General features: G+C 38.2%; 4 protein-coding genes across 7 annotated transcripts; all 4 read left to right on the plus strand.

Annotated features, from left to right (window-relative positions):
• Positions 1 to 460: 460 nt before the first annotated feature.
• maea (macrophage erythroblast attacher, E3 ubiquitin ligase) lies at positions 461 to 20,361 on the plus strand. The gene is made up of 9 exons (XM_084719668.1): positions 461 to 583; positions 6,102 to 6,284; positions 9,963 to 10,166; positions 12,696 to 12,818; positions 13,565 to 13,641; positions 14,795 to 14,903; positions 17,425 to 17,558; positions 19,343 to 19,538; positions 19,690 to 20,361. The coding sequence occupies exons 1-9, from the start codon at positions 515 to 517 to the stop codon at positions 19,783 to 19,785; spliced, it is 1,191 nt and encodes a 396-aa protein (XP_084575794.1). The 5' UTR covers positions 461 to 514; the 3' UTR covers positions 19,786 to 20,361.
• A 3,511-nt stretch (positions 20,362 to 23,872) lies between these two features.
• Positions 23,873 to 28,709, plus strand: LOC146327191 (heterogeneous nuclear ribonucleoprotein A0-like). Of its 3 annotated transcripts, XM_084719672.1 has the most exons (4): positions 23,873 to 25,017; positions 25,950 to 26,099; positions 26,394 to 26,497; positions 28,606 to 28,709. In XM_084719672.1, the coding sequence occupies exon 1, from the start codon at positions 23,944 to 23,946 to the stop codon at positions 24,841 to 24,843; it is 900 nt and encodes a 299-aa protein (XP_084575798.1). In that variant the 5' UTR covers positions 23,873 to 23,943; the 3' UTR covers positions 24,844 to 25,017; positions 25,950 to 26,099; positions 26,394 to 26,497; positions 28,606 to 28,709. The 3 variants fall into 3 exon arrangements, with proteins under 3 accessions (XP_084575798.1, XP_084575797.1, XP_084575796.1); XM_084719671.1 differs by lacking the exon at positions 25,950 to 26,099; XM_084719670.1 differs by lacking the exons at positions 25,950 to 26,099; positions 28,606 to 28,709 and having other exon boundaries at positions 26,394 to 26,625.
• Positions 28,710 to 31,184: 2,475 nt separating this feature from the next.
• Positions 31,185 to 32,968, plus strand: LOC146327192 (heterogeneous nuclear ribonucleoprotein A0-like). The gene has a single exon (XM_084719669.1). The coding sequence runs from the start codon at positions 31,390 to 31,392 to the stop codon at positions 32,302 to 32,304; it is 915 nt and encodes a 304-aa protein (XP_084575795.1). The 5' UTR covers positions 31,185 to 31,389; the 3' UTR covers positions 32,305 to 32,968.
• A 2,397-nt stretch (positions 32,969 to 35,365) lies between these two features.
• On the plus strand, positions 35,366 to 59,462 carry klhl3 (kelch-like family member 3). 2 transcript variants are annotated; one of them, XM_084719675.1, is made up of 15 exons: positions 35,366 to 35,513; positions 38,524 to 38,658; positions 39,975 to 40,081; positions 41,248 to 41,369; positions 45,856 to 46,018; positions 46,329 to 46,438; positions 50,761 to 50,877; positions 52,190 to 52,339; positions 52,473 to 52,590; positions 53,114 to 53,311; positions 54,237 to 54,338; positions 55,019 to 55,147; positions 56,590 to 56,730; positions 58,920 to 59,063; positions 59,348 to 59,462. In XM_084719675.1, the coding sequence occupies exons 1-15, from the start codon at positions 35,455 to 35,457 to the stop codon at positions 59,374 to 59,376; spliced, it is 1,824 nt and encodes a 607-aa protein (XP_084575801.1). In that variant the 5' UTR covers positions 35,366 to 35,454; the 3' UTR covers positions 59,377 to 59,462. The 2 variants fall into 2 exon arrangements, with proteins under 2 accessions (XP_084575801.1, XP_084575799.1); XM_084719673.1 differs by having other exon boundaries at positions 35,408 to 35,513; positions 38,500 to 38,658.
• Positions 59,463 to 64,564: the final 5,102 nt, after the last annotated feature.

Raw genomic sequence — 64,564 nt, forward strand, 5'->3', positions numbered from 1 at the left:
CAAGAATATGTTTATGCTTGTCACAAAGCCAGAAATATTTCAATGTAGGGTTTATAATTCATTTCTTTTTATTTCACTTTTATCATCTACTATTTACTGCATGTTATATTGTGCTATAACATATAATATATGTTATAGTGCAATATAAGTACATATAATTTATAATTGTACTGTCTGTAATGGGGCTTTTTGCTTAGGTAACATGTTTCAAAATGTCATACCAATAAAGCTGATTAAAATTGAAAAAAGCTCTTTAGTGTTCTGTCCGCAACAACGTGTTATTGACTATATCTCAATGACGTGCTGTACTTCATCCTGAATCAATGAAAACATTTAGTTTCAGTTTGAAGCCGCCTCACGTAAGAAAAACATCAGAAAAATCTTACACAAAGCACCCTACACACATACAGTCAGTTCTGACACCGTCTCACCAGATGGCGGTAGTGAGCACCAAGGCCATTCTGAGTTGATAGAAAAAAAACACAAACAACCACAAGAAAACCACAAAACCAAGATGGCGGTGCAAGAGACAGCATCTCAACTGTCCATGGCTCTCAAAGTCCAAGAATATCCCACTTTGAAGGTAAACAAAAAATGAAACGGGCACATATCAGTAGTTCAACGCTTCTGACAAGTCTAAAATATGCGATGTGTTTGATGCAATGTGGAAAATGGGGATTATTACTTGGTTTGATAGCGAGACCAGCGAACTTGACAGGGAGGCTAACGTTAGCTATGGTAGCTTAGCCAGGTAGCAGCGTCCACTAACAACCTGTTTTTGAAAAGCGACAGCAAAGATTAAGCATTTCGATAACTGACTATATGTTGTGGCTAGTTAGCTGGGGGACTACTACCTTTATGAGCTCTTATTGTTGTCGCCAAGTGTGTCGAGGGCCTCGGAGCTGTTAGCTTAAGTTTAAGCGTGTTGTTTTTGACGAATATTGGTCCTTTATGACATGTCAGTTAACGTTATATGCACGGATTAGCTAACGTGGCGTTCATTTAACGTTCGGTAGCTTCATGGCAACATAATTTTTCTGAGTGTGTGCACATTAACGCATTTAACGGTCACGTCAACCAGGGTATTTCATCGTTTGACCGCTTACTTCAATTATTAGATGATGTAAACGATACAAAAAGCATCAGCACTGGCCCAACATGTATCAGCGTGGTCGTTCATCCCTTCAACAACCAGAAATGGCTGACAGCCGTGATTGGCCTGTTAGCTGCCGTCAGTTTGCTGTGGTAAAACCAGTAATAGCCATCTTTGTCGGCGCAGAAGGTGAACAGCCTACGAGATACGTAACGTCGAGCATGTAAATTGTACAGCTGGCTGGAGGATGGATTGGTTGAAATCATTGGGGGAGAAGAGCCCGTAACGCTACGCTGTCAGACAGACAATCAGTCGTGCGAGTTAGCGCAGTGTCATCAGATTGCTGCTGCTGCCTCTCTGCACTTCAAAATGGCCAGCGAGAGAAATCACAGAGGCTGCTGCCGCACACACGCACCGTTCCTCCATTCCACATAACGTTACTGCGACACCACTGCTGCTAAAAGACGAGCTGAAACAAGCCCGGGCTGCCTCCTCTGCTCAGCCGTCTCACAGAGTCAAGAAAGCGTCGTCATATAAAGCACGTTTGTGAGTAGCAATGTATTGACAGCTTTTGTGTGTGGTTAACTAATGGCATGATGTAGCCATGATGAATATAACGTGGCATTTAGTTAGTGTTGTTGGCGATGTTAAGACGTGTCTGGGTTCAGAAAGCATGGCTGTGGTTTGGGGGATATGTCTGTCTGTGCTCGGGTGCTGCAGTAAGGATGATGGGCACCATTTTAAGACAGGAGTGATGGTTATAATTGGCATCAAATGGGAGTCTACAGCTGGAGGAGAGCAGTGTTGATTACATTTGGAGCTATATTGAGAGGAATTATAATGTCATAATGTTGCCTGACACATTCACTGAGGAATACCAACAAAATACAGTGTGTGTTGGATATTATGTCCTTGGGGATGTTTCTGGACATTTGCACAGTCAGATCAGTGTTAGGGTTACCAAAGGCATTATTAAATGAAAATCATAACCCTAATATATATTGTAATGCCTGCATAAATTGGTAGGATTTGTGACCATGACCAAAATCCTATTTTGGGCAATGGTTTGTTAGTTATAAATCTGAAAACAATATAGACCACTTGTAGTCAAATGACATTGCAATGTCTAAGGCTGGGCCACATGGACAAAACCAATTATCACTGTGTCTTTGACTGAATAATATTTTAGGGATGACTATTGGTGATTTCAAAAAATAGCAACACAATTAGAGCTTTGTAAAATAATCATCAGTGTAATATAGATATAATGGCCAAGTGAGTAAAAGGAAATAATAAAACAGCTTAAACAGTCTGCTAATTTCAGATAATTACATTACAGCAATGCAACCTTTAAATTCAGGAGAAGATAACACTATACAATTAAACACAGTATAATATATATTGAGATTTATTCTCTGCATTTAACCCATCAAATGCAATATTGATATATTGCCCAGCCCTTGTAATAGTGCAAATTTACAATAATTAGATTTGACAGCTTTATTAAAATAATAATGTGTCTGTATTCAAGGTAAGTCGAAATTATCATTCAGACTTGCTGAATGACCCTTTTAATTATTATAGAGCTCTGATTAATAGGCTTTTATAAATTAGTATTTTGCACTGTTTGGAGTGGGCTTATAGATGTTTCTTACAATGAGTCCCCTCTCAACAAATTATGAAAGACAACCATTTGGCGTCAGTTTAGCCATTAAAATAGCTGTCTGAAATGTATTCAAGATGGAATTACTTGTCAAGTGTCAACTTAAATTTAGAGAGCATAGTGGCCGATGGCTAATATATAATGCTGATGTCAAAACAAAGAATAGTCATATAGAATTCCATTATTCATTGCACATTATAATCTAATGTACATGGTTATCTTGGTGAATAACATGTTGTTTGAGACTGAATTATTTTTACTTAATAATGACATTGGAAAATACATTGGGTTATGCTCTAGATTTCAGAACATGACTGGTATTTAACAGCAGAGTACAGTATGTCAGAAGCGACATCATTCAACTGTATTATTCTATACATTGTAACATATGTATAGACTTTAGATTGGATTTGCTGTTATTTAGGATGACGGGGTAAGTGTGTTAACATTTAGAAAAGACAATGGTGACTGAGGAAATTTGAGCAAACTTTTGCAGCAGGATACACAAGGTATAGTACAGTGGTTGCATTCATAAAGCTTCCTAGTACAAACAGATGCTCTTTGTGATGAAATTCTAAGAAAATTCTTAGAATTATTTAGTTTTTTTTTTTTAAGAATTTCCCCTTGAAGTTAGAGTAGATCCTGATAAAGATAAGTTATTCAAAGAGCATCTTAGCTCGTAAGGTGAAAAACTGTTAGAAAGGAGAGAAGGACTTTTAAGAGGCTCATGAGTTTCTTACGTAGTGAAGAACATGGCAGAAAAACAAAAGAGGAGGAAGAAATATTTTTCGAACACTAAATGACATCGAAATGCTAATGATTAGATAGTGTAGAGCTGTTTGGTCAATCTCGTCAGAGATGTCTAGATAAAAATAATAATAAACTTTATATATAACTTTTCTTAACAATGTAGAAAAAAAGAAAGAAGAGAAACTCAAGTCCAAAAATCTCATACCTAATACAATAACACTGTAACACTAGAAATGAAACTGATCATAATACTAAGATATTTGGAAAAATGCAACAGTGCAGGGCCAGTGATGACTTGGGTCTGTCGAAACCCTCATCAGCAGAGTGATCACTCATAATTACAGTGCTTTCACCGTCTCATATTGTGATGCAGTTGATTTAATTTCCACTGTATGTCCACACCTCACAGGCTCACAAAAGGGCGTTCATGGAAAAAGAAATGATATTATTGAAATTGCAATATGGTCGAGCAGAAGCTGGAAACATGATTTCAAATTGTTGTTTGTTTTTTTTTTCATTAAAATGAAAATTGTGATGCAGAAATGACCATTTCTGCTAATTACTAATTAATTTCCACTACTTTTTAACCATACTGAGTATCCCTACTTATGAGCAAATTGTGTACCTGGGAATTGATGTGCTTTTTATGGTATATGGTCTATGGTTTACAGTGTAAAACTGTTAAATCTTGTTAAGTATGCACTGGGAATTCATGCATAACTAATGTGGCTTGCTGTAATGACGGCCTTCTACTGTATCTGGTTACTGACGTCTTCATTTCATGACTCCGAATTAATTGTTTTTTTTTAAAAATAATGGGATCTTTGGCCAATTGTGTCACTCAAAATCAAATCCTGAGTAGTTAAATGTGTCGGTCCAAACCCTGATCTTGATTTTAGCCCTGTGAGGAATACAGAATGCTGGAGACTGACAAAAAGCCAATGCCTTTTCCATCTTTTCCCTCTCACACAGTGGCCATACTCATTCCTGAGCAGAATAAGGCCCCTGTTTCTGTCAACAGGACACTAATGAATATTTACTAGCGCGCACAAAACTGTTCTGTGGTACAATTTGAATATCTGAATCATAGGGCCGGATTCTGACAAAATTAGAGCTGGATTCTTACTATAATAATTCCAAAAGAGCAACAATATCTGTTATTCTGTCGTGTTTTGTGGAATGCTTACATAATTTACCTGTCCGGTGTTAGTGATCTGTGAAATTAACTTGGCCCTAACTTAAGAAAAATATCCTCTCAGTGGATCAAAGCTCTCCTCGTTTTTTATGTAATATCTCAGAGAAAGAATCACAATGATCCGTCTGGTTTATAGGTGTCTGCAAAGCCATCTTGTATTTTAGTATGGGGGGAGAGTTTGATCATAGTTAAGCTAGTGGTTTTTAGATCTTTTTGAATACAGATTTTTTTGCTGCAGTACAGGTCTTATAGTTTTAACTTCTCTGTGATAAGGATGTAGTTTATAAATGTTCTTTTGTTGCATTTCTCAAGCTGTATTTTTATTATACTTTATGTGCCACAACCACACAAACTATAGCTATATGCTACCTTTTTGAATCTGTTGTGATAGATTACTGTTCTAAAAAGAAGAAAGCATGAATTAGATGATTAGATTAGATAGATTTTTAGAAAATATCAAGATAAAATTATTATTATTATTTTTAATTTTACTCAACTAATTTCAGCACAGATCAAGTGTTTTTTCACTTGGTAGTTTAAAATCAAAGCATAAAATGCTGTAAAAAAAATCCAAAATCATATGCATGGCAAACAATGAAATAATCAACCATAGGCAAGCCTTATCGATAAGATTTTCAAAAAGTATTAGGAAAATGTTAAACAGAAATTCGTCAGGATTAATTGGATCATGTTGATTCAAGTTGATACAGTACAAATTAGAGATGCAGTAGACATTCTTACCAACCAAATACTGTGTGAAATTAAATTTAGCAATGATTAAATATTCTGTAGACAGTAGCAAGAAAGACACCATTGTTGCTGTCTGGAAAAGTAGGCACCAGTCGTCTGCTTCCTGCTTTAATTTGTTTCCATTGAGGAGTTCTTGGACTCAGGCTGCAGAAAAGTCATGAAATTAGGCTGCTAGAGGATTCATAGAGTACACACTGCTGGTGACAAAGCAACATTAATGGGGAAAGATATAATTTTATATACTGGAAAGGGAATTTCATTTAGTCAATTTAATGAAATAAGGTTTATCAGTATTTATTGTGGACTGTTCATTCCTAGTTTGCATGAGATTGTTTGGTGTGCTCCAGTCTTTCAAGTCGCTACAGAACAGGATATCTTTTTTTTTTTTTTTTTTTTTTTTTTTGAAGTAACCCAAACACTCAACAAACACTTTATGCAACATCCATTACAGCTTCAGCTATCTAAACAACCTTCTACCTTTGGGAAAATATAAACCATAATCAGCCAGAGGTAATTTTTATGTATTTGCAGAGCTGTTTGCTAATGACACTTTATAACATTGTACTGAGCTGCATGCTTGCTCTTTGCCAAGGCTACAGCCGAACGCCTGATACACCTGAGGTAAACGTCCTGTGGCATTGTCATTGCAGGTCCCCTACGAGACTCTGAACAAACGCTTCAGAGCGGCTCAGAAGAACATTGACCGGGAGACAAGTCACGTGACAATGGTGGTTGCAGAACTGGAGAAGACGCTGAGCAGCTTCCCAGTGGTCGACTCTGTGGTGTCACTGCTGGATGGAGTGGTAGAGAAACTGAGCGCCTTGAAGAGGAAGGTGAGGCATACAAATGTACACATACGCACACTTTCACACAACAATGTCCTAACTAACAAATTTCAAGAAGAATTTTTATGTATAGACTTTGATTTGCGGAACTATAAAAATTAAGATAATTGGGTACACACATAAAAAACATCTACTGTAGGTACAAACACACACACTTCCTCGTGACTAGCTCCAGCCCTAAGGCTAAGTTTTGTACAAGGGTTGGAATGAAAACTGCAGGAGGGTTGTCTCATCTTCATACCAAAGCAGCAAAATTCCATGTCATCAGCAGTGTTTTTGGATAACTATCTCACAGTGTACACCAATATAAGGAAAAGCCAAAACACTTAAAGCTCTTCATCACAGTCCTCTATTATTTCTATTATGATTCACAATCAAGAAAATAGGTCATTACCATCATCTTCTTTTAAGAAGTGTTGTTGTATGATAGACACTTTTGACTAATACAGCCAATTACCGTCTGTGCTTAATCACAGTTATTTTGCCAGTAAAGGTGTTGCAATTATCCCATCTTGTCATTTCTGTTTTCATACAGCTGCTCTTATACAAAATAGTGATTATAGACATAACCAGACGCAAGAGAAATTTGGCTCAACATAGCTGGCAAGTACAACTATATCAGCAATGTTTGTGGAAGGTTTATTACAATGATTATGTCTGTGTTTTAAGCTCTATCGATACAACATTTCAAGGCCAGTTCTTTCTAGTGTAACTAGGACTGCAGCATACAATTGTTTTCATTGTTGATTGACCTGAAAATCTGCAAATCCATACATTTAAGGAGCATTTTTTTATATTTTTGCTTGAAACAATTAATTGATTATCAAAATAGCTGGCAATTAATTCTCTTTCAAGTGACTAATCAGTTAATTGAATAATCGTTGCAGCTCTACTGTTAACTACTTTAGATGCCATTTTTCAAAATCTGACCGTGGGTGGATATAAATATGCATTATATTTTCCTATTTTAAATCTACCTTCATTAGTGTGCACGAGGTCAAGTAATCTCCACCTTGCATGGTAACTCATTGAGAAGCTCTGAGCAAGACAAAAACTTCTTTCTCTTCTGTCTTTGTGAAGATATAACATAATGTGAATTGGCCCTGGTACTTGCATGACCAGCACTGTTTCATCTACAAAGAAGATCTCCCTTCAGCTGGAGCCAGCTGTTTAAAGGCATATGACTAACTGTTGACAAAAGCACCTTGTTGTGGTTGTGATTTCTTCATAATGTTATAACAGTGGCCTCGATGGATTGTGTTTATCAGCAGTGGAATGCTGCTTGGCTGGTTCCGCTATCAAGCCTTTCTAAAACAAAAAAACAGAAAACAAGTGAGTAAAACACACTTGTGCCGTTGAGTTATCCTCTGAGCCAACATGCGGTCTGGCAGGTACTTTGGAATATACACTGCACACAGTCTATATAATATACAGTCGCACACTCTAATATTTTGTTGGACCACCTTTAGCTTTGATTACAGCACACATTCGCCATGGCATCCTTTTGATAAGCTCATGTCCCAACATTAATTTTTGTCCAGAGTTGCATTCATTTTTTGCCAAGATCTTGTATTGATGATTGGAGAGACGGACTGCTCCAGTCTTCTCCAGCACATCCCAAAGATTCTTAATGGGGTTAAGGTCAGAACTCTGTGTCAGAACCATCAGGGAAGAAAAAATCCATTGATGGAAAAACCTGGTCATTCAATATATTCAAGTAGTGAGCTGATCTAATTTTTTGGACACATAACATTGCTGAACCTCGACCTGAGCAACTGAAGCAACCCCAGATCATAACAATACCCCCACAGGCTTGTATGGTAGGCACTAGGCATGATGGGTGCATCACTTCATCTGCCTCGCTTGCTTGTTCTCTTGTATTCCTGGTGTGTCTGTCCCTCTGGAACAGGGTTAATCTGGACTGATCAGACCACATGAGCTTTTTCCATTGCTCCAGAGTTCAATCTTTATGCTCTCAAGCAAACTGAAGCCTTTTTTCCAAATAGCTTGGTGATTTTCTTGATGCAGGCCAATAATTTGATCCTTATGAAACAGAGTAACATCTTTTCCACAACCACAGGATATGTCTTCTGACATGGGAAACTATTCACTGCATCAGTTAGCGTTAAATAGCTTGTTACCAGCTGAATCATATTAATCACTGCAGTAGTTATCCAATGGATAGCTCTTACCCATTTGTTTAGTTAAATCCAAGTAGTGACTTTTTTGGCCAGGCAGTGTATAAGCTCTGGATTCTTTGTGTTAAAGGCTAAACCTTATTAGACCACTCTGATTTATAAGGGGTGTAAATATATTGACCCTAATTTGGTCTGCCACGTGGTGAGAAAAGTAGTCCAAAAGTTAAGAATAAAATCTGAAAGCAAGAAGGGGAGAGGTCATGTTTAACAAAAACTGAGCAATGCAAATTTATTTTGAAGTAAATCTAAACTGGCAGTGTGCATGGAACAGTGCACACAAGAATGCAATCATGCTGTCTGAATGCAATCATACTGTCCGGTATAAGACTCTCCCTCACTGTTTGCTTACTGTTATGTCACTTCAGAAAACATTTTCTAAATGTACATGTAGCAATGACAAAACATTTTTACATTTCACATTTGTGGTCTCTGACACCCAACTTTGCTCCATCACACAAGAGTTTATCTCCAGAACAGGAAGCAGCTGTTAAATCTGGCCTGTCCTCAGCAAAGTTCAAGGTTTGCAAATTCTTGTGGTTTGGCTTCAGTCAGACTCAGATTATTTAATTCAGATTCTGACAACTCAAGCTCTTTCTTTTAGGAAATTCAACAATATCAATATTTTTGATACGCTGAGATTACAACTATGGATTAAGGCTGTAACTAATGATTATTTGTATTATTATTAATACATTATTACATAATCAGCAGATGATTTTCATGATTAATCACTAAAATGACACTGTCAAAAGAATAGTGACAAATGCTCATTATAATTTCCCAGTGCCCAAAGTTACGTCTTAAGAGTGTTTCTTTTGTCAACTGGCAATCCAAAATCTAAAGACTCTTCAATTACTGTCATAATGACAAATAAAAGTAGCAAACCCGCACATTTAAGAAGCTGGAACCAGCAAAGAACCAAAAATGTTCATTTTTTTAATTGAAAAATTACTGAAACAATTATAAAAAATAGGTGGTGATTATTTTCTTCAATCAGCTAATTCAGTTTCTCAAACTGAGGTTCGGGGACTAACGGGGGTGCTTGAATGGGTTTTAGGGGGTTCCCAGGAAAAGAAGAAATAGACTACTTTATCTTTTATCACATTTTTTTGGAAATTGAAACAAGTAAATAAATAGAGTCAGCTGTTTTGATTGATTTTGTTTTAAAGTGATCCTAGTTTTGACTATTTATTGACAATGAAGACTTTATTACCGTCTTCCAACCTAAAAATAAAATAAAAGACAAAAGGAATTCCATAACATACTCTCAAATTGGGGGTCCGTGGCTTGATGTGCATCTATTGTGGGGGTCCTTGACATGAAAAAGTTTGGGAACCTCTGGAATAATCAACCAGTCATTTCAGCTTTAGTTTGGATTTTGAAAGCCTGTCAATTTGAATTTTGAATGATGCATATTCAGCCTTTTGTAAATGTCTTGATGGATCTTGTGTGTGCACGTGACCTGCAGGCAGCCGAGTCCATCCAGGCAGAAGATGAGAGTGCCAAGCTGTGTAAGCGTCGCATCGAGCACTTGAAGGAGCACAGCAGCGACCAGCCCGCCTCGGTCAACCTGTGGAAGAAGAAACGCATGGACCGCATGATGGTGGAGCATCTGCTGCGCTGCGGCTACTATAACACAGCTGTTAAACTGGCCAGACAGAGTGGTATAGAGGTAATTATCTGTGTGTCTGAAGGATCTGATTGTCTCAAGGTCAGGTTTTTTTTTTTTTTTTTTTTATGTTTTTCGTTACAAAGGGGATAACAATTTAAAACATAACACTGTTCAGGTCAGTAGTTAGTAAGAACAGGAATATTTGTCACACAAACATTGTACATCAGTCTGAATCAGTTATCATAGTATCACTACAACCACCACCACAGGTGGGCCTTAGCATCTTGTGTACTTTATGTAAAAGCTCTACTTAAAATGATATGATGTCATTCATTCACATATTCACGGAAGGGTTTTCACATTTACATATTTAGGTAGACCAGTCAGGAAGTCTGGAACATGCTCTATTACTTTCCTGTACCAGCCAGAGAATATATTTTCCCTGCACAGAATGTCAGAACATAAAACAATTTCCTATGTTGTACGTCAGTAATGTGTGTATTAGGAAGACCCAGGAACAGCAACACTGTATCCAGTTCAAGCTCAGTTCTGAGCATATTCTGCATTTCATGCAGAACAGATTCCCAATATTGTTGTAATTTGGGGCAGGACCAGAGACAGTGTGTAAGTCTGCCAGTATTTATTTTGCATTTCAGAAACAATGCTGAGATAGTAGACTTAAATTTAGAGAGGCGTTCAGGCGATTAAAATCACTCTGTATAGTATTTTTGTTGTAATGCACTGAGGGGTATTCCCTTAATGCAGATAAATGAAAAACCTGGCTTATTTTGATATGTCTGGTCAATTTAAGTGAGAGATCCATTCCATGACTGTGGCTTAAAAGAATCCCTGCTCAGTAACCATGGTAACTTACACCACTAAATTAGCCTGCTCCATGGCAGGCTAACTGTCAAGCTTAATTAAAGAACTGTTTGTTAACGAACAAACATTAAAGCAATAGTTCACCCAAAAATGAAATTTCACTCAATATCTGCTCACCCCTGTGCTGATGTGAGGATGGGTGAAGATCTCCAGTTCACAAAACACTCCCGGAGCTTCAGCAGAAAACAGCGTTGCAGCCAAATCCAGTACAATTGAAGTTAATGGTGACCAATTTTAAAATGTAAAAAAGAACAAAAAAAAGCACAAAATGTCTCCATACTGCTTGTGTGGTGTAATCCAAGTGGCTGTAAGCCGTGACATTAAAATTTGACCCAAAAAGAGACCATTTACACCATGTTTTTAGCCTAAATATCAACTGTAGCCTCTCAGACTGGATCTACATGCACACGCCTGATGTGGGTACACAGGCTTTCACCAAGCTCCGGGAGTGTTTCACCCATCCTCACATCAGCACAGGGGTGAGTAGATATTGAGTGAAATTTCATTTTTGGGTGAACTATCACTTTAACATTACTTGAACATGCTCACATCACTAATGTCCATGCAGAAACACAAGTTTCCAAGCATGAATTTATGTGTTCACTTGAGTTCCAAAGATAATATTAGTTTAAAAAAAAGTTATGAAAATCATGTCTCAAGTTTTACTATCTTCATAAGCCAGCAACACCCTTTTATTTAAAAGCTTAACATTTATAGTTTCAGGAAAAAAAAGTGTGCCAAAGTTGTTTTTAAAGTTATGTATTCCTTCACTCATTTTGTTCAAGCTTTGAAGACACAAACCATTAAGTAAGCTTGTATGTCTTCTCTAAAATGATTTTAATGGCCTTTTGCCCTTTTGCTACATAGTACAGCTGAAGTTAGACAAGAAAAGAAAGAATGAGAGAAGGACTTGAACATGTCAGTCAGCCTCAGGTTGGTATCAAATCTGTGTTGCTGCTGGGTGGATGCTCTACCAAGTGAGCTATTTAGACAGGGCCACGTGTACCAAGATCACATAATCTTGGCATTTACTTTGTCTCTAGATTTTTTGTTAGTTGTCTCCTTTGTTTTGTTAACTGCAGCAGTATTGGAGCAGCATTTTCATAATTTCCCCTTTATTTTCTTCATATAGTTTGATCAGCGTGTTTGTGTCTCTGCTGAGAAAAAGTTACACTAATTTTAACTTCTTTTTGTGACATCTTAGCCTCTTTTTGACAATCTGCTGTTCTGGGCTGCTTCTGTTCTCCATGCACACTCACAAAGCAAGCTTGTTATAACCTGGCTTGAGTTAGCATTGACTGCACCAAACTAAATTATCTTAGTGGAATGGCTTAAACCTTGAGTGTAAGTTGAAGTTAATTCAAGCCAGGGTTTTTACCTTAAGCACAGACTTATTTATCAGCCTTGATGGAATACCCCCTGGTTCGGTTACAGATGTTAGTTTTTGTATTTTCCAGATATCCTCTCACATGTCTTTTGTAATTTCTACACCCCATTCCTTCAATTTAAGGTACATGTATTGTGTGTGTGTAGTGGCTTGTGTTATCCTGATAACTGAAACATTTAGCTTTTGGGTAGGTTATTCATCAGTTGTGTACAAGTTGGTTCAAGTTGTTTTTTTACTATTGTGCCTAACTTTTGTTTTCATCTTGTTTTTTTCTGATGTCCTTCTTTCCATTTATTATATCCATTCTCCTGTACTTTTAGGATCTGGTGAACATTGAGATGTTCCTCACAGCTAAGGAGGTGGAGGAGTCTCTGGAGAGGCAGGAGACGGCCACTTGCCTGGCCTGGTGCCATGACAATAAGTCCCGCCTGCGCAAAATGAAGGTAGTTAGTTTATTTACAAGAGTCAAATTTTACCTCATGAATCCAGGAGCTTTAAGTTAAGGCTTGACAAATACTTGAAAGTCATGCAAAGAAACCCAAAAAACTATTTCCTGCTTACTGGTTCTGCATGTTGGTTATTGCATCAACAGAAATCAGCAGCGAAACAATGTTTGTGCTTAGAAACAGATCGGTTAAAATTACTCTGCCTGGGTGTTTTGCCCTCCTGGCAGTGGCAACCAATTTAAAGTGTTAATCCTAAAATGATCCTATTAAACCAGAAAGCAAACAGTAGAGCGCAGACCTCTGCCAAGACACGATTATGTCCCTAGTTAGCTGTTTCTTTGAGAGTCAACCTTTTACTGCATGAATGGCCAAATATTCAGTTAGTCCTAATTTGGGGTAAACAATGTTGATTTTCTTTCTCATTTGCAAAATTTCCCTTGGTTTAGCTCCAACTAAGTGCCAAATTCAGGTACATTTTATTTTTTAGCTCTACCAGCCATGCTAGCAGAATATGTGTTTTGTTTTTTGTTCAAAAAAATCCATTGGGATGACAAAATATTTAATGGCAGTTTGGGAATCTGCTGGCACTTGCAACAACACTACAGGAGTTGTATTGAAGAAATCTATTTCCTGTCTGCTCTGAAAATTCATGAAGGGCAAAATAGAAACTATTTTTGCTTCAGGATTTTGCAGCACTTCCGCTGTTTAAACTTACTGGCATCTTTTGTCTGTTTCTTTGGCAGAGCTGTCTCGAGTTCAGTCTGAGAATCCAAGAGTTCATAGAGCTCATCAGGCAAAACAAACGCATGGATGCAGTCAGGTACGGGACATGGCACCACAACACACTGGTGTAGAAATAGAATGTAAAACCTGGTGAGAGCAGAGAATGCAAAATGTTTTTTTTCTTGAATGGAAAAATATTATTACTTAAGGTCATTCTGATTATAATACATGACTGTTTGTACATATGAAAGGAACAAGTTGCTATGGTTTCTGGAGGAATTGTGATTGAGTTATATTTCTGTTTATGATTTAATGTAGTGTGGAATGACAATTTGTTTCTCTGCCTTATTTACTTAATTGTTAATTTAATGAGATGATATTTGTTTATGTAGTTTTAGTGTGTCTATTAGGGGTGTCACGATTCTCCAAATCCTCGATTCGATTTGATTTTCGATTTTAGGGTCACGATTCGATTCGATTCTTGATTTTTTTTCTTTTTCTTATAGCACAGAGGCCTATGCCATTTTTAGACTAGTCTGAACAGTTGAACATAAAAAAATAAGTAGTTTGGACTTTTTTGTCTCCTGAGAATGACTTTGTCATTTTTACATTCTTCTTTCAAGTTTTTTTTTTTCCTTAAGAGAGATATGTTGTTATCGTTATCTGGAGAGAGAGATGCTCTTTGAGTTATCAACATATTAACTATTTTTCATATTTATGGCCAGACAAGACAAGTGTTATTTTTGATTTGTCATTATTGACGTAGTATGCTGTGACGGTGATGTAACTCTCAGTTGCTCTTGAGGTCCAGCCATCTATTGTTAAGGCAACTAATTCTGCATTGCTCAGATCCCCCCAAAACTTTTTCTTTAACGTCTTCATACATGGAGGGCAACACTTTTGTTGTAAGATGCGACCTGCTGGGCATACTGTAGCATGGCTCAAGTACGTTAATTAAATGTCGTCGATCCTCTCTTTGATTTCGATGCTCGAGATCATGACTTAATTTCGATCGATTTCGATAAAAAATCTAAATCGTGACACCCCTAGTGTCTATAGTATGCATGTGTGTGGACCCCAGGAAAAATAGCTAATGGTTATGCCGGTGCTAATGGAGATCCTAATAAAGACACAGAATCATACACAGCTTAAACCCCTAACACTAAGTGCAACTTTTTCCTGATTTTACCTGTTATAAAAGCCACTAAAACAAACATAACACCCACTGATCTGGTTTGTCTCTCTGTCAGACATGCGAGGAAGCATTTCAGCCAAGCAGAAGGTGGACAGTTGGATGAAGTTCGGCAGGTGATGGGCATGCTGGCCTTCCCATCAGACACACATATCTCCCCATACAAGGTAAAAACCCAAGGTCTTTCCTACTGTAAATATATCTGAAATTTTATTTGGTCAGACCCATTTCATACACATACAACCAAGTGATAATGAGGTATACTCATCTGGGTTTCTACTATTTGAACCTGTCAAGTTGATGTGAGGATTCCCATTTAGAAACAGTTAGATTTGTTGTTTTGTCTCTGTGAAACGCGTCTTGGCGTTCGTCAGTCATCGTCTTTGAGCACACATGTTTAGTTTGTGCTGACAGTTAACCTTTACGACAAACTGAATGAGAGAGATGAAGAGTGACATGTTAGCTAAACGTAAACTCTCCTTTTTAAACTGCTTCTCTTAGAAATCAATTCAAAAAATGATGGGCAAATCAGAAGAAAGGTCATTTTAAATGACCCCAAATTATGTACAAACAGACAAAAGAAATTAAAAACAGTTAAGACTGTATTCCAAATTTCGTCGTCTTGGTGCACACTGACCACACAGTTTTACCCAAAGCTCCATGTGAGCATTTGAAATTTTAACTGTACAATTAATTTGGCTTGAACAAGCTGTACACCATTTTCACCATAAAACTGTAAAAACTGTGTAAAACCTGAATACCATCTACGTGTTTTTAATTTGAATAAGCATGTAAAAACTTTCTTTAGAACAATAAATATGCAGCTTCTTGTAATTTTGGGTTCTGCACAAAAAAACTGCTGACAAAATACAAAATTGATTACTCCTCTACTGCCAGAATGTTAATTTATTATTATGCAGTGGTATTATTCTACAAGTATCAATTCATTTTCAGTTTATTAATTTCTTGGTTTCATGAAACCTCCTTCCCTCCATTCTTTCCTTTAACCCCTGAACATATTGCAGCACAGACGTTTTTCTTGCTTTAAGTCCTGCTCATCATGTCATCATGATTGTGCAAACTGGATAAATTATAAACATAACAGATTCTTGTTCATCATTGAAATTATTTCAAGTGTGGAACATTATAGAGAACAAGCAGAGAAGTGCACTAGCCACAGAACAGCCACTAGATGGCATCTATTACCTTCTAATAATGCACACTAATTTCCCTCTTGTGCTTCCTGAAGCTTGTCCTTGGGTAGCTGCTTTCAGTAGCAGTTCTTTTTCATTTCTTTTCTTCATTTTTATTTCCATTTAAAAATCCTCTGAGAGACACAGTTGCACTCCAGTATCACAACAACAATGCGTGATCTCTGCCCACCAAGGAGACGGAGCAGGATAAACTTGTGTGACAGCATTTTTGACAGCTTCATGTGACAGAAGCAGACTCTCTGCTAACATGTTTATAGAGCACATTTAGAGCTAACTTACCGTCACAAGTGTTGTATTGGATTTTAAAATCATAATCAGTTATCAGTCTGTCTTTGAAGATGAATATAGAACATTGCCCTTACTTTCCTTTACATGACGTCATTGTGAACATAACAAGATACATGTAAATTAAATCAGGCTCAGTAATAATGTTATCACAAAGCTTAAAGCTAAATCAAAAGGAATTGACTGTAATTTAATTTAGAATATACATTTACATTACACCTATAGCATGTCTTTGCAGTGAAAACTCTCTTGCCTACAGACTCAGCTGTGTTGTTGAAGCAGAGAGCTGTTAATCAATTTACTCAAAAGAAACAAAGCCTTGCTATTCACACTAATCATGTTTAATTAAATAGGGAATTTATTAGGGCTGGGTATTGGGACTCGTGAAACAACCCAGTACCAACTATTATCAAAATTTCTCCTGTCAAACGACGCTGGCGTCTGATCTTGTACCCAGATCTGGAAAATAAATATATGTATGGTCTTGCTCGGAGCCACTTCAGTTTAATGCAATATGTGTTTAACCCACTACCGCAGTACCTACAAACCATACAGTCTGTGGTGTGGTGAATTCGAGCACACCTTATTTGACTATTCAGTGTTCTGAGATGCCACTAAAACATTCAAAAGAATGGTTCTGCTACACCCCTGTGGTGTCAGATCAAATAAAAGCATATGGAAGGGTTATTTTAGAAATGCCTCCATTCACATGATTGTCAAAAAGGTATCAAATAAAGTACTCTATGGTATTGCTAACACTATAAGGGTACTGGTATTTCTACTGGTATCAATTTTTTTCAAACAAGAACAAAATCAGATAGTACCCTGATGGTTTCCAGAGGAACGGTGAAATAACCTTTTAGAGGAAATAATGTGGTATGTGTGACACTTAGCTCCTGGGATTGGACATCCTGGCTACGGGACATTGATTACTTGTCTGTGTGGTGTGTGCGGTGTGTGATGTCAAATGACGGAAGTATGTAAGAAATGATGCAAGTTTGTGAATGCAGTGCAGTCAAAAATGTGTAGGAATAAAAATGGCATGTAGGAGGAGAGTTGTGTAACACTGGTCTGCACCTAGTTGAATGTGTGTTCTCAGAAATAGAAGTGACTGAGTCCGAAGTCGGTTGTGAAATTGCGGTTAGTGTAAAACTCTCTCTTCTGTCTCTTTTTCTTTCTGTTCCATCAGGATCTTCTGGATCCAGCCCGCTGGAAGATGCTGATCCAGCAGTTCCGATATGACAACTACAGACTGCACCAGCTGGGAAACAACTCTGTCTTCACCATCACCCTACAGGCTGGTCTGTCTGCCATCAAGACACCGTATCCTATCATACTGTATTTCCTAAAATTAGTTGCTTCTGCCCTCTCCACATTTCCAATAATCTGCCCCTTAATTTCATCAGACAAAAGTTCAAATTGATGTAACTGGTGGTCTTTGTTAAAGATGGACTAAGCAATTCTGGAGAAAGTTTCATTCCCTGGTTGTTAAATACAGACACTTTGGGTTGGGTTGATTGTTGAAACTCATTATTCTGTTGAGTGCCATGGTGCAAGCCACTACCCAAAGTGTGTGTATTTAACAATCTGCCAATGGGACTCAACAATCCACTGTTTTTCTGTTACTCCACCTTTTATTTACTTTTTTTTTTTCATTTAAAATGATGAAAACTGAAATAACACTGAAACAAAAACCCAGACTGAAAGGTCTGTATCTCATTGTAATGTGTATGTGGTACAGTTAAAGTCTGTCAAATGGGGTGTTGATCACGCATACCTTTCTCCCCTCTTTAATGTCCTGGATAAGGAAAGTGGAAATGCTACCTTATAAGCTTTAAGGATGTTGATTATACTCTCCACATATGCATTCTGATGTGAGACCCATGATAATACCAAGGAATATGTTGACAGTTCTGGTGGGATGCTGGTTTACAAGCGGCAAACCAGCTAGTTAGTTTAGTAACAGCTGAAGAGCTGTCTCGCACATGCATGATAGACGGTGAATTAGCAGTGTTATGAGTCAGTGTTTAATTTGGCATGTATCTGGTTTACAAACTAAAACACATTTTAGTGAGAAATCTTTTTTTTTTTTGGTCACAGTTCGCTTCTCATTCCCACAGTCTTCTACCACTAAACAGTGCAGCCAACAAACAGGCAGTAAATGAGTTGAGACAACAAAATCTAAAATGTAATGTTTGTACAGAAATACAGTTTATTTTTCTGGATTATATTGATGCTGAATTGGCAAGAGGAATGTGATTCCCTTTATCTTGTGTTTCTAGGGTACATGTTTTTACAGACACATAAGCGATTCTTAATATGTCACATTTCCTAAAGGGAGTTCAATGTAATACTTGCCTTGGAGACTGTACTGAATATTTTTTTTTAACATTTTGTCACCACTACACAAACACAAGGCAATACTTCATGGGTCTGCAACTAATGACTCTGTTCATTTTCCATTAATATCTTGATTATTTCTTGATTAATTAATTACTTGTTTGGTCTACAGAATGTCAGAAAATGATGGAAAATGTTGATCCTTGTTTCCCAAAGCAGAAGATCACATCCTCAAATATCTTGTCTCACCCACAACCCAAAGATATTCAGTTTAAAATATCCGAAAGTAGTATAGAAGCCAGAAAATATTCACATTGAAGAAGCTGAAATCAAAGAAGTTTGAATTATTTCCTTTAAAAAATTACTCAAACCAATTAATTGATTTTCAAAATAGTTGGAAATTGATTTAATACTCATTTAATAAACGACTAATAGTTGCGGCTCTACTGCAAACCTATGATAAGGTTGTTGTAATTAGTTATTGGTTTGATCAATGGTTTACTGTCTAACAGTGTGTGCTTGTATTGATTACTGACGGCGGCTAATCAGGCTAATTATCATTTAACTGTGCTTGTACTGTTTAGTCTTCATACAGTGTAATTATCATTTGTTATTATATCACCATTGGTTTTGGCCTTGGTGCTCTACACTTGTGCTGTGATGCCCCAGTAAATTTGTACTTATCAAAGATCAGAGTGACCTTGTCATAAAAATAACTTGATTCCAGGCCTGTCTACATTTTGGTCCTTAACCTCCTTTTGTTCCAGTCAGTGCTACAAGGAGGATGGTACCTCTAAGAACCCAGACTGTCCAGTGTGCAGTAAATCTCTCAACAAGTTGGCCCAGCCGCTACCCATGGCCCACTGCGCCAACTCCAGATTAGTGTGTAAGATCTCTGGGGAGGTCATGAATGAAAACAACCCTCCCATGATGCTTCCTAATGGATATGTCTACGGATACAATGTGAGTACACACCAAAGATAAACTACAGCCGAGTTAATAGGGACTATAAAGCTATTTCTGCCTGCGGTAAAGCAATTTAAAATGCAGCATGGGAGCAAGAAAAAGTCACTAAACTGCAATGTTTGTTTTTCTGTCTTATTATCTCTTCCAGTCTCTCCTGTCCATCCGCCAAGATGACAAAGTGGTGTGTCCCAGAACCAAAGAAGTCTTCAACTTCTCTCAGGCTGAGAAGGTCTACATCATGTGATCACTCAGATTAAACCGTCTGAGTATCAACATGATCGATTGCGGCCCCGTCATTCATCACCTGTGACCTGGCCGACTCAGAGAGCCACCTGTGGAGCTGTGATCCAGTGCCCTTCTTGTCCCCCACCCCACAGACATACCCAACATTTCCCACAACCCACCCACCACCACCCCTCTCCCAAAACATGATCAGTTCAAGATTGCCAGTAGTCCCACTCTCCCCCATCACATTTTACCACACAGAAACTGGACTCATCTCCTTTCAGACTCTGTTTTAGATGTGGCTAGATAACAAGAAGTTGTTTGATCTGATCCATTCAAGCACATGGACTATCAGCATTATTTTACAGGCCCTCACCCTGAAGGTTAGAGACTACAGAAAAAGACTGAGGGGGTGAAAAACTGCTAGGTAGTTATTTGATTTTACTACAACAAATAAAATCTTGTTGAGGTTACTTTGACTTTTTTGTTTCAAAGTGGTGTTCCTTTGTTACTAAATAACATATGGCAGGACTGTGTTAACTCCATTAACTAGATTAACACATGAGATTTTAGCCTTTTTTTTTTTTTTTTTTTTCATCAATCCAACAAACATGGCTGGATTCCTGGCCATGTGGTAGCATCTCATTCTGTGATGCATGCTGTTGCCCCCTTTGTCTTCTGGCCATGTTTTTTGGTGGATTGTTGGGGGGTGATATATGTTAAATACCTCCTTTAAACGGCCTCCTTTATTGCATTTCATCCCCCCCTTGGCTGTAAAACCGGTGCCTGATTTGGGCCACAGTTGGCCCCTTTCAAATGTAAATACAAAACATTCAGGGGGATTTGGGGGGCAAGTAACGACACCGAAGATTAACCTTCTACGAAGATTGCTGTGTGAACTGAACAAGTCTTTTCTTGGGTGTTTTTAAACCTGATATAGCCCACAGTATCCTCAAGCTAACTAGTTGTTCAGTACAACTTCTCATTTCTGAGAAAGAAGTTAGTTTCACAAGCTTGGTAATATGAATTATGGTGTATTTACTACCATAATTACATTTACGCAATATTCAAACAAGACGACCATCTCTGATGTTTTCTTTTTTTAATTATTATTAAACAAAATGTCTTCCTTTTTGTGTGTGAGGTTTGCCATTTTCGGTTCTCTTCTACCATTTTTTTTTTCTTTGGCTAATAGAGAGGACATTTCAGTGAAATTAGGATATTTATTCCATTTAAAAATGGATGATTTTAGTTAACATTGCCCAAATAGTTTTAAAGGGGCAGTTCATCCCCAAATCAAAAATACACATTTTTCTACTGGTCTGTAGTGCTATTTATCCATCTAGATTGTTTTGGTGTGAGTTGCCATGTTTTGGAGATGTTGACTGTAGAGATGTATGGTGTGGCACTAAATGGCACTTGTGCTCAAAGCGCCATAAAAAAAAAAAAACCATAAAAATTCAACACCAATGGCTCTTCCCAGAAGTCATGACCTGGTTACTTGAGATAATTCACAGACCAGTGTCTCTTTCCATTTCTGGAAGGACACTGGTGGATTTTTAAAATATATATATTTTTTGGTGGTTTGAGCACCACAAGCTGACTGTCATCTAGTCCCATTATAGTGAAGAAAAGGCAGACATTGCTACAGCCAATATCTCAAAAAGTCTGCAGCACAGAGACAATCTAGATGGATAAAAAGAACAACAGGCCAGAGGAAAATTTAATACTTTTGATTTTAATGTGAGCTGTTCCTTGAATTTCCTAACTATTTTTCCAATAGTGAACACTTGATATTATTGTCAGTCTTGTATTTTGCATATGTTAGAGCTGCTTGCAGCACCAACACCATAGGGTTTACATAGCATTAAAGTACACCAACAGTTTCAGAATTGTGTAGGTCCATGCACATGCATGCCTTTATTTGAAACATACATTAAGAGGCAGGATCAAAACTTTGAATAGGCTGTTGGTTGTAACAGTCCTGCTTTTTCTTGCAAACTCAAAAGTAAAACCTTTTGAAAACGTGATTCATGCTCATCCTCTGCAACTTAGTTTAGATGGATGGGCTGGGACTGTGGTCAGAATAAGATATACAAATCTAGAAAGTTGACCTTGTGATGGCTAACGCACAAATGGCCCTTAAATTGTGAGAATTCAACCCCAAAAACTCCTTCTAAGCAACCCAAACATGCAGTTTTAAGTTAAACATGAGTCAATCATTTCTTCCATCTGTTGTTTCTTGACAAACCAAAAGTTGCCTCATTTGTGTCCATAAATGATTTGGAAGTGTATCTGTAAAGACACAGACTGTCCTGTGTGTTTGTGTTGGTAGACTAGATAAAAGGGATTGTTTCATGAGCATTATGCCTCATAAAGATTTCAGTGAACTTTTGATTTCAGTGTTTCTTTATTTGCAGTGTCTGCTCTCTGGGTGCTACAATCAGCATTATCATAAGCTCTGGTAGGTGTGACGAGGTTAACTGTTCACTGTTGACATGGAAATGCAACCAAGTGTTGTTTCTCTCACCTGAAAGTTCACCTCCAGTTTGAGGAGGCCAGCATCTGTGCAGGCGTTTCTTGGTCTAGCAGTGAATAGCCTGCTTACAGAGGGTAATGTACTATACAGTAATATACTGTAATGTTGGAGCAGTGACATACAACATTAAAAACTTGGCAAATTGAACTAGATTTAGCAGTACAATTGGCTTTTTGATGTTTTACTGCAATTCTCAAAATCCAGTCTGTAAAACTTAGAGGTACAGTTCACCCCAAAATACATTTAAAAAAAATACTGCTCACAACGTTTGTGGGTTATCTTGAATAGTCGGTTCATGACTTCTAGTAACAAACATCACTGTTGAATTTTCAATTGTATTTTTTGGCACTTTGAGCACCCCAAGTGCCATTTAGTCACATGATAGTCTAAAGAAGGCAGACATCTCTACAGCCAGTATCTCCAAAACTCAGTAACTCACACCAAAACTATCTAGATCACAAGTGTCAGACTTGAGGCATGTGGGCCAAATCTAGTCCAGCACCTCATTTTATGTGGCCCACAAGATCTTGCAAAGAATATAATTTACGTAATGCAATGCTGCTGTGCGTTTTAGAGGTACACTGTCCATAAACTAATCCTACCTTAGCCTTACCATAATACCATAATGCTGATGTGGCCCAAGATGAAACTGAATTTGACACCCATGATCTAGATGAATAAAAAGCACAAAAGGTAAGGTGAAACATTTGTGTTTTTGATTTTGAGGTAACTGTCCCTTTAACCTTTGTGGTGGGATTTTGCTGAGGAGCAAATTAAGTTTTGCTCAACAGATAATGAATGGGACACCAGTAAGGCTTTTGTGTGTTTAACAGCAAAATAGGGCTTTTTTGAGAGGCTGCAAGCTACTACCCATGACTTAGCCTATAGCCTGTATGGTTCTTGCACACGAACCATGCTGCTTTGGCTGAAATTATGATTAAGTGTCTTTTTTTGTCAGATATACTTATATTGGCACCGATGTCTCAATGCCCTATACAATCTTCAGGCTCATCCTTTGAGCTGTATTGACAGAAAGTACCACATTTGTATTTAATTATTGGTTGAGAATGTGGTTTCGGTTTAAAACCCTGTACCCATTATATGACCCCATTCAGCAGTTGTTTTATTAACTCAGCCCTGTGGCGTCATATCAGGATAAAGCAAAAGAATACAACACGAGTATACCGAAAGGAAGTCTGAAAGATCTGTCCTCTCCAAAATTAAGCTTATAGTTTTATTTTTTTGCCATACGTAAATATCAAAACTGCATTGATCGATGCATCTTGATACCATGTGACTCAACAACATGGCACTGGCCCTATCAAAAGATGGCTTACAGCAATACTGCGCATCTCAAAACAAAAAATACTAATACGCAGTTTTAGAATTTATTTATCTAGTATTATTTCTGTATTATTTCATAATTATCGTCGTGGTGTAAGGGGTCGTTTTAAGTGGAATAGAGGTCGTCTTTTGTAACAAAGAAACAATAGTCGACCGGAAGAGGTGGTGTCGAATTTCAAGCTGGTCTGACGTCAAAGGCGTGCTGTATAAATACAGCTGCGTTCTTCCTCCTCCACCATCTTGAGATTAACGGTCTGTCGAAGTTGTTGAGATCCGTCTCGCCGTTGTTCAAAAATGAGTGACCAGCTTTGTAAGCTTTTCGTCGGTGGTCTGAACGTTGATACCGACGACGATGGCCTGCGCAAACACTTCGAGCAGTACGGTACCCTCACCGACTGCGTGGTGGTGGTGAACAAGCAGCTGCAGCGCTCCCGCTGCTTCGGGTTTGTAACCTACTCCACACCGGAGGAGGCCGACGCTGCAGTGGCAGCAAGGCCGCACACCATCGACGGCAACGCGGTCGAGGTGAAGAGGGCCGTGGCGAGAGAAGACGCCAACAAGCCAGAGGCCCTCGCCAAGGTGAAGAAAATCTTCGTCGGAGGCTTGAAAGACGACATCGAAGAGGAACACCTGACCGAGTACTTCTCCCAGTACGGCCAGATCGAGAAGGCCGAAGTCATCTCTGAGAAGGAGACCGGGAAGAAGAGGGGCTTTGGCTTTGTCTACTTCACCGACCACGATGCGGCCGACAAAGCGGTTGTGGTGAAGTTCCACACTGTCAATGGACACAAAGTTGAGGTGAAGAAAGCTCTGACGAAGCAGGAGATGCAGGCAGCCAACAGGAACAGTATGGCGCCGAGAGGCAGGCCGGGCCGAGGCATGAGGGGGAATCAAAATGGCTACGGCAGCAGGGACTACGGCGGAAACTACAACTACGGAAATGGCGGAGGCTACAACTGTGGCGGCGGCTACGGAGGCTATGGCGGACCATACGGGGGTGGCTACGGAGACCAGGGCAGCGGCTATGGAGGTGGAAACGGCTACAACGAGTTCGGCAGCGGCTACGGGCAGCATTCCTCTGGTTATGGCCCCATAAAGGGAGGGCCCTTCGGCGGTCAGAGGAGCGCGGCTCCCTACACCAGAGGCGGCGGCGGAGGAGGATACCCGAGGGGGGGCTACGGCGGCGGCTACTAAACGAGACTGCACAATGGAAAATGAACCACCCCACCCCCGCCATAGATTACCTCCAGCCAGGATTTGGACGCTCAACTCAAATTCAGTAACGGGGCGTCTGCCGTGAAACCAACACCGGCAGAGATACGAACAGAGACCCCCTAAACATAATGAAGACCTCAAAAACCCAAACAGGTAGGAAGGTCACTTCCCAGAAAACCTGATAATAACGAGCAGCGGTTGTCGCCGTTCAACTAGGACACGTAAAATGAAGAATAAAAAAAACACAGTGATCCCTTTTTATTATGTACCCACGCCAACAGCGTGTAGTTGTCGTTTAGAGTATTTTTTTATTTGCGTTCTTTCGGTTCAGTTTCGATGTAGGATTGTTTTACTGACTGAAGTTCCTAATATTTTGCATTTTTAAGCAATTAGATTTTTGTTTTCTGGAGTAAATTTAGTGATTTTCAATGTATGAGGATGAGAAAGCATGTTTTGTGGTTTTTGATTTCATAGCTGTTGATTGATAACATAAATTTGTATAATTATTTCACTTGGGTCATTGAGCAAAGGCGAAACGTGATACTGCAGGATCCAGTTTCCTTGTTTCCTTCCCAACATTGTACTCAAACTATCCACACGCATAGTAATAGTTTCTAAATATTGTTCATTTTTTCATTACCTGTAGCAATATCTAATGTATATTGTATACTTTCATGTCTGGAGAACAAAACCTACTGTTAAAACACCTTGGTATGCTTTATGTATGTTCATTTTAAATAAAACGTTATACCACTTAGCTTAGTTATTTTACTTATTTAACCAGGCTTCCTCAAGTTCATCCACAGGTTTTATAAGTGACACCATCTTGTCGAGCTTTAGTTACATGGCATCTTTCCCACAGTTTATTCCCTTACACTCAGGTGGGTGAAATGGTTACAGAATGGTTGTAGTCTACCCACAGCCAATGCATGTAGGCTTTGTAGGGTTTGACCTTGTTTTTTAATTAAAATTGTGGTTTTTAGACTTTGCTAATATGAATTTATTTTTCTTTTTACATATTTTGAATACATATCATTATGTGGACATGAGGGCTGATATTTACCTTTGATTATTCCTACATTTAGGTGTTCTTACTCGTATTCCAGTAGGCTATCCCAGCCAAAATAGCCGTAGCAGTTTGTTTTAGGCTACATCAGGACCCTGTTGATTACCTGGGGTCGATTGTGATAGGAGTCTGAAATATCTCTTTAGGATATCCACATCCAGCAAACTAGGTATGTAAATCAACCTGTCTTCACTCTGTGTTGGTCAACCATGTATGGAATATCTTCATGAGCTCTTAAACAACTTAACTGACACTTTAATCATAGCTCAATGCGTCTTATATAGCTAATCTTAATTAAAAACAGGGGGTGGGGTTATTTAATTTGGGTGGGTGGAAGGGGACCCAAATTTTTTTCCACCTTTTAAAAAAAAATATGAAATAATGGAACGAGTGAATTTTTGTCTCATCCAGGAAACCTTGTTCTGTCCAATCTCTCACTCTGTTTCTCTCCCATCTCCTCCAGGTTGCTACGGTAACCTGGGTAACATCACCCCGAACATGATGGGGTGTGTGCCTCCACGCCAACTGGGGGGAAACCGGAGAGTGGTTGTGCCTTCTCCCCCTCAGGTGAAGTCACTTTTCACAAAGGATTCCCCAGTGTGGTCTAAATGCATTTTAGAGTCTTAACATGGTTTTAATGTGAACAGTTTTATTGAGTATTTGATGGGTTTTAAGGTTTGGGAGGTTTTTGAGAACACAGTGCCCCAGTGTGATCATAAACACTTTTTCTCTCTCCATTGAACAGCACTGACTGCTATTACCGATGGATTTTGAACCGAATAATGCTATATACATATCTTAGAGACGAAACGGTACCATACAAACAAAAGCATGAGAACCTAACAAGTTTACTTATCATTAAAAATAAAGTACAGTAAAGACTGTTTGAATGTCCTTTTACATAAGAAGTCTGTGTATATGATTTTTTTTGTTATTAAAATCACATTTCTTTTTAACTTAGTGCTTCTGCTTCTTCTTTAATGTATTTGGTGCAAAAAATGAACAGTTCTTGGCAGTGAGTGTTTGAATTATGTATTCAAATTACACAGCAAAACAATGCTGCAGTCATTTTATAAAATAAATAAAAAGAATTGACCATGTAATATTGTGGACATTGTCACAGTTCTGTACAATCATTTTTAAAAATCATAAATCAATATTTGATACCCCTTATCATTTTTGAGTGTTAGGAAAAACTATGATTACCAATATTTGATTTTCATTATCTTATGACCTGTCTAGTTTACCACCTAATCAAGTGCTGAAGATAACTTGGGAGAGTTTTCGCACTGTGGGCACTGTGGGTTTCAAAATACAACATATATTTAATTTATAAGGTCGGTCTTGTGTTTTTAATAGCCCACAGGTTTCTTTAAAATTCTGTAACAGGCTTTGCGTGAGTTTGATTGCATTATGATTGTATTTTTCCAACTAAGCACAACCTGAAATAAATTAGGAAGGAATTTAAAAAAACAACTTGAGTTCATATATAAATATGTATGTGTTGATTTGGTATAACAGTTATGGTTATATATGGGTGTTTTTTTCCATCCTACTGTGGTAAGTGTTAATGAAATGTGGCTGAAATAATCCAATGTACCAGTGCTTGCATTGATGAGGATTTGTTGGTAGACTTTTATGACATGGAACAATTATGAAAAGTAACATTCTCCATACTAGGGTTGCAATTGTATATTTTCCATAACTGGCAGATGATTACAATAACAATCGATTCATTGGTAAGATACAAAGTACCCTAGTTTATGTTTAGTTTTAGTGGCACACTAGCTATGTGGAACAATGTATGAAGCATGAACAATTGAAAAATAAGACTACATAAGGCTATTGCTCAAAACTGCTGCTACTGTCCTTATTCAACAAATGGTGCACAATTACTGCCATTTCCAGACAAACTTCCAGAAAAAATACTTGGATAATATATTTATTTTTTGGCTGTAAATGACATGTAGATTCAGATATACACAATTTCTCCAAAATAAATTTTCATAATGCAAACATATGGTATAACACATTAGGGGTGACTATTGGTGCTTACACAAAATTTTGTGTGACCATGTGGGTAAAGGCAAATAATAAAACAGTCTTGTAAATTAAGAATATTATGTTGTGATGGAGCCTTTAAAACCAGGAGAAGACAACACTGACTTAAAAAAAAATCCCAAATCTAAAACAGTATGTAGTCTTAAATCATGATACAGATATACTAGATATATTGCCTAGCTCTGTACACACAACATACATTTTAACTAGTTTGGCTCTTAATGGGGAGTAATTGATTATCATTTGACTTAATACAGCCCCATGTCTCTTACACCAGCTTACTCAGGTGTAAGTACTGATGTGCAGGCTACTCACCAGATCATCACTAGAACTGTTTGCCTCAAGATCAGGCATCCTAATGTACATGTATGTGATATCTGCACTGGTATAGCGTGCATAAAAGCAGCCCTCCCTCAACACAAAACAGTGGCATTACAGAGGTAATCCCTCGGTTTTATAAAACTGGAGGACAGAGTGTTCCTTTAAGTGAATCCTGTCTGATGGACTGTGGTGATTCAGGAGATCCAGTGTGACACAAGTACTGCGTGTATCTAAGTGCTGCTTGACGTGGTGATGGAAGTGTACATTTTATTTTTGTTTTCTTGCCTTTATAGGATAATGGTGCTTGATGATTTCTGACCTACCCATAGGAAACGGAAACATCTGTTATGTTGGCTTTTATGAATCTACAATAAATATATATATTTTTATACACCAAGAGACTTGTTACGTTACTTCTTTACATTGAGAGTCGTTTGGTTGCATGTCTGCCGTGGTGATACCTGTCATGAAGGGGCTGTGAACTGATGTCACACTGATCATTTTCATTCTGGTGGATGTACGGTCTGCAGAGGTGGTGAAGCCAAAGATTAATGGCTGTATTCGTGTTTAATTCAACCAGGTTGAAGTCATAAAATCTGAGTTCTGATACAAGTACATCTTCAGGTTTGAGGACAACTGAAACTTGAGTCTACAACAGGCTTGTCCAGGCTGTGGTAATGTCAGAAGTTTCCCTCTAAAATAACAATGATTTATAAAGATACATTATGTGTGTCTCCCATTTACAGCCTACTACAGGGTTTCTGAATCTCTTATGAATGGCACAAATATTGTGGCAATTTTAAAGGTGCAGTATGAATTGTAAACCAAGTTGTCTTTACATTCTGTGTTACCAAAACGCGTCGTGAGTATCCTTTAGGTCAAACTAAAGTATTTCTTTTCTCTTTTAAGGTGTTTTAAACCCTGCATTGTTTATACCTATGTCAGACATGGGGATGAAACAAACATTTTCACAATAAAAGCCCTAACAGTTAGTATGTCCATTTCAAATAATTATCATTGAAACCATGAAGCCATTTGAAATCGTCAAGAAGTTTTCAATACAAAATGTGTTGAAATGACTTAAGTGTGCCTATCAGTACTTTTTGAACATTTTCAGCTCATTTTTACAAAACCACAATAATGCTAATGGTAATTTTGGTAATTATAATTGTGATACATTTTCATACTGTTTCACCTCTAATCACACACATCTAAGATCACTGAAGAGCTGTGTGGCTACGGTAATAAATTTGAAACAACCTGGTGATTGAAAGTTGATCATTAATCTCCAGAAGGAAATGAAATTGACATGGCAGTCCAGGTACATTAAAATACAACTAAAAGTAGGTACAAACATGCAATGTTTGATGGTTTTCCAATCTGATAGTACAGCTTATGTTGCTACAGAAATGGCCAGTGGAAGCTAGTAGTGTTGGTACTGGCACAAAACATGGGCATGTTGCAACACGCATAATTGTCCTGTACACTCTTCAGAACAAGGGTGGAGAAGCATTTGAATAGCCTTTTTTTCTGCAGCTTGGGGGAAGGGTGCACAGACAAGTTTCAAAGAGTCTGACTTAAGCTACACATGATTTTTTTTTTTTTTTTTTTTTTGGAGAGGGTTCTGGGAGAGGTCAAAGGATAGAGGATGTATGCTGTACAGATTTTAAGCTCCTCGAGACAAATTTGTGACATCAGGCTATATAAACGAGATTTACTTCACTAATCAAAACAAGATAAATTTCATTTGGTTTACACAGCAAGTAACTGCATTTAACAACTTACAAGCACAGATCTGAGAGGTCAAGTACTAGTCAGTTTGGATGTAATACATATCAAATATTGCAATAATAAGTATCAGTGCTGTACCAGACAGTGACAATATCTATCGTAACACTATATTTGTTCATTATGGACTGCAAGTGACTGCTGCCTGCTGCAAGTGACTGTTTTTGTTGTGCAGTTGTACATAAATAATCCATGGCTGGTTACTTTTCATTAATGAAGGAAAGCAGAAGCACTTTAACTTAAAATGGAATATGAATTTTATATGATCAAAAAATGCTGCACATGTTAAGATTTATTATTTAATTATTTGGACTCTTTTATAATGTTATCGTACCTTAAGTGTTTGGTATTGTTATATCCCGGCTAATCAGTCATATCAAGTCATAATGAACACATGATTTGAAGATAGGACTGTTATGTTCATAGCCGCATAGTAGCACAGATTAAACATATGCAGCAGTAGGAAGAATTGAAACGTAGGGAGCAAAAATCACCTAAGTGGGTCACCACCTCCTGAAGAAACTAAACGTCAGCCGTACTATGCCGAATTTGTTGTTATGGGTTCAGGACCAGTGTGACCTCTTACCCGCCGTCTTTAGTCCTACATGGACAGCTAAGGACACTACACTGAAGTTGAAGCACTATGAACACTGCCATGCCATGCTACTATCGTGTATACACAAGCCTCCGTATCTTGGAAATTTTGTTTGAATACTACTCAAATTGGTTTCCTCTGATTCAAACAATAATGTTGAAAAGGCTACTTTCGAAATGTGGCCTGAGCCCTCGACTAAAACTATTTGTAGTCACCTGTACTTCTATTCAAAATCCTTTCGTAGTAATGGCGATTTATGGTGTGTTTAAAGACTGTAAGGGATTTACACAGTAAAAGCCCGGTGGCTATTATATTAAAATAGGTATTACCTATGCTGTATATCTGTATTCAGTGGTTGTGTCGAGGTACCAACGATATAAAATAAAGAGATTAATTGGTCCATAGCTTTATTTTTGTGTTTTTTTCTGTACTTGAACGAAACAAACGACCACAAATGTTGACATCCACGCTTCCCTTTCTCCTCAGCAGTTGAACCTAAGATCTCCGATACTACCTGAAGGCAACAGCAACGTGATTCGCTTGCCAGCCAATGTGGGCGCTGATTTTTTCAAGATGACCAATCAACGATAAATACGTCTATGAAGGCGAGTGAGTCAAACGGCCCGCCTTGACGTCGCTCATTGAAGAAGAAGGACGGTTTCAGCATACCATCCTCTTCTGAAGAAATTAGATCATGTCGACTACACTGACCAAGCTATTCGTGGGGGGACTGAATGTAGAGACCACAGAAGATGGCGTCCGGAAGCATTTCGAGCAGTTCGGCACACTCAACGACGTCGTCGTGGTCATGAACCAGCAACTCGGCCGGTCCCGCTGTTTCGGTTTTATCACCTACTCGACGCCGGAGGAGGCCGACGCAGCAATGGCGGCTAACCCACATGTCGTCGAAGGCCACAGCGTGGAGCTGAAGAGGGCCATAGCGAGAGACCAGGCGAACAACCCGGACATCACGGCCAACGTGAAGAAGATCTTCGTCGGCGGTGTGAAGGACCACATCGAGGCGGAAAACCTGACCGAGTACTTCTCGCAGTTCGGCACGGTGGAGAAGGCCGAGATCATCTCCGACAAGCAGACGGGCAGGAAGAGAGGCTTCGGCTTTGTCTTCTTCGAGGACACCGACTCCGCCACCAAAGCAGTGCTCACCAAGTACCACACCATTGACGGCAACAAGGTGGAGGTGAAGAAAGCCCTCACTAAGCAAGAGATGTCCAACACCGGCGGGAGAGGAAGAGGGAGAGGAAGAGGGATGCACAACTATGGCGGTGGAAGAGGAGGCGGCGGCTACGGAGGAGGCTACGGCGGCAATTACGGAGGCGGCTACGGAGGAGGCTATGGCGGGGGTTACAACGGTGGTGGCGGCGGCGGAGGATACGGTGGTGGTTATGGCTACGACGACTACGACAACCAGATGGGGGGTGGGTACAGTAATGGTGACTTTGGGGATGGGTACGGACAGCAGCACTCCAATTATGGCGCTATGAAGGCGAGCAACTATTCCTACAGGAGCGGGGCTCCTTACAACAGAGGCGGCGGTGGCGGCGGCGGCGGCGGCTACGGCCGGGGTGGAGGATACAGCGGTGGTTATTAGAGGCTCATTTGAGTGTTGAGATGTTAATGGGGAAAATCAGATTACAACGAACTTGAATTTACACACATACATGCACAACACAAGCCCAGTTGGGGTGAGGGGTCAGTTGAAGGGAGCAGCGCCCATCACCCACAAAGAATGAATGAGACTGTCCTCTGGATCCTGGCTCCACCCACCCCGGACCCCATCTGTCCTTTTATTCCACACATTATGTACTTTACTACTAAGAATGGTGAAATGTTCTTTTTGTTATGTTTTGGGGAAAAGACTTTCTTTGAATCATTTGTAAAGCCGTAAATCAATGTCAGTCACTGCTTCTCAACTCAATGTTGAGTTTGTTTGTCTTGCAAACCAGCCAGTTTATGTGTCTGTTATTTTTGCATCATGAACTCAGGGTTTTAAGTAAAGTTGGTGGCAGTGTCGGGCGGCACGGGACTCGATTGCTTGAGTTTCTTGATCTTAAAACACACGTGACAAAGTATTTTTTTCTGGAGAAATGTCACGAACTGTTTTTGTCAGTTGTAAATTACTTACTTTTTTCCACTTTCCCGTCCCATTACAGGCTTTTGTTTAGATTAAACTGTTTGAAATCCATGTGTTCACTTCACCCCTATGTTTATTCTGCTTTTATTAAAGTTTTTAATGTTTTGAAAATCTTATCAAATCTCGCAGTCTCAATTCAAATCGTGTCGGGTTAGATTTCATCTGCTTTACCTAACCTAAATCAAGTTCATCAAGCTACCACCAGGAGGGAGTGTTGCATGTAAATGCCTGCATTTCCAGTTCATCGGCCATTTTATTGCATCACCTTTTAAGATAATTTGGTGACAGCAGTATGTTGGAACATTATTTATATGGCAGCCTTTTTTTTTTTTTTTTTTTTTTTTTGGAAATCCATACATGCACTTAATGATTTTTAACTTACAAAGTGTGCAGTTGCAGATTTTCCAGAAAATGCGAGTATGATTATTTTCAAAAACACACCCATTTGGTCGGAAATTACACTATTAGTCTTGACGGAGATTAATGAAAAGGTTGCTTCACTTGATTTTATAACTACTTTGCACTCACTACATATGTTCCACAATCAAAACTGATTTTTTTTTTCATGTTTTTTGGATAAACATGAATGAAATAAAGGTCCAAAAACTGGCACGCACATGCCATCTTGTAGGGCAGACTGATTTTATGAGTCCGCTTTACAGGGCTGATTGTTTTGTGGAGCCAGTAGATGCACTGGAAGCAGGGATTATTGCAAGAAAAAATATAGATATGAGCTCTCACTCTGACCCTCTTTCTGGATATGAAAATGTCCAGAGTTAAGGCTCTTCCCTGGAGGTCTTCTGATCAGCTGTACCTGATTTTTATGACAGATTTAAATTAAACTAACAGAGGAAAGGTAAAACAGGTTTCGGTAGCACCTTTCCGTGTCAAGACAATTCAGAGTGCTGTACATAAGACGAAAAAAGGCAAGACTAAATGTGCCTGACTTTGCCATGCTGCTTTTCTGTGTTAAATCATGCTACAGTGAATATCTCAGGGTCTTAACAAGACATGAAGACATTATCTTGGGCTTTATGAGTTCAGGACACTATATTCAGACATTTATTCATTTGGAAAATAATCAGCCAATTAACTGATAGTTAAAGGTCCAATGTATTTATAGATGTACAGAGGATTTTTGGAAGAATATGGCAGAAATGATCCATTAAGATAACCATTAGTGGCAGCCTTATTTCATTTAAAATTAAAAAAAAAAAACCCATAAAGTTGACAATAAGGAAAATCTGCCAGAACATTAATCCCTTATTCTATTTTTTATGACCAGAGGGATAAAGAACTGAATAAAAAGTGACTAACAGTATCCCTTGTGTGCAGAAATTTAAGACCTTGTGAATGAGCTGTATTAACACATTATTTCTATCAGTATGAGCCATTTCTTTGACTTCATATATGGGTTATTATTTTACAGTATGTATTGTGGTAGCCTGTTGGGAGGCAGACAATTAAAAAAACATATAAATACATTCCATGCAGGGTTAAGCTTTGAGTATGTGTGTACTTTATTTAACTGAGATAAAAGAAAAAGACTTAAAAAAGAAAACTAACTAAATGACATTGTGTACTTATAAAATGAACTAACATAAAATAAAAATATACAGGAAATATATTTAGTTTTATCCTTTGTCAAGTTTGTCAACAAAACAAGTCTGAGGACTCATTAGTCTTTGTTGAGACTGGGATGACTGCAGACGTGAAGTGCCTTCACAAAGTGTTGTGTTTGTATTGTAATGCATATTATCAGGTTTGGGTAGTAACGGATTGCATATGATCAGGAAAAGTAACTCTACTTAGCCCAGATTTGAAAAAAAAAAGTGTTATTATATTTAGTTTAATTGACAGAGATTACTTGATGACATTTTTTGATTATGTCTTTACAATATGGCAGTTTTGAAATTCTGTTTGCTTTGTTTTCATGATAACCAGTGCTCTAATAACTCATGAAATGCGTGTCTGGCATGCAGGGTTCTGTATTAAAAATGCATTTTGTGGAACTTCAGTTTTTGTGGCTGCATCCACTTTTTTAGTTTACGATGGAACATTTTCAGTGTTTCTGAAGTAATCCAAAATATTAACATTAGATTACATTTTTAAAAAAATAATACAATTGATTATGTTACTAATTACAAAAATTGCCATATAATTTGAATCGAGTAACTGACTACATTTCAAAGTAATCTGAACCAACCCTGCCTCTTACTTTTTAAATCTTGCCCTTGACTTGTACCCCCATGTTACAAACAAACAAACAAACAAACAAACAAGCAAACATAAATAAATAAATAAATAAACTAATAAAACCTAAACTCAAACATTTTTACATTTTTAAACAATAAAAACTGAACAGAAACTAACAAGCCCACTCCGGATGATAGCTGAAACTAAAATGAATCGAAAACAAACAAACAAAAAAAATAAATGAAAAAAATAATAATAAATAGAATAGTTAAAAACACGAAACTGTAAAGACTCTGATTCTCTGAAACAGACGCGGGTTTTCACCGCTGTATGCGCCTGTTCATGTCTTAACCCACGGAGTGATCCCTCTAGTTAATAGACGAGCTGTGCGCGGCGGCTGTTGCAGCGCTCATGCCTGCTGCTGCTGCTGTGGTGTCTGACTCCGGGAGGATGGACGGTGTGTCGCTGGGGTGAGTTGGCTGAGCGGGTAGAGGATTATTTTGTAAAGCTGTGATTCACGCTGCTTCTACATCTGTTGGATAACATTTAACCCACATGATCCACGGGCCATAAATACAACACAGACACTCCAACAGCTTCGTCCTAGCGCACCAACTCAAGCTAGCTCTGTTGACTAGTTAGCTTCGGTAAGTTAGCTAACTAGCATCGCAGGCTGCTCAGCTGATGCAGTTAAGTTGCTAACCGAACTTCAAGTTAACATGTTGACATTTGGAAACTCATTGCTTTTAGACACTGAATTGATGTCCCAAAAATATTTTATTACGCGGTTATTTATGTCAGGGTGACGGTTGCTATCACAAGCTGCTGTTAGCTATGAAGTTAAATGGTTAGCAATGCTAAGAGTTAGCCATTCTGCCAACTTGACGCTCAACAAACTCAAAACAAACATAATTTTCTGTTGAATTCTTTGTGGTACTTAGAAAAAAAAGAGACGAGCTGTCTGTAAACTGTCACAGGCATGTATGTACACTGATTAGTTCACGGACTTTTGCTGTTGTTGTGCTGAAATAACAATAATCCCGTGGTTTGTAAATCCTGCAGCATTTATTGCTTCTTCTGGCTGTTTTTGATTTGTCTGTGTGGACAAAAGACAGGTCTTTATGGGAGTCAAGATAACATTCAGCACTGTGTGTTCATGTTGGATACAGTCATCTGTTTTGTTACTAACAATGTCAAACACTTAAGCAAATCAGATCAGCAGTTCTGGTTGATGACAGGTTTTGTTTATGTCCTGCCACCTGCTCTCAGGTAAAGAGGGGTAACCTTTGGTTATATAAAAAATAACCTTCTCCAATGTCTTCAATGGCAGATAGCCGGTCAGCAGTATATAGGTTGGGAGGTAGCTCCTTATTGATCCTTTTTGGGTAAATTTTAGTTTCACACCAGCAGCGATATACAAGATAGGCATGGGCAATATATTTATTTTATATCAATGTCATCTTAGATTTCATATCATGATCAGGGTAGCAAATTGTCAACACTTTCCTTAATTGATCATTGGTGTCAATAACAACCAAGTGATTGATTAATCATTATTACCAAAACGGGAAGATTTTGCATATATTATCTAATATTTTTCAAAGCACCAATAGTCATGCCAACAATATTGTTTGTATATCAGTATAAAGGTATCTGGTCTAAAATACTGTAATATTTGATTTTGTCCTAATCACAGAGCCGTACTTTAAATACTGTTGACTGGTTTAATCCACAGCAATGCAACATGTTCCATAAGAACATCCTTATTTGATAAAATACAGGTAGGTATATCATCTAGCCGTAATCTAAGAGAGAGAGAGAAAAAAAAGGTTTTTACTTTTTTTTTATATATTTTGCTCAATAAAACGGAGCAGCAGGAACAAAGTCAAAGGAAAGAAAGGAAATAAATTGTGCAGGTCAGATAAAAAATACCAAAAAAACGGGGCTTATAGAAGCCTAGAATCAAAGAACAAACAAAGTAAGCAATATAAAACAATTAAAACATAAAATAAATGAAATACTGTGGTGAGGGGATGAGAGAGTGAGTGTGTGTGTTACACATGCATGTGTGTGTGCACACATACTTAATCAGTCAAGCAGTTAAAAATACAGAGGGGGAGAGAGAGAGAATTCAGTCAGTCAGATGTCTTTAGTTTTGATAGTGTGGTTCATCAGACAGGCTTTAAGCCTGTGTTTGGTATAAAATAGAACGAAATGTAATTTGAATAGGAGCTCTAATATCAAATAGAGAACTGACTGAGCCCAAAATGTGACATTGTGAGGTGTATTTTAATTATATTATGTTATTGAGGTGTATTATATTTCCATCACAGTTAAGCTGGGGAAAATACAATTTGGATATTTATTTATGTTAAAAACTAGGCTATACAATTTAAAAAAAAGAATATACAAACTAACAATACTAATGTGAGAACAGTGTACATAAATATGCATTATAATATGAAGTGTAAAACACTGCAACAGCATACCACAGTAAAATATAAGATACATATGAATATAAGATATAAACTATAAAAACAGTGTCCACATCATCTGAAAGCTGCCAACCTGAAGAGTAATTTGAGATGCTGCTCATCACTGTGTCAAGTTTTAGTAGTCATGAATCTGTACTAGCTTAAACATTGTGGGGGTTTTTTAAGGTGTCCACTCACACTGGCAAGTGTAGAGTGTATAAGGCCTGTGCTGTCGTATGTCTTATAACAGTTATTAAAAGATAATGGTTAATTTTATTGTCACATTTGCAGTTATATAAAGTACACCATATAGACTGAGATTTATTGTCCACATTTACACTTTTTGCCACTTGAGAATTTATAAAAATCGTTGAAAAAATCCCTCCAAAATACCACATTAAGAGCAGTCAGAATTTTTTTTGTTTGTTTTTTTGGTATTGAATGGATAAAATAAGGCTTCTGAAAACATTACCTTGGACCTTATTTAAAAAAAAAAAAAAAAAAGTTAGTTGCAAGTCCAAGACAGAAGCCATACATACAGTTCTACCCACATTTAAAGTCAGATGAGGCAGATGTGACGCCTCTGTGATATTTTTACTTGACAAACATCCATGCTAGATTGCGGTTCATTTAAAAAATGTGTAAAAATCCTGGTTCTGGAGTCCATAGTGTGCAACAGCATTTGAGTTCCATGACAACCAAAGCAGATTACCGTGAAGAATTGAGGATTGTGAAATGAGGATGGGTCAGTGGCGTCACACAGCCATTCAGAAATAGCTCAGAGACAGCCCTTCATATCTTTCCCCTGGGAAATAACCAAAACAGAGACACACTGGACACTTGATAAACAAAACGAATATGTTTAAAGTTTGATTGATTTCACCACTGTTATTCAGTATAGTGTCCGTGTCCCATCCTCTTCTCATGACTGAGGAGGTGAACTAACTGACTGTTGGGTCACCATCTATCTCCAATGATCCAGACACTGCCTCTCATGTCTCACCAGTCTGGTGGCCACACCGGCCTCGCCACGTCCAAACTGCGCCACGGATTCAGAGGAGGACACGGTGAATGGAGGGATGCACACCTTCAACCAGACACATATGAGGAAGGCTTTCCAGCTGATGAACGACCTGAGGAGGTGTGTTGCTGCTACCAACGTTGTTTCCTATAGTTCATTGAAAAACAGCACGTTTGATCTACTGAGGTTCAGAGGTTGGTGATTGTGTATGTAGTAGTGTGGTAGATAGATGGATTTATTTGACAGTAATAAAGGTAAATACAAGACTACAATCGCAACAGTCCTATAGACATTTACATCGCTGAGGATAAAAACACAGTAAAGGAGGAACCTAAACGTGATGTTTTTAAAATCAAAAATAAATATTGTTAGCTTCAATCTCTGTTCACCTAGATTGTTGTGTTGGAGAGTTTTGGAGATATCAGCTGTTAGGATGTCTGCCTTCTCTTGAATATAATGGAACTAGATGGCACTTGGCTTATGATGCTCAAAGCACCGAAAAGAAGGCCAAAAAAACAAATTAAAACTCATCAGCAGTGTCTCTTTCTAGAAATCGTGACCCTAACCTTAACCTTTTTTATCTGTAATTTTTGCAGGCCTAAAGTGATTCTTTCATTCTTCAACTGTAAAAATATGCAGCCTATACGGCGAATAAAAAAACGTTATAATATTACTTCAGCTGAAATGTGTGTCATACCCTACACCTGTGGCTCAGCACCATTTCCTCTAAATTTTACAAGTGGCTAGTCTTGAGTCTCTCTAGGCCGTGGATGCAGGATTTAATAGTTGCAGCTCTAGACAGATTTCTTGCCATTTTTTTAGACAAAAATGGCTCCTTTTGAGAGCAAAGTGTGCTGAGCCCTGCACCAACTGTATCCCCACGCAGAAGAAAGCGTATACTTACTCATGAACGAGAGGCTCATGCTCGAAGCTGCGCAGGATGTAATTAATGATGGCGTCCTCTTCGGCTGAGCTGTCATGTTAACACCACTATGCTAGCTAGTGCGACGATCCAACGTGAAACTGCTCCCAACAAGATCTCTGGATTATGCTGAGTAACTGGGTCATGGTTTCTGGAAATAAACACTGCTGTTCAGTTTTTCAAATGTATTTTTTGGGGCTTTGAGCCTCACAAGCTGAGTACCTTCTAGTTCCATTATATATGAGAGAAGGCAGGTATCTCCACTGCTCAGCAACTCACATCAAAACAATCCAGAAGGATAATTAGCACTTCAGGTAAAAGTAAAAAAAATGGGATGATCAAGGCCTTTAGGTAAAACCTTTAAAATTAACACTGTAATTAGCACATTTCCTGTGCATACTGTGCTTTAAAGATCTCTCCTTTTCCTGGTTCCTGTACGCACACAGAACAGTTATCACACTGGCATAAATAATTATCACCTTTCTCTCACTCTCCGTTGCTCCTTGTACTTCAGTAAAAAGATGCTGTGTGATGTCCAGCTGGTGGCGGGAAGTGTCGAAGTGCCAGCTCACAGGGTGGTCCTGGCGTCCTGTAGCCCCTACTTCTGCGCCATGTTTACAGGTACATCCACACACACATATTAACTGTGCTTACATGGACCCCTATACTCCACAAATAATCAGAATAACAGCCCAATCAGAATAAAAGTGCCTTAATAAAACAGCTCAATCAGAAGAGATTGAGTCAGTCTGGCTCGATCATGAGGAAATTTCAGTCAGTTTGAGAGGGGTGCTATAAATGTCTGATGATCTATTCAGTAGGAAAATAATAACCATATAAACACTTATTCCAATATGTCCTTTCTGCACATGTCAGCCCCACGTGGGGGTAGGTGGCATGTCACAAACAAATTGCCAGGAGGGACAGAAACATGGTGGTGGTTAGTGGTGGAGACAACTTCTCTGTTAGAAATCTTAAAAGATTTAAAGACGACTATTGTTTCTAAGATACGATATGGGCCCATTGTGAAAATTACTGTGTGGTAACGCTTCTTCTCCTTCTTCTTCTTCTTCTTCTTCTTCTTCTTCTTCTTCTTCTTCTTCTTCATCTTCTTCTTCTTTTTCTTCTTCCTCTTCTTTTTCTTTGTCTCCTCCTCGTCCTTCTTCTTGTTCTTCTTCTTTGTTTACTGGCAGTTGGCAAACTGGAACCACTACTTAATCCTCTTCTTCTGTCATCTTTCCAGCAGATTAGATGCTTCACAGCAGGCAGAACCAGTTTGTGCATGTCATAAAAGTTAGATTCTGATGAATGCTTTTGTAGCGTCCATGTCAACAGTTAAGTTGGAATTTGTAATCAGAAAGATTTCCTTTGGTTTGAAGAACTTAATGTATCTGTTGTTTAGAGCTGATACTATATTATATTGTATCATCATATGAGACTAGATATCATGATAGATTTCGTATATTGTTATATCATGATATGGGACAAGTGTTATCTTTTTCTGGCTCTAAAGTCTGCATATAATGAAGTGATGTAATTTTCTGAACTTTGTCTATTTGCCCACTTGGTCATTATATCCACATTACTTGGGCCGAACAATTGTGAAAAATATCTAATTGCAGTTATTTTTACTGATATTGCAAATGTGATATGATTTGCAATATTGGGTGTAATACAAATTTTTACATTATTATTCTCATTTCCATTGAAAAACATATTAAACTGACTATGCTGTGATTTTTGCTGGGATCTATATCAAAGAAAGTTGCATGTGTGTGTGTGTGCAGGTGATATGAGTGAGAGCAAGGCTCATCAGGTGGAGATCAGAGAGGTGGATGGACAGACGCTGAGGAAACTGATCGACTACATCTACACAGCTGAGATAGAGGTCACAGAGGAAAATGTCCAGGTGAGAGTGTGTTTGTTAGAGTTCATGAAGTGGGAGAGCGAATAGGAAGGGAGTGAAAAACTGTTTTCCTGTTTTTACTTGATGGTTTTTCTTTTTTACTTTGTTGTGGTGCCTTTTTTTTTGCTTTAAAAACATTGACATTATATATTAACAACTGTAATGGACTTAGTGGGATGTTATCAACTTACTCTCATTGTATATCCTTAAAGGCTTTTTCTGTGTTATTTATATGCAGCTGTCTCAGCTCCTCTCCTCTTGTGTTAGAGGGTTAGTTTTGTAGCTGTCTTGGGACCAGCATTTCAAAACACTAGCCCGGTTCATTTTTGTCACATTTTGTTCTTGCGCTCTTCTAGTTTGATTAATTAAATGATAGCGCTGCTGCTTCCAGCAAAAACAGCTGGGCTCACCGCTTTAGTCACATAAAACTTCCTTAATGTGGAGAAGGAACCTTGTCTTGTAGCTGCTGTCTTGACCTTTTTCTGTGTCCATTGTTTTGAACAAAGTCAGAGTAACAACATAACAAGCATTTATGATGGAAACTGCCAACAGTTTTCATTTTCAAGAAGAGGTTTAAATAAGTTTCCATAAGCTGTGCAGTTGATACAGTGGTAACTGTAACCACCTTTTTACTACACCATTCATTCACAGCACATTCATTTTATGCTTTTGGTCTCATGTTTCATGATTATCAATTGAATGAGATACAGTCACTACCCTTTCAAGCCTTCTGGTTAAGTATGGATTAATAATACATTTTTCATTTGTAAAAAGTAAGTCAGTGCCAAAAGAATACAACTGAAATAAGAATAAAGATCGAGTTTATGAAAGCACCTATTCTTTCCTTTTTAGTATTCTTATAGCGATGTTCAAAACAGCCATATACTTCAGTAAATTTTAATGCAAAGGTATTATGTTTCTGTCAATAAACGGGAAAAATTTCAGACAAAATGGAGGAAAAGACAATGGTTAGTAAAGCAGCAGTTTTTATTTACTTTTTAATGATTTTTAGCCTATCAGTGTTTTTGTCTGCCATAACGTATAATATAACTTACTCACCTATAGCCTAACTCCTTCAACTCTTTGGTTTAATTTTCAGACTGTTCAAAATGAACCTGCCTGAGGAGCAAAGGTTGGTTACAGTAGATGTAAGAGCTGTTAATGGTTGGCAGCTGTACTTTGCCGTGAAAGCCCTGGATTTAGGCCTTGTTTTGCTCAGGGGCATTAACTCTTGGTAGCTGCATGGCTCTGGCGTGGAGTTGAATAAATGCAGTGGGATCAAGCTGCAGGCAGGAGACTTCCTCTGATTATTAGCACAGGAAGTGTGCATGGAGAGAGGCAGGAAATCCTCCCACTGTTAGCAGCGTGCCCGCCTGATTGGCTCACTCTTGAATGTGTAACATGTGCGTGTTTTGACTATTGGCTCATGTTGCTTTTACACTTAATTTCTTCAAACTGTGTTTTCACTATACTGTATATGTGTTGTTTGTGCTGTTCTCAGTGAGATACAGTTAGGGATGCACCGATTTATCAGCTGAACAGCGTTATCAGTCGATATTTGCCTTGTCGACAGCAATCAGCCTGTCAGCAAATAAGATGACCTTCACTGATGGGAGTGGTTGATGTTTATCTGTTGTGTTGCATTGCTTGGGCTTACTAAATGTTGTGTTGATTATTGGCACAAAAGAAAATAAATGACAAAACAAAATAAACAACAACACAGCAACAACAGGATCAGCTACTGTCAGTGCATCCCTAGATTGGGTGTCACAGCTGCTGTCAATAGACTTCAAGTGGGCTGATTGTCCCTTTTAGAAGACATGAGGCTTCAGGGCAGCTGTGCTCAAAAAGCAGGGGAGACAATAACAGTACACACTCCGAGGATGAGTGACTGTGTAGACAGAGAGGTGTAGAGGCAGACAGAGACTGTGTCACTGACCTAGTTGTGTTTATGTTTGGGGATGCAGGGTATCTTTGTCTGCTAGCATTATGCTTTCAACAGTACAGTGGCTGCGTGCCTGCTTTGCTAACTGACAAGAAAAGCAGCTCTCTCATTCATTTCAGTGAGGTCTGTTTGCTGGTACTGACGTGGTGGACTCCAGCTAAAAGAACACAGGGTTGTCCTATCAGTGGTAAACTGGGACAAGTTATATGATATCTGTGTACAATGTAAGAAAATTTAAATCAGTCCCTATTATATCATTCATTTAGATGTAACTGTGAGAAAGGGCTTATTTAGAACAAACTGTGTCAACACTGTTGTTTTTTCTATACACTTTTATCATGACCATACTCATGTGATATCTGTATCATCTGCTATTGGATTTTAACCATGCTGCTGAACTATTTTTATGCCTTTTACCACAACATAGTGTGTCTTAAACTATTCTAACTATTTTGCATATTGTATTATTTTTTTTATTATTCTAGGGTGCCTAAAAACTTGGGACTGCAGATAAAAACTGGCCTTTAGCAAACACATTATGTTTGCATTCTTTTAAATGTTGATTAATGTACATTGTCCTTTTTCATAATAATAAATTAGAAAAAATGGCAGATGTCTGGACATAAAACCAACGATATGTTGATCTTTACAACTCAAGACTTGAACATTGGCAAAGCTGTTGGTGCAAAAAGAAAAAAATATAAATCTAAAAATTTAATGAATCGTGACACTCCTGATGTCAGTACACCTAATATTTGGTGAAATCATAGTTAAGTGTTTGTTCTACCCAAAAAAACTGTTTTTGTTATTTTGAGTCTTACTCTTTAAGTAACTGATCATAATAATTCTGTAATATTGTATACCATGAAACTGTGATACTTTCCGAGACTGTTATTATACTGTGAAAATCTCATACTGTTGGATTCTGAGATCTGTTACTCAAGTCGGCCTGTATTTCATTGTCTCACAGGCCATGTTTTAATGCAGAACTGGATTTTGGCTGTACAGCTGAGCAACAGTATTTAGATATCTCAGTGCTTTTGACAAACTACCTTTAGAGATATGAAGGAATAATATGTCAGTATTTCAGGATGATGATATTTCTCACTGACCAGAATCTAACAATACTTAATGCCGTGTCACAGTGTCAAATCATTATTTTTTGCCCTGCTCTTGCTGGTAAATGAAATTGCATTTGGTGTGTTCTGAAGGGCTGTTACACTGCAGTTCACACATATCACTTATCCATGTCTGCCCCTTTTAAGGTGTAAAGACCAGATGGAGGAGCCTGCACAGAGATGCAGTGGTGAAACAGGAGAAGTGTGGCCAAGGATCGAACTTAAACAAACACAATTAGCTGCATTACACTGTAAATGCAGATTACAGTGTTCCTATGTGTTGAATGAACAAAGCTGTATGTAAATTGCACCAAATTTGCTTGTTCAGCAACTATATGCTGCAGAGATCAAAGACAAGTCCAGGGATTTGTTTTTCTTGCAAATTCACTATTCTCCTTGGCCAGACAAACATTGATTTCATTTAAAATATTCTGCCGGCCTTACAGACAAATTGACTGTGTGGGTACCAAGGTGATGAACAGAGTTTAAAAGGATAGTTTGGGTTTTCTGAAGTGGGGTTGTATGAGGTATTTATATCCATAGTCAGTGTATTACTGACAGTATATGTCAGTCGGTATGCTCCCAGCTTGGAGAAGCAGCAGGAGCACTGATGTTAGAACTTAAGCAATGTACTGCAGTGGACAGGGTCAGCAGTGAATTAGTTTTTTGCCATTTACAAAAAGTGCAACCAAAAAATGAGTATCAGTTTAAGTGTATGGTATAAGTAGAGTATTTTTACCTTCTTACCTTGCCATCAGACAGCCTTTTACCACAGGAAAACCACTGTTATAATATGAACCAAATATTGCTATCTGCAAAGTCACCAGACTCCTTTGATGAAAAAAGGTCATTTTTACGTCACAGAACATGGGAGTTGCTGGTCTACTGCTGCCTCAGTTGGTAAGTTTGTTTGTGTTATTGTGTGACTCTGGTGTGTTTAAGGGTCAGTCTGGATTCACCAGAATCACACAATAACAAACAAACAAACAAACAAACAGATCGAGGCAGCGTTAGACCATTGTCTTGCATATTCTGCAAAATAAAAACTGTTTTTGTCCATGGAGTCTGGTTTCTTTGGAGAACAATGTTGGCTTTTATAGCAATAGTTTCCTGGTATCTGAGTCATCCCTTAATACCTAGCTTTTTTGGCCTATTGTTTAATTGGCTGCCTTATTGATAAACAAACTAATTGGTGTCCTGGTAGCTCAGTTGGTAGAGTGTTTGCCCCATAAACAGAGGCAGTGTGTCCTCTGCAGTGGACGTGGGTTTGACTCCTGTCTATGACCCTTTGCTGCATGTCATTCCCCCACTCTCTCTCCCCCTGTCCTGTCATATCTTCAGCTGTCCTGTACAATTCAATGCACATATGCAAATATATCCAGTTTTATCTTATTTTAAATTGACTTTGTGTGTGTTGTCATTGCAGGTTCTGCTGCCGGCAGCCAGTCTCCTCCAGCTGATGGATGTTCGTCAGGTTTGTTGTGAGTTCCTTCAGTCTCAGCTTCACCCCACCAACTGTCTGGGCATCAGAGCCTTCGCTGACCTGCACACATGCACGCAGCTTCTCAACCAGGCCCACGCATACGCCGGTAAGCTTCCCAGTGTTCACATCACAAATCGTGAGTCATCTTTGCCTGTGTGTGGTAGGTAATGGTACTTTTATATAACAGTTAGTTTCACCAGTCTTTGGAAAAATACTACATGTCCAGATGTCCAAATGTCACAGCTTAATGATATAAAAGATGTTGAAAAGGATATCAGGGGCATTTTTTCAGTAAAAAAATATGTTGACATTTCAGCTCTGACTGATGTTGGTCATTGTGTTTGTATGTCACAGAGCTTATTGGCTAAAAAATGTAGACTGTGTTGTGTGTAACCCTGTGTGTCTGTGTCTCTCAGAGCAGCATTTCACTGAGGTAGTGCAGGGAGAGGAGTTCCTGGGCCTTTCTCTGCAGCAGGTCTGCAGCCTCATCTCCAGTGACAAACTCACTGTTTCCACAGAGGAGAAGGTTAGACAGCACAATGTACACACACACACACACACACACTTAAGCGTCTCTATAATAAAAGCCTATTGTATGTTTCCTTGTGCGTGAAAAGAAAATGATGTCCGTCTGGAATTTAAGGGGAATAAAAAAATAATGGCTACAGGAAAAAGGAAAAGATCAGGACATTGTAAGTGTAGTGCAGGGCACTGCAAAAAGAGCATTTTTTGGCCAAAAAAAAAAGTTAGCTTATGGAGACAAGAGGACACACAGTGTCAATAGTTAGAGGAAAAGTCATCAAGCCACAGATGTAGGCTGTGACACACATTTTAGTTGACAAAATATATTTTTTTTTGTTCTTAAATTTGGTGTATAGGCTACATATTTAGAACGTAAGAAGTACTTTACACCGTAACAAAAAAAAAAAAAAAAAACATAGTTGAGATAACTCAGAATTTACTGCAATAAATTGATCTAAAGATAGAGCTAAAGAAGAAAGGTAAATTATCTAAACAAAAGATTAGTAGCTGGTAAAACCTTTTAAAAAAAAGTTTTCTCAAGCTTTTCATCTTTGCAGTGAACCTACAACAAGGATAAATGAAAATAAAGATGTTAAAAACAAACATTATTCATTTCCATATAATGTTTTGCCAAAACCACAGGGAGCCACTGGAAGGAGACCAAATAGTCACAGCTTTGGAGCTGCACGTTGCTGTTCCTTGGCACAGTGGGAGCTTAGAAATATTTATAGCTGTATTAAAGGAATAGTTTGGATTATTTGGAGTGGAATTATATGAGGAACATATCAGTAGTTACTGAATTAATTACAATTGAAGGCAAGCAACATGCCCCCAGTTTGGAGAAGCAGAGAGGAACACCAGCACAGAAGCTAGGCAATGAACTGCTGTGGATGGGGTCAGCAACCAAATGTATTTAATCTAAAAAGGTCCACCTAAAAAAATCAATATTAGTTCAAGTGTACATTATATTAAGAATATTTTAACTGCTTTGCCTTGCTGTCAGATATCTTTTTTGACAGGAAACCACTGTTATATAAGCCGAATATTGCATTCCCTCACACAACCAAACTCAACAGGCAAAATCTGGAATTTTACCTTGCAGAGCACAAGAGCTACTGGTCTACCACTAACTTGACCAGGTAGTCAGTTTGTGGTATTGTGCGACATTGGTGTTTTAAAAGGTTAGTTCAGATTTACCAAAGTCACATAATAATACAAACAAACTAACAGACTGAGGCAGCGGTGGACAGGTAATTACTGTATTCCTAAAAGAAGTCTGGTTGAGCAAGAGAGAGCAATATTTGGCTCGCATAATCCCACATCAAATAATCCAAACTATCCCTTTAAAAAGACAGGTCCTCACCATACTCACAGCATCTGATTAGCTCACCTTGGCAGCAGACGTATTGCACAGGATGGAGTGTCTGTCTTCTGTTAGTCTGTCAACATCTGTGTGTCACCCTGCTGTCAGAGCAGCAGCAGTCAAAGTGACTGCTTCAGTCAGACAGGAACACAGAGGGAGCTGTCATCATGTGTATCCATATTCCTTCTACATGCATCTAGAGGAACAGTCAGTCACTTTATAGTCCCACTTGATATGTGGAAATGAACCTTAAATGAGTCATTTTCACTGTATTACATATATGCATCTATGGTGGTTATTTAGAATGAAACCACACACAAAAATCAGTGTTGAGTGTGAAACAGTGTTACTTAATCTACCGACCTGATTATGTTTCATTGCAATTGCAACATAATTTGTGATATTAGACAGAATTAATTTGTTTTACATTATTGGCATACAACTGGTAGATCCACACCATCTACCTCTCTACTTCTCTCTTCATATTAAATTGATTATGGTGTGTTTTTGCAGGGATCTGTGCTAAACTAGAATGTTAACAGTCAATGAATATGATGTGTAAGCCAGGACATCTCTGCAGCACAACAATATTTAATTTAAAATGGTATTTTGCCAGTCATTTTGCCTGTAAAATACATTGCGCCCGCGGAGATTTGAAAATTGTAGTAGGCTGAATAACACTTTTTATCAAATTGTGATTATTATTATTATTATTTGTGCTGCATTGTTACATATTATACATGTGCCTGTTTTTTTGGTCTGTATAAATGTGAAGTAGGAGCTTATACTTTGAGTATTGATAGAGGATTTTCAGTTTAAACCCTGGTAGAGAGGAGAGTCAGAGGAGTCACTGAGTAACGGTCCTCGTTCCCCCCCAACTCCTACCATTGTTGTCCCTTTGTGCACAACAGGCGGGGCACTCATAGACCATTTACACCTGGTATTAACATGTGTCTTGGTTAATCGATCACAACTGGACAGCTCTGAGTTCACACCTGGCATTACAATGCGTCTTCACATGCAGATCTTTTCTCAAGTGACCACTTGTGATCGGCCCTCACTTCCCCACTTTACATGCAAATAACCACATACATTATTTCAGTTTTCAAAGAAAAATGTGTTGATGTTTTTAACTGGCTGCCTACAGTGGTCACTCAGAGCAGTAGACAACATGCTGGGACACAATGGTTTTTACACAAAGAAAGAAATAGCTTAATGTTTAACATTTGTCGAATTTACAAGAAGACCCGAATAATTAAGAATTTGTTGTATACATTAACAACTGTTTTCATTGTGGATTAATCTGTTGATTATTTTCTTTATTAATAGATTAGTTGTTTAGTCTACGAAATGTCAGAAAATGGTTTCTCAAAGCCCAAGATGACATACTAAAATGTCTTGTTTTGTCCACAGTCCAAATTTACTGTCAGAGAGGAGTAAAGAAACGAGAAAATATTCACATTTATTAAGATGAAATTAGAAAATTTTCCCCTTTTTGTCATTAAAAAAAAGAATCATACCAATGAATAGATCAAAATAGATGGCAATGAATTTAATAATCGTTTATTTGTCGTTTATTTGTCTTTACAGCTTTAGTACCTAACCCAACACAATTTTTTTAAGGTGGTCTGGGTATTTTCTCCACAGGAGACAAAGAAACAGCCTATAGTGTTTACTATATTTGTAAAGTTTTTTTATGATTAGTGTAAAAAAATGTTGTTTTCTTTAATAATCTTTGTGTAAACAGTGTGTCAAACAGCAGCTAAATCCACTTCAGACACATAGTAACCACTGGTAAACACACTGACACAATGTTTTTTTTTACAAAGAAAGAAACAACTTCACCTATTTTATTTAATGCATAATTTACAAGAAGGCCTGAATTATTACGAATTTGCCATAGCCTTTTTGAAAAATTTCTCATTACTCAAAAATTGAGAATCTGGGGATGTTGTGGTTATCAGTGTGTTCACTTTGCTATGTCTGATTTGTACAGTCAGGACATTAACAATGTAAAAATTGCACATTTTTATTTTTTTTCGCCCGTTTATTGGTTTTCATAATCGGAAAAGAAACACTCTGAACAAATGTATAGGGGAAAGGCACCTTTTGTAATTCTAGATTGGAAATAGTTTGTTGTTTTAATAAACACAATGTTGCATTTAACATTTTTTTTCATTCAGTCTGTCAGTCTCTTTCCTAAATTCTTAAAAACTAAATGCTTAAAAACAACAGCAGTGTCTCTGCTTAACAACAGACATAACAAATGGATGGGCTAATTAGCCTAGCCAATAATATGAAAAAGACAGTATAAATAATCAACGGGCCAGACTGAGGTTGTTAAAGGGCTGACAGTTGAATAGGTTTATCCTGGAACCCTGGTAGAGAGGAGAGTACCGTAATTTTCAATAAAGGACTTCTTTGCACCAACTACCATCATTTTTGTCTCTTTGTGTGCAACAGGAGAGGCGCCTACTCCACAGACTAACATGAGATGATCAAGTGTGATGTGTGTAAATGAATTAATTCCAAGCAGTAGGTAGAAGAAGAAGCAGAACAAAGGTCTGCCACATCTGTCACACTGACATCCTGCTGGGAGCAGCTGCGAGCAATCAATACCCATTTCACTATGAAAGAACAGTATCTACTGCGTTAATGATGCAGCTCACACAGACACTGAGCTAAATCGTCCAGATTGTGAGGTGTGGGAAAACAATGAAACCTTTCCCATAGCAGAGTTAGATGAAGGAGATAAGAATGTTGGGCTTAAGAGTAAAACACATCAGTTTTGGCCTTGGATCCCCAATAAACCAAGATTTTTCACACACAAAAAAGTAAACAGCAAAGAAAAAAAAGAAAAGTGTCAGTTTCATGAGTTCATCCACTGTCTGCATTTTTGTCTCCTTTATTCCTGCCTCACTCTGTCATGCTTTCTTCCTCTGACTCTCCTCATCATCTCCCAGGTGTTCGAGGCAATGATAGCTTGGATCAAGCACGATAAGCCAGCTCGTCTCGAGTTCATGCCCAAACTGATGGAGCATGTCAGACTTCCACTACTGTCCAGGGATTACCTGGTACAGGTAAAAGAAATTCTTTGCTCTGCTCTGCTTTCTCTACATTTTCAGCATTTTTCACCGCTTTCCCCTGCCTTGTTGTGCATGTCACTTATCCTCACATAAAATATATTACTACTCATAGAAAGTCCAGTAGCATCGCTGGCATGTTTTTTCCATATATGGAGTGAACCAACATGTGTCAGTTGTGTTACATTTTGGTTTAAAGTAATTAAAGAAGAAATCAGTCAGTTTCACTTCAGTACACAACCATGCGTGTACTGAAACTAAAACTGAAGTATTCTCTGTGCGAGTCGAAATAATAATAAGTCACTGTGTTTGTTCTTTATATATATACTGTACATTGGTTGATATATTCTCAGGCCCAATGGATCACAACATTTTTCCTTCAGGGAGTCCTTAAAATGATGACTTCAAAATGACATATTTTATAGATATTTCATTTGATATTCAATGCAGATCTGGATATAAATGAATTTTGAGCAGATTTTTTTCCCTGAGAATATTGCATCAAAAATGAGTTTTCCTGATATCTTAGGGAACTTATTATACAAATTGATATATATTAAGTTTTTTTGGTTTTGTTTTTAACAATTTCAATAGGCTTTTTTCTTTTTTTTTTTTGCAAATTTTCTTTTTCATTCAAATTTTCATTTTCTTCATGTTGCTCTATTAGTTCTTTAGTTGTTTTATCTTTGTACTTCTCTAATGCAGGACAAGCTTTAGCTGTGGGGGTGACACTCAGGTTGGGAATCAGTGCCTTAGTTTACCCACCACCTCTATATGTGAGATTTACACTTAAGAATCCAGGTTACCGTCAGCTTTCTTCATTAAGCCGATTTCTTAAATGTCATGTAAATGAGAAGCTGGTTTCTGTAATTAGGGTGGGGGATTAGAGAAACCTGATTTCCCCAGGTAGGTTTCTCCTTGAGAATGCAAATTTTTCTGCCATGTATAGAGGAAACTGAGTTATTAATCAGGTTTTTGCAGGAAGGTAAGAACAAAGCATCTGGATGAAAGAGATCACTGTGGCAATGCTTCCTTTGTAAAATTACTAAAACAAAATGTCAGACTCAGCCTGAAACCAATGCAAAGTATCTTCTGGAAGTCTAAATAAAAATAGACATAAAAAAGTCTCCACCGCTGAACATTTGACTTTATTTTTAAATAGTCAAATTCCCTCTCTGTCTGTCTTCCTTTCTTTTCAGACAGACACACACAGTTAAAATAACTGTGGTCCCAGAATAAGTTTGTAGATGGAGTATGGAGGTCTGGTTAACACTGATGAAATTTGTCTGAAATGTGGTCCCTGTTCCAGATTGTGGAGGAAGAGGCTTTGATAAAGAACAACAACACCTGTAAAGATTTTCTCATAGAAGCGATGAAGTATCACCTGCTGCCAGCTGACCAGCGACACCTCATCAAGACAGACAGGACCCGACCACGGACTCCCATCAGCATCCCAAAAGTATACAAACACACACGTGCAGTCATACACACCACTGCAAGACATGCCTTAACAGAAGATAAATGTGTATTTTACAAAGCAGGTATACTTGCATTATGTTGTTTATGAATACACTGACTGTGTGCGTGTGCAGGTGATGATTGTGGTGGGCGGTCAGGCTCCTAAGGCGATCCGCAGTGTGGAGTGTTACGACTTTCAGGAAGATCGATGGTACCAAGTAGCCGACCTGCCTTCAAGACGCTGCCGGGCAGGTCAGCCTGCATTTTTGTTTTGTAGTATTTTTCTGTGTCAAATGTAACTGTGCATGAACATTTGACCAGACAGCAATGCTTTTTGTTGTTGCTGTAATAATAGTGTCAGAGCGGTGGAATTATAAATCATCCATCTTTGATCACATTCTTATCAGAATCTATTCATGTACCAATCAAATCTTGAAGTCACAGTGTCGATGTATCAGCAGCTGTTGAAACTGTCCCTCCCTGCACCTGCTTTACCAAACAGCAGTAACACAACTTTAGTTTGTGTCATATGATATTAAAGTCCTTGCAAGTCGATTCTTACACTGAAATAATTTGAAGCTGTTGACTCTCAGAAAGTTTGGAAACTTATCTGAAAACTTGAGTTATGCTGTAATGTAAAGTATAAAACATTATGTTGTTAATTAGCTGAAATATCAACCACTGGTGTTGTTCTTGAAGTATCAAAAAAACAAACATTTTTTTACATCTTTAAATAAGCTTTTACATATTTTATTCTGTGTATGTATGTGTCCAGGTGTGGTTTCCATGGCGGGCCGTGTGTATGCAGTTGGGGGGTTCAACAGTTCACTACGGGAGCGAACGGTTGACGTGTACGATGGAGTGAGAGACCAGTGGAGTGCGGTGTCGAGCATGCAGGAGAGACGCAGTACACTGGGAGCTGCTGTGTTGGCAGATCTACTGTATGCCGTGGGAGGATTTAATGGCAGTATAGGTACACACACACACACACACACACACACACACTAAAGGGCTGTGCAATTGCAACTATAGTAGTAATTAGGTTTATACTTTATTTTATTATTTCCACTGTAAATAAACATGATTCCTCCTACACCAGTCAGCAACTGTTTACCTGTCTTGAAAAGTTATAAAATTGTGGGAAAATACTCTAAAGTCTTTGACCACTAGACATGTCACATTTAATTCGTACAGTTGTTTTGTCGGTTTTTTGAGGGTTACCACACGTCCAATCACATCTTTGTGTGAGGCTGCATTCAGAATGACACCTAATTAGGAATATCCAAATGGAATATGCTGCTTACATGACCCAGAATATTATCATATTCTGAATAATTGTAGAAAATTGTGTGCATTCAATGTGTGAGGAATAAGTTTGTGATAGTTGAGAGGAGAAAAAAGATAAAAGACTTGCTCTGAAGAGAGCAAAATGCTGATGTAGCTACACCGTCCATGTCCATCATTGTAACATTAAGGTTCCTTTATTTGTCTCTCTTAGGAGAACTTTGCCTCAGATGAAGGGAAAATGCTGCATCAAACCAGACATTACAGTACAAAAAACAATAAATGAGGACATTAAATAGATCACCTGTGCAAAACAGTGTTGGTTGACTAACACATGAGGGTGAGCAGAATATACGCACAACTGCTTCAGTGTTCACAGTAAACAGAGGAGGCATGGAGGCAATTTTCCTCTCTTAACACATCCAGCAGCTGCATGCAGAATGTTTACACCTACAGACAGATCGACACACACACACACACACACACACACACACACACACACACACACACACACACACAAACACACACACACACAGGCTTATTCTAACCTATTGTTCTCTAATTAGTCTTCCTCTTTGTTTTTTTTTCTGTCTCTCTGTGTATCTCTCCTTCAGGTCTGTCCACAGTAGAAGCCTATAATTATAAAACCAATGAGTGGATGTATGTCGCCTCCATGAACACACGACGCAGCAGTGTGGGTGTTGGGGTGGTCGATGGTAAGACAGAAGTGTGTGTGATATGGGCTCTATCATATCGTTATTGTTTCCAGGATACAAGAACACACATTTTTTTTATATTATATTATGGAGGCAGACTCCAACACAGAAATCCAGAGGAAAAATAAATAAGTAAACAAATACATCAATAAATCCAACACCAAAAACAGAGAGAAATTGTTCCCCAGAAGATACTTTGTCCTCTTGATCACCACTTATTCTATTAAGCATACATTTATGAGATGCTATTTCCACCATTGCATTAACTCATTCTTTCAGTTCTGGGGCCGTTGTTTCCCTCAAATTTCTTAAAATTCAACAGACAGTCATTATACTTTCAATAATAATAGAAAATGCACACTTGCATATGTTTGGTATTTGGGACTGGTCCCCCAGTAAACACAATTTTGAGCTGAAAGAGATTTCTGAACCAAACCTAAAATTTGTAATACTTTGATGCAGAGGGGTCTAACCAAACTACATTCCTGTGTACAGTATCCTGTATGTCACTTTTACGTTGTTTATTGACTTCATACCGTGGAGGCTCAATGGTGTTTGATAATATCTAGCAGTAACACATATTCTGTGAACCTGTCCCTCGCTTCTTCATCATATGCCATTTAATGAGAAGGCAAAATTCAGATGTTACCTTTTTTTAATGACGGTGTTTGTGTCCACAGGTAAGTTGTATGCAGTAGGAGGATATGATGGAGCGTCTCGTCAGTGTCTCAGCACAGTGGAAGAATATGACCCTGTCACTGATCAGTGGTGCTATGTAGCTGACATGAGCACACGGCGCAGTGGAGCAGGTACACACACACACACACACACACACGTTTTTTACCTCCCTACTTGTGAAGAAACCCATGATGTTTAACTATCACAATTAAAGGACTAACCCCAAGTCTTACCTAACTGTCTTATTCAACCAGGCATGGCTGTCACATCTGCTGGTGCTGATCACACTCAGTCTAGACAGTACTTGTGGTTAGAACTCAACAGATACTGGATTTTTGGGGCCAGTGCTGGTAACGGTATTAAAACTACAACAAGGAACTTTCATATTTTGTTGATTTTGGAGTTTCCTATGGACAGAAGATCCTTTTCTCTTCTAAATGATAAATAACTATAAACAAAAACACAAATATGCTTTGAACTTGAATTCAAAAAAAGTATCAGATATTCATAAAAAGCTGCCTAAAAAATAAAAACAATGAGAATTATGTTCTGTCAGAAAAAAAGTTTTATCATATATTGGCACATATTGGACAATATAGTGTGTATGCTGTGATTGTCTGATAATACTGTGTGCCTCTACTTGTGATTCCAGAGGCATCCCAGAAATGTCTCTCTGCTCTGCTGCATGAAGAGTACGCTTTGATGGAAGCTGCATCAAGCTGCACAGAGCAGATCGAGCTGGGCAGGAAGTCAGACACAGAAAAGGCAGGAAGTCAGACACAGAGAAGGCATGGCAATAAAACATCCTGTGCAGACTCTCTCTATATCAACATAATCTGAGCAGGTCTCCTGGTTGGGCATGAAGCCACGTGGAGAACGGATCAAAACCACGTGCCCGGTGGAATCAAGCAGTAACCCTAATTTAAACCTTGAAACTATGTCTGAACCCTCAAACAGCACTTTGAAGGTCTGTCTAAAAGTGAGAACTGGCCAAAATATTGTCACTCCCAGGTATTATACTCAAATTAGAAGCAATGCTATGTGGCTTTTACACTTATAAGTGATTCTTTGAAAGAGATGCACATCTTTACACACTGGAAAAAATAATTTTTAATCACATAAATTTTGAGATTATTATTTAATATCATTTTATGTTATTTGTGGTCATCTGCACCAGCTGTATTGTAAATCAGCCTGGCGCTGACACTATTTATAGAACAAGATTGCCCCAGTTGATTCGAATAAGCCTGCACATACTGTAGTTAATGATGCAGTGCTGAACTTTTGCCAACAGTTTCCTCTGGAGCAACATCACCACCTGGTGGATTTTATTTGCCATTGAACAAGCAAAAATCCCACAAGCTATTGCAGTACATTACAGTGCGAAAAATGACTGTGCTCAAATTAACATCATGAAGAAAAGGTTCACACTCTTGCTTACAAGGAAATCCGATGTTTATCCAGTGTTACAACAACATATTGAAATCTAAAGTCTGGTGTCATGGCAACATTACAACACAGTCATCTGCACCACAACACTGATATCACTGTGTGTTTTCTATTTTGTGTCCAGGGGTGGGTGTGTTAGGCGGTCAGCTCTATGCAGCGGGAGGACATGATGGTCCTCTGGTGAGGAAGAGCGTGGAGGTGTACGACCCACAGACCAACACCTGGAGACTGGTCTGTGACATGAACATGTGCCGAAGAAATGCAGGTCAGATAATGACCACAGACACACAACCAGTTTTTACACATTGGTACACTGTAGACTGATTACTGTGAATCCCAGAAACTGCAAAATTAGGTATTTAAGAGATCAAATGACTTCAGGTCTTGTTCACGCAGTTGTTTCCAACAGTTACGTGATCACCAGTAAATATCATGTCAGCAGTTGTTCTTTAGGCAGTAGAAGCTCATTGATTAAAGCAGAGATTTTTCAAGCTCATGTTCAGACAAGTATGTAATTAGAAGCTGGCACCTTACTGATATGGAAGGGCGTCTCAAAACAATAACAAGCCAAGCCCAAAATCATGAAGCTACTTTCTGTCCAATGTGCAACAATCTCAAATGGTTCCACGGAGATCTCTCTTTACTCTGTTGGCATAACCAATCAAAAAAATGTGATGTTTGTAGAATCTTGGCAGAAAACCTGCCATAAAGTCAAGAAGCAAAAGAAAACCTCACTCAGTGTGAGGTTTTATTACTTTACATCAGTGGTTTTTAAAGTCTGAGACTGTGAGCCTCTCCTCAGACAAAGCTTGGAGAAAGCCACCCACTTAGTTAACTTGCTAAATTTCATTCAATCTCTGAATTCCCGCAGGATCAATTTGATCCCACAGACACTCAACAATTTAGCTCAGATAGCCTGATATTGTTGTTTGACGTAACTTAAGTCTACACTAAATGCATAAAAAGTTGGTCCAAAAGTATTTACTAATTTCTTACCCTGGGAATGTGGGAAAACAGTAAAATTACAAAAATACAACTGTATGTCTGGACTCTTTGACCCCATCACACGCGTTGAGATAGACCATCTTATGTGATGTACTTTTCATAACTGGTGTAATAATGCTTCCATCCCTCCACTGAAACTTTTAGATAAAATGTTTTAAAGGGCTGATTCAGATTTTGTGAAATGGGGTGATATGAGATACTTACTGATAGTCAGTGTATCAGCTAGAGTGGATGGCGGCCAACATGCCCCCAGTTTGGTGAAGCAGCAGCAGTACCAGCAGGAAGTCAGGCAATGCACTGCTGTAGACAGGGTCAGCAACATAATGTATTTTAGCCACTTAAAAAAAATTAACATGCATTTAAGTGTATAGTATATTTAGAATATTTTCACCACTTAACTTGTCGTCAGCATTTTCCGATTGGAAATCACCATTATAGAAGCCAAATATCACTTTTTTCGTCACTTAACCAGACCCTGTCTTCATTTGTTGGTTTGTTTGTGTTATTGTGTGACTGTAATGAATCTGAACTAACTCTATAAAACGACAGAAACAACACAAACATGCTAACTGATATTAAGGCAGCAGTAGACCAGCACCTCCTGTGTTGTACGTGGTAAAATTACTGCAGTGGAGTCTGGCTGATTGAGAGAGTGAACATTATTTGGCTTATATAATCAGTGTTTCCCTTGGAAAAGGCTGTCTGATCCTACATGTTGTGTAAAGTAAGGCTGCACAACTAATTGAGATATTATTCAAATTGTTATATGGCCACATGCAATATCCAAATCGCAGCGCGAGAACCAAATTGCAGTTTTTTAAAAAAAGATAAAGTGTGTGAGGAAACAGCATTATAATGAAGCACTGTAGTGTTGCAGAGATGATCTGGCCAAAAAATTCTTGATCTCCAGATGTAAGAAAACATGTTAGTTTTGTCACACTGTCACAATTATAATAGTTTTTTTTTTTACCCCCATCAGTAAAAATGAAAATAGTAATGCAAAAATGATCATTCCCATTAATTGTATCGCATATAGCAGTTTAAGTCAAAATGATTGCAATTATTGTGCAGCCCTAGCGTACACACCTGATTTTTTTCAGGTGACTAAATCAGTTTTGTTGCTGACCCTGTCCACATCAGTTCATTGCTTAACTTCAGTGTTGGTATTTTGCTGCTTCTCCAAACTAGGGTTGTGTCAACCACCTTCTCCTGTAGGTAATACACTGACTATGGATAAGTACCTCATACAACCTTACTTCAAAAACACTGAACTTTCCCTTTAATTGTTTGTTTTTTACTAGCTTTAGAACCACACAGATGTGATGACTTTGTCCTGATGAACACATGATGATATTTTATTTTTTTGCCTTCACATACTATAATACTTATCATGAGCATATGCATAAGGATTTATCAGAGGTATTAAATGTATACAATTCTCTCCTTTAGGTGTCTGTGCCATTAACGGGCTGCTTTATGTGATTGGAGGAGACGACGGGTCATGTAACCTCTCCTCTGTAGAATTTTACAACCCGGCCACAGACAAGTGGAGCCTCATTCCTACAAATATGAGCAATGGACGCAGCTATGCTGGTAAATGCAATCATGCCATCAGGCAACCTTTTTTCCATTTGCATGGACACTTATAGTCAATTAAAGATGGCCGCACCCCATTAGTTGACCTTGGCAACATCAAAAATTCTCAACTAGACATCATTAGGGTACTACAAAACCCTGTAACAAAAACATGCCATTCGGGTGCATGGGAACCTTTTTCTCCTTCTAGACTAGGAGAATTAAATATGACTTGAGTGTTCACATTTCACCTGTTCACATAGCTGTTCATCTCACACTCTTTCTTTTTCTCACTCCTACAGGAGTTGCAGTGATTGACAAGCCATTATGACCAGGGGCCTCCCACAGCACCAGCTCTGCGTCGGCAGCTGCTTTCACAGAGACTCACACCGACTTCTGAAGCTCAGCAGGCACACACGCCTGTGATAAACACTGTCCACATGGACGGGACGCCCTCAGTCCTCAGCTGCAGTAATAATCAAGGAGGCATCCTGAGGATTTTTTTGGCGCTAAAACCGCAATCTGATTTTGTTGCTCTGTCCAAGCCATTTCTATTAGTGAGACTTCTAAGGACACTGTTGCACTGGATGAGAAACATTAACCACAGAATAGTGGGCTTATAAAAACTTTGTCTTGGTGAGAAGTCTTTTCAGATACCAAGCAGCTAGCAAGTGGCTGTATCAGCTGACAAAGAACTAACTCTGGACTTAGGACAGAGCTGACATAGATGCTTTTGAAGCTCTGGTGTGATGGCGGCATTCGTGTGATGGATTGTATCAAACCTGGGAAAACTGAATGCTGAGGTTTTGCCACGGGAGCAATTTTTTATCAGTTATGAGCCGCATTCCCTTAGAATTTAAATCAGCTGATTTAATGGCAACTATCTGCTCAGCTTGATTTTAAGAAATGAACCAGGTCGTTTAAATCCTGTACAGATCATCAGCAGGTCCAGAGAGCTGTGGCGAAACAAAGGGGTTGCGTGGAGTGTAGCTGTTCTCAATCTGGAGGCCTGGACCTAGAGAGCCGTAAGATAATTTAAAGAATGTAGAAAACATCGTATATGCAAATCAGCTATCATATTTAATATTTTTGAGATAGTTTTTAAAGAGGTTAAGGAACCACTGCTGTGGCATTAGACCCAGGCTGGTTGATCTGGCTCGACACAGCAGGACTTGATTCTGTCGTCCACGCACTACTGATGCACTGATCACTTGCACTGACTGATGCAGACTGGCAGGCCGGCTGTCTGACTCACTGATAGGTTGGGCCGGGTGCCTGTCTGCTCGTCTTTCTGACTGACCAACTGGATCACTGACCTGCTGTCAGACAGACGGCTGCTCAGCTGTTTGTCTGTCACCGTTATCGATGTGGAAGCGTTTAAACGCACCGCACAAAGGCCAATAATGTCATCCGAAATTGTAAAAAGAAGTGCCAGTTAGGATGATGAGAATAATGCTGGAGTCACATGGTGTTTTTATCTCTTACTAACAAACTGAAAAGATGAATTGTTTCTGTTGAGTGTGTCAAAATGCACTGTTAAAATTCAGCTGTAAAATTATAGTGTAAAAGATGCAGGTTAAAGATTTTCTATTTATTGTTCGGGGACAATTGATCACATAGCAGCATTTATTCACATCAAAGTGAGGTTCTCATTTTATTTTCTCAGCCTAGTGTTACTCATGTGCTCACATTCATTCAGATGATGGTGGGTATATTTAAGGTGTAGTTATTTAGTTGACTGACTGGTGCCATAGCTTTGAAGACAAGAGATTAATAAGGTGACCTTAGCCAATGTTTCACTTCTGCCTGCAACCTCCCAAAAATCATGGAGTAACTGGACAGTCTGCTGTCATGACAAAACCGGTAGATGAAATACTTCACAGACCATACTGTTGTTTTGTATGTTTAGTCCATTTACAAGCCATGCGTTCTACATTACATTTAGATTGATTGTTCTTTTTGTGTCTTCCAGGAAGTTGGTTTCAGATGAGTAAAGTATAAAACTAAATTTGGAATGATTGGAAACTTGAGATGCTGTAAGTCGTCACTGTGAATGTTCCTGTTTTTTGAGGGACTGTCTAGACTCAGACTCAGAGCTCACATTGCTGCCTTGACAGAAAGGACGGGATCTGGAGTGCTGAGGTCTAGAGCACTAGTTTAGGCCCTTTTCTACCAAATTAACTGTGGTATTTGAACCATCTTGTTCCAAGATTCCTGGAACCTTGATGCTATCTAGTGAACCAGCCCTTGATTCCACCAGTTTTGAGTGGATCTATTGTAAATCAACAACTACTTAAAAATTTGATATTTCACCCAGAATGGCAGCCCATTTGAGCTGGGTATGTATTGATGCAAGATACTAACTTACATTGTTATCAGAGTACAGACCCCCATCTGAGTAGATTGTGGTTGTTGGACATAATTGAATTCATCAAAAAGCCACTAATTTAACACTGGTTAGTTAAATTGATTAGCGGTCAGGTAAAAGTCATTTGAAAATCTGCAAGGAAGTCTAGTCATGGTCACAGCTTTACCAGTGTATCTACGTAAATTGATGATTACAAAAAAATTTAAATCATTTCTGTTTGAATCTACGCCTAGGAATGAAGTCTCTTGCATGTTTAATATTGGGTCAATAAACAACTTTTTTCAGTTCTGGTTTTGCTAGCTTCTCCAAAAAGTGAAGAGACTACCCAGAGCATGCCATCAAGAACGCACATCAGGCACCCAACACTTTGTGATGCAAGATGCAGGGAAGCGCCCCCAGGTGAAATACCTAGTTTTTAGAAGTCCCATCGTAATCACAAGTGGCAACTGAGGGCATTGCACAACAACCTGTAAAATATGATGCGCCCACTTTGGTTCCCAAGGAAAACCAATTTAATGGAAATGCTCAGGATGGTCCAAAATTGGTGCACAAACTGAGTCAGTTCCATGTTGGTGAAAAAGGCCTGACAGTTAAAGTTGTACACATAATAATTACACTCTTTATGTCAAAACATAACCGTAGTATCCAAATTCCCAGAGCACCACTTTAAATTTGGTGACAGTTATCAATTATTGCATTATGTGAGTAAATAGTGTAGATTGCATGGTGCGTTCACATGCATACATTACCAAAATCCACCTGAGTGCAGTGTCCCAAATGACAAACAAGTCAGCGGGGGGTGATGTTAGCAGCTTCTTATAGTACAACATTTTAAGTGTTGTCTTGTACTTGAATCCACTCCTGCATTAATTCATTCACCTTTTCTTACATCATAGACACTGAATAGTAACTCTACTAACTATTTACATAGTGACATTTTGGACACTAAAGAATCATGTTTTATCAACAAAATGCATCAAAGGTGAATTGTGAGATTTCTTTTTAGCCAAAGTTTGTGGACATACCATGGACACTACTTAATGGTTCTATTGAGGGGATTTTTGAGAGCACTACATGGAGCATAAATTGCATACTTGGAATTTGACACCAATACAAAATGATAGAAGCTAAATAAATGCACTTGGCAGGAAATAAGGGGAGATTTCAAACGCAGTTGTGTATGTCGAAGCCTCCCGTCAGCACTTTTTTCTTCATTTCTGCATTAATGTTCCTTAAAATACAAACTATTCAGTCTGAAGTTGAAATTTAAGTATCTATTAGTTGATGTTCATATTCTAAGTAAAATGGAAACCATTGTCTGCCTAGATTGTAGGAAAAATATTTTTTTTCAGTCCTAAAAACACAAGACAAACATAAGCAGTAAGTTATAACTATATGCAACTTGATGTAAATGGGTTAAAACATCCAAAAACACCAGTATGGTTGAGGTTCAAAGTTATTTTTGACCCTGGAAACAGATGTTTCACCTCAGGTCTGTTTGGTGGCTGTTCTGGGACTCATGTGAGGACTTAGTCAAAAGCTCCAGAAGAGAGACTAAACAGACCCCTTCAAGTGAGATGTGTGTTTGTCAAGAGGTATGGTCCTTGAAGTTTTCAGATGAATAATGTTCTTAATAGGTGCAGATGTTATATTTTTAATATCATAAACTGTGGATATTGTAAACTAAACAGTGGATATTGTGACAGTGGACATTGATGTGTGTTTGAGAGATCATGTGGTTTATGAAAGATGAAGCTTTGTGCGCTGTACTTACCGGTGATTTGTAAACCTTCAAACTTGAAATAATTAACTCAAATACTAAGCAGGCTTACTTTGCAAAAAATCCTCTAATCTGACTTTTGCTGCTTTGACTGAAATTGTAAAAAATATGCATTTAGGATGTTTTATACAAAATGAACTATTGTTTTGTTGACTTTGTGTTGAAAGGACAGTAATATGAACACAGGGATCTTTAAGAGCACAATGGAGTTGGACTTGACTTTAACTCTCAGCTGAACAGGACTTTTCTGTCAAGTTTAATGTTTCCTCTGTTACATTAACTACACAACATTTGTGCAAATGTAAAGAGAAGCAGTATGTTGAAACAGATGCCTCCTCTTGTGTCACCTTTTAGGACCTCTGATACACTTTATTGAGACACTGTTAAGAAGATGTTCATTTGGAAAAGATTAGAACATTAGAGGTGTTTTATTACACTAAATAACATCCACCATTCAGTCAAAGTACACCTGAATTTTGCCAAGTTCATGACAGCACAAAATAAATAAAATCATGGTGATATGTGTTCAGGTCAGTAGGAAACTTTATTTAAATAATAACTGTTTCCTCTACATATCTCAGATCAGAAATTTCTGTTACTTCATATTTATACTCTGCTGTATTTTAAGGGAAAATGTTGTGCTTTCTACTTAAAGACATTTATCCGACAACTTCAGTTAAAGGAAAAATGTGTGTCAAAATCTGATTTTAAATTCAATATTTTGCTGAAGAACTTAAACCTAACTTAAACATATTCTACAGATTTAAGAAAGTATCTTTATTTGGTACAGATTTCTGCAAAAACTGAACCACTATCATTTTAATATGTTTTTCAATGAAAATTAAAATGAGGTAAATAATATCACAAGTGCAATATCAGTCAAAATAATTGCTTTTTTTTAATTTCAGACCTATTGTATATCCAGATTAATAACAAAATATAACAAACAAATAATTTATTAAGTGTAATTGTACATATAGGATAAAACAAAACTTTCACAAGTGACATCTGAGTGCAGTGTTCAAATGACAAACAAGTCATCACAATCAGCTTCAACTTTAACAGCTCCAACAAATACACAGTGATACCATATACATTATTTTTAGATGGGGTTTTCTGCGTAATGAATACTCAAATATTTATGTTTTAATTTTATACTTTATACCTAAAGTTCCATCCATCCCGTGCTATACAACTTTTATTTGAGTACAAGATCTGAGTACTTCTTCCTCCACTGGTAATTAGGAATACTATTTTTTTTTAATTATTATTGTAGCCTAATTATTATCTTTGGGTGATGATCAATACGTGTCTAGTAAATCCAAGACATCATATATCATATCAATTCTGCAGCTAGGTGAAAGGCATTTC

This window comes from Lutjanus erythropterus, chromosome 5 (assembly GCF_056507025.1).
Source record: "Lutjanus erythropterus isolate fLutEry1 chromosome 5, fLutEry1.hap2, whole genome shotgun sequence".
Classification (NCBI taxonomy): Eukaryota; Metazoa; Chordata; class Actinopteri; order Lutjaniformes; family Lutjanidae; genus Lutjanus; species Lutjanus erythropterus.

Coding starts and splice junctions, on each gene's coding strand:
- maea (XM_084719668.1), top strand. CDS start 515: ATGGCGGTGCAAGAGACAGCATCTCAACTGTCCATGGCTCTCAAAGTC. Junction 17,559..19,342: donor CTGTCTGCCATCAAGACACC/GTATCCTATCAT, acceptor CTTTTGTTCCAG/TCAGTGCTACAAGGAGGATG. Junction 19,539..19,689: donor GATATGTCTACGGATACAAT/GTGAGTACACAC, acceptor TATCTCTTCCAG/TCTCTCCTGTCCATCCGCCA.
- LOC146327191 (XM_084719672.1), top strand. CDS start 23,944: ATGAGTGACCAGCTTTGTAAGCTTTTCGTCGGTGGTCTGAACGTTGAT.
- LOC146327192 (XM_084719669.1), top strand. CDS start 31,390: ATGTCGACTACACTGACCAAGCTATTCGTGGGGGGACTGAATGTAGAG.
- klhl3 (XM_084719673.1), top strand. CDS start 35,455: ATGCCTGCTGCTGCTGCTGTGGTGTCTGACTCCGGGAGGATGGACGGT. Junction 46,019..46,328: donor CCAGGCCCACGCATACGCCG/GTAAGCTTCCCA, acceptor TGTGTCTCTCAG/AGCAGCATTTCACTGAGGTA. Junction 52,591..53,113: donor TTCAAGACGCTGCCGGGCAG/GTCAGCCTGCAT, acceptor GTATGTGTCCAG/GTGTGGTTTCCATGGCGGGC.